At 46.8% G+C, this 72,089-nt stretch overlaps 2 protein-coding genes across 2 annotated transcripts; both read left to right on the top strand.

Annotated features, from left to right (window-relative positions):
* Positions 1–38,321: 38,321 nt before the first annotated feature.
* On the top strand, positions 38,322–41,555 carry LOC123130975 (putative NAC domain-containing protein 94). The gene is made up of 3 exons (XM_044550756.1): positions 38,322–38,894; positions 39,766–40,070; positions 40,454–41,555. The coding sequence occupies exons 1-3, from the start codon at positions 38,708–38,710 to the stop codon at positions 41,129–41,131; spliced, it is 1,170 nt and encodes a 389-aa protein (XP_044406691.1). The 5' UTR covers positions 38,322–38,707; the 3' UTR covers positions 41,132–41,555.
* A 7,517-nt stretch (positions 41,556–49,072) lies between these two features.
* On the top strand, positions 49,073–50,909 carry LOC123130974 (probable galacturonosyltransferase 9). The gene is made up of 2 exons (XM_044550755.1): positions 49,073–50,429; positions 50,519–50,909. Exons 1-2 carry the CDS (start codon positions 49,227–49,229, stop codon positions 50,795–50,797), a joined length of 1,482 nt encoding a protein of 493 aa, XP_044406690.1. The 5' UTR covers positions 49,073–49,226; the 3' UTR covers positions 50,798–50,909.
* The last annotated feature ends 21,180 nt before the right edge of the window (positions 50,910–72,089 follow it).

Genomic DNA, 72,089 nt, shown 5'->3' with positions numbered 1-72,089 from the left:
ATTAGTACTCATACTAACAATGTGTGAATTGAAACTAAAATACATATACTTTATTGTATTTTGTTATTCTACAGTTGCAGAATTTCTCTTGATATGAGTAGGATGCATAGTATTATATGTTGATATGGGTGCGTGTAGGGTGTTTTCCCTTGCCTATGGGCCTTAAACCTCTAAAATTTCTCTCTTAATCAATGAAAATGACAAATCGTTTGCCTCATTTTAAAAAACATGGTGGGGTGACATAGTTGCATGCATGCTGAGAAAACTGAAGTTAGCGGATATTAAACATGTTTTGTCATGCATGATGATGTGGCACCGTTGCATGTTGAGAATTGAAGTTAGTAGCAGGTATATAGGACTGGAATCGGTGGGATCAACTATTTAGGTATTATAGATAGGATGTGACGGCAGCTACGCGTGCTATACAAAGAAAACAAGCCATGGCTAAAGCTTCGCCTTCTTTACAAAACTAGCTTCGCCTCGGCTTCCATGGACAAAAGCTAAAAAGGAAGGCACTACTAAATATCGCACGCACGCACGCAGAATCAAACTATATCACGAGACCAGCAGCAGCATGCACGCGTTCTAGAGCCTAGCTGGAAAACTTGATCCTGATCATCTCATCTCATCTCATCGCACGCGGTCACCACGAAGCCGCTCCCGCGCACACGACAGAAGTGGAAAAGGCGGCTCTCCTGAATCTTCTGCATGTTCGTGTGGCCAGCGTCAATTCGTTGGTGCATCGACGTCAAGACAAAAATCTCCAGGAGCCATGACTAGGAGGAGAGCAAGCACGCGTCTTGGACGTCGTCTACATGCTTTCCCGTGGCCGGTCTCGATCGATCGACGGTCCTTTGCACCGGCCACCGTGGCGGGCTTTACCTTCCATATACGACCATCCGTGTGATCCACTATCCCATCCCGCGCCACCTCACCGGCGCCGACCTACCGATGGACATCCCTGCTGCCATCCCCGCCCGCCACTACGCCGAAAGCCGGCGAGCCACCTCGCCCGCCACCGCCAGCGACCCGACCGCGTCGCCGTCACGCTCCATGCATGCACCTCGGCCTCGTGCGCGTACGAGTTGAACTCGCCGGCCGGCTCCGGGTCGAGGTAATAAGCGAGTGACACCTGAGCGCCGGAAAAACGCCAGCGCGCGCCGGCCGCCATGGATGATTGGGCCATCATTCGATCTCGCCGTCGCCTTTTGATCGGTTCGCGGGATCTTTTCGGCGGATCCGTGGCCAGCTTTTGACGGATCTGTCTCCGGAGACGGAAGGATACATGGGATTTCACCGGCGCGCGCACTAGGGAGGCGATCGGTGTGTGCCGTGCCTCTGTGGCCGCGCTCGTGTGGATGGATGGAGATATTGCTTGTTTATGCAGGAATTGGCAGGCACATATATCAAACATCGATCGCTAGCTTTTCTCGAAAGCAGGATACCGTGTACAGTCACATTATATAATTGAGCCCAGGAAAGTGGTGGGATATTATCGACTCCCCTGGTGTGGTAATACGTACTACTAATATAATCTTCACTGGAAAGCAGGGGACACGGTTTAATCTCCTTTACCAGTGGCCATTGGTAAAGGTCACAAAGGTGGCATGAAAAGGGCATCCAGACCTAGAATGTTGGAAGAGTACTATTTTGGCGGGAAAAAGTTGGAAGAGTTGCATTACACGCAGGGGTGGGCCCAAGATTTGTGGGATGGATATTCAAAAATATTTGATGCATAGAAAAATGATTAAAGAGTGGGTTTGGCACCACAGTGCTAGCTTTGTCGAAAATGTGAAAGGGTCTTGCAAGGTCTCAGTCGACTAGACTTTAACCAAGTGTCAGTCAAGTGATATAGTATGTAAAACAACAAAAGAAATTTCTGTACGAATCTCCATGCAAAACCAAAGAAAGATAGTATCGACTGAGACATAACGAAGTCTCAGTTGACTGAGACTTAGCAAAACTGAATGTGAAAATACTTTCGCAAAATCCATAAAGAACATACGTCTAAACGTTTTTTCCTCCTCGTAAAAAAATCATTTTTGAGAAAATTAATATGCAATTGTTCGGCAGGTGTTTTGTGCAGGTGTGTGTGCACTTTACAATGGAAATGATCTCACAATCCAGAAACACAGAACAAATTGTCGATGAAAATAAATTAGCGACGATTATTGTGAATTGGAGAGAGTACCCAAAAGAAGTTGCTAGTGGCAGATATTGAACTCATGATCTATTGCCTCGTTCCCTTACGTGAGTCACAACCGACTAGGTACAACTGGATAAGATTGGAGTATCAAATACTAGAACAGTATGTTCTAATATCTTCCATAAAAATTTGGGTACTCATTTGAATACCCATGAATTGTGGTGGGCCTGCCTCCGGCGTCAGGCCTATCTAAAACATGTATTCTCACCATCTCCACGGATATCTTAAACAATAATAACAACCAGATCAGCTGCTTGATGCTTGATATGATGCGTATCAGTGTTGCAGCCTTTTACCTTTTTGTGGTTAATTATTGTTCTCCTAGTACTTCAAATCAAAGTATCGGCGTATGTGCGTTTTGGATGGTCACCTCAGGTGACGATAAATCATGCAACTACATCAATCTTATGTTACCAGATCCCTGTGAAAACATCGCATGGTACACGCACTGACCAAGTGGGCGGATTAAAAGTTACCAATCTAGTAGTAGTAATGAAATAATTGGATATTATCTTATCAATCACCCTGGTGTCTGGAATCTGGACTTATCTTAGCCGACTATGTAGCAGTAATCCGATCTTCACTGCACAGCAAGGGTTCGGGATACGGTTTCCTCCTCTCTCACTGGCCACTGGTGGCATGTCAAGAGGATATTCAAACCATGAACGTTGAAATATCTTCTCTCCTTAATACAAAGCACACGCAATTCTCTTACGTGTTTTAATTCAATAAAGCTGGTCATGATGGCCTTTCGTCATTTTTTTTCCCGATGTTCTATTTTCCTCTTTCTGCTGTTTTGCAATGAAAATTTAGCATGGTCGACGATTATTCGTAAAGAACCGAGCTGTTTACCCCAGATGGTTTAGTGGAGCTGTTCCCATCAACCGCACAGAACTTTTGTACGTTAGTACTACTATATATACGGACGATTAGTGTACAGCTTTCTATCACACCTATCTAAAACATACCTAAAACATGCATGGATATGGATGTATTGTCACCATCTCTACGGATATCGTAAGGAATAATAGCTATCAGATCAGCTGCTTGCTGCTTGGCGCTTGATATACCTTTGTAGGAATGAGAACTTGTATATATTCCCACCATCTCCACGGATATCTTACAAATAATAGTAACTACCAGACCATCCGCGGGTAAAATAGCTTTTTTTTGCGAGGAAATAGCTTTTGTTGTTAGTTAGTATTCTTCTAGTACTTTTACAAATCAAAGTATCGACGGCCGTACGTTTTGGGTGGTCACCACAGGTGACTCAGCATCGATCTTATGTTACGAGTTCGCTGTAGAATTTATCCATGGTACGCGCACCGCCCAAGTGGGAGAAAAAAAATTAGTTACCAGGGTACTAGACTACTAGTAGTAAAGTAACTGGAGTGCATGGTTATCATACATAATGCCGCGACAGATATTTCATACGATAAAAAGGCGTTAAATTCATATGATCATGACACCTTTTGTGTTGGAATATAGTACTAGCTAATCTATAGTATCTTGCATCATCCCTTTGGGTTCCGAAAGTTTACAGATATTGTTTCAAACGGAAAAGGTGGGTTCACATATGCGGACAAGAATGCAGGCGAGTCATCTTCTTAACAGTGACTGCTGGCTACTGCAGGACATGCATACATGGCACCTTTGATTGATTCATTTATTTATTACTGCACATGACACCTTTTTTTCAGCAAGTGCACCTTTGATTATTATCCATAGATCACTTGATAAATTAAACTCAGGGCTCAAAAAAAATCCAGGGCTCAAAAAACTTGATAAATTAAACTCCCATGAAGGCACCAGAATCTTATTTGGCGCCCGCTGCGCTACTTAATTAAAGGTGTTTCAGCAAACGGCCCCGACCACACTGGTAGCTAACTGGGCCGGCCCATGTAGGTATTTTCTTGAATCAATTTCTCATTTCATGTTCATTTTTTGATACCTCTTCTTTATTTTTAGTTTATGATTTTTAATTTCATTTTTATATTTTTTTAACGTATCAAAATTTTCGATAAGTTTTTTTTTCAAATTTGAAACTTCTTTCAAATTTTGTGAACTTTCTATTTTTCAAATTAACGAAATTTTCTCAAGTCCGTGGTTTTCTATTCGTGAGATTTTTCAAATTATGAACCTTTTTTCAAATAGTTTATGAATTTTTTTTCAAATTCATGAAGTTTTTATTTTTCTTTTGAACGTTTTCCAAATTATGAACTTTCGAAGTCTTGAAATTTTTCCTATGTCATCAAAAAAATTATTCCTTTTTAAAAAAACATTTTTTCATTTTTATGAACTTTTTATTTTACAAATCTACAATTTTTTTGAACCTATGAATTTTTTTGAATTCCTAATTTTTGCATATTTTTTCTCTCGAAAATTTAACGATCAACTAGTTAATGGTGGACCAGTCAACTATGAACCGAACTACCAAAGAACCGGAAAAACCCACGCATCACGAGCTGGCGCTCGCCTGCTGGTTGGGCTGGCACACAAGCGGCGTCAGCGATGCATTTGCTAAGCAACGCATAAGGCACCAGAGAGGAGGAAAGCAAGCTGATTTGGTTCAGTAAATGTGTGTTTCTACAACCCATTCAATTTTAGGCGCAAAGCAGTGTGCTTAACACGGCCTAGCAGCCCTGTGATCTTTGCATATGCGACCCTGCAACAATAAGACGGTTGCAACCCGCTCTTTCTGCAAGCGATAGACCAAATTTGAGAGCCAAAACTTCAGCCATCAGGACATCCGCACACCAATCTATCTTCACATACCCCAGCGATAAAATCTTTCTTTTTCATCTCTTAAGATCGCCCACATCGTACCCCTAAGCATGATCACAAGAAGCATCAACATTACGTTTAACAAAAACCCACGAGAGGGTGTGACCAATCCACTCTGTTCATGGAAACCTTTGAAGAGAAATTATTGTAACAAAGTTGGCCTTCAGAGCACGGATCCTGATAGAAATCTGGTGCGCATTTTGGGTTGACTCCTTGTGAACCAACTTGCACCTTTCCCACCACCAATACCAAGTTGAGATGACAATCATTTCACACACATTCTGATCACCCATAAGACATAAGTCATGTTTTGACAGAAAAAGTAAATATTCTAGCACCGCCTCACCAGCTCGATCAACTTTGCATGCTTTATAAATAATATCATCCATCCCTAGCCGTTCTAAACCTGCCTTGCTCTATTGCAGAGAAATACCATGTAGCATACGTCAAATAAAAAAATTAACCTTTGTCGGACAAGATGATTTCCATATCGTACACCAAATATAATTAACTGTGGTTTGTCCCATCCCGTTAGTATGTTGCAATTTGCTTCCATGTTGGTGATCCCATTCAAAAAAATAGGCAGGCCAAACTGAAAACATACCCTTTTCGTGTAGCTCCAAATGACAAAATCGGGCATATTATGTTGCGAAAGTGGGACTACGAGGATCTGTTGTACATCAATAGGCCACATAGTTTGTTTAATCAGATCTTCAACCCATTTGTTTGCAAATAGATAATAGGTGTCCCTCATGGGAGTAATAACTTTCTTGTTGGCACAATTTGGAATCTAGGTGTCTTCCCAAATATTGATATTCTGACCATTTCTCACTCGCCAAATATAATCATGTTGCAGATAATTCATGCCTGCCATAATACTTTGCCATGTAAAAGAGGAGCCCTTTTAAACTTAGTATTCAGCAAATCGCCATCAAGGTAGTACTTTGCCCTCAGAATAGTAGCACATAAAGAGTCAGAATTCTCAAGAAGGCGCCGATCCTGTTTAGTCAGCATTGCCAAATTGAACAATGAATATCATGAAAACTCACCCCTCCTTGATTACTTGGGACACATATTTTCGACCAAGCTATCCAATGCATCCTCATTTCATTATCTTCGTTTCCCCACTAGAAATGCGCCATCGCATCAATTATTTATTTGCAATTTTTTTAGCAATTTTAAAGACCGACATTACATAGGTGGGAATGGAGTTAACAACTGATTTGAGGAGAATCTCATTTCCTCCAGCTCATAGTAATTTTCCTCCCAACCACTTATTTTCGTAATGATATGATCGATCAAGTATTGAATGCAATCGGGTTTATCTAGACCCATATTGGCAGGCAAGCCTAAATATCTATCGTTGAGGGCCTCGGACATGATATTCAGAGTGGTACACATTTGTTCTCTAATCTCCACACGCGTATTAGGAATAAAAAAGATGCTAGATTTGTCAACATTGACCATCCGCCCTGAGGCAGCACAGTGCGAACCTAGAACTGATTTCAATATTTCCGCACTGTGCAAATTAGCTTTCATGAGGATTAGTGAGTCTTCAGCAAAGAGAAGATTTGTATCAGTTGGTGTGTCTCTGCAAACCTTCACTCCCGAAATATTTCCATTTTCCTCCGCATGTGTCAATAGAACCATCAGGTCCTTAGTGCACAACAAGAAAAGGTAAGGAGACAATGGATCTCCCTGCCTTAACCCCCTAGTATGCTTAAAACTCTCGGTTTCCTCCGCATTAAACCATAATCGGTATTCAACAGTGGAAATTCATTGCATAATAAAATTTACCCAATTCTCACGGAAGAATAATTTCCTCCAGGAAAGGTCACTCAATCCGGTCATAACCTTTGTGCACATCGAGTTTTATAGCACACATGCCCTCTTTGCCTTCTTTCGTTTGCTTGATTGTATGAAAGCACTCATACGCCACGAAAACATTATCCATAATAATCTACCATACACGAAAGCACTCTGGGTCGGACTAATAATATCAAGTAGGAAGATCTTTAAACGAGAGGCCGCTATTTTTGCAATTATTTTATACACCACCTTGCACAAGTTGATCGCCCTAAATTGGGTTACCTTTTTCGGAATGTTAAACTTAGTCATCATGATCATAGTGTCATTCCAGCCAGACGGTATTGTAAAAGTGTTAACCGCTTGCAAAACTTCCTCAACTAGATCGTCCCCTAGCATGGGATAAAATCTCTTATAGAAGATAGTGTGAAGGCCATCTGGCCCTAGGGTTTTTAAATCCCCAATATCAAACAAAGCCTTATGAATATCTTCGGCAGTATAAAGAGCAAGGAGGGCATTATTCATCTCAGTAGACACTCTCCTCTGAACAAGTGATAAAACCTCATGGTCAGATTGTGATATTTCTGAGGTGAAAAGCTTAGAAAAATATTCTATGGTGTGATCCTTCAATTCTATATATTGCCGCCATACCCTAGAATCATCAAAAAGTTTCTTAATTTTGTTTCCTTTTTCCCTAGTTGTGGTCGCATTATGGAAAAAAATATGATCCTCATGCATCAACCAATTTGCTCGACTTCTTTGTAGCCAGAAAATTTCTTCTTGGTCCAAAAGATTCTCAATGAGCACAATAATTTCCTTCTACCGTGAGCGGCCTTTTGTATACTAATCTCCTTTATTCTCTAAGAAGCATATTTCCCTATTTTGGATTTCTTTCCTCGAACCCGGCAGAAGCACCACCTAATCAATGAAGAGAAGAGAACCAAACATTCACAGGTGGTGTTTGGAAACACCTCAGAAAAACCTACTAAAGCCGCAAGTGGAATACTATTCCATGTTGTCCGCTAGTCACATTGACTTTAGTCAGTAAGATGTCTTGGAAGGCCAGGTGTGCATGAGCCAAGGAATATGCCTATTATGCCTGAAAGTGCGTTAAGTCGACTAGAGGGGGGGTGAATAGGCGATTTTTATGAATTCTTCACTTAGGAATTTCAGGGTGAGGAAATTCCTGAGTGAAGAACTATTTGCAGCGGAATAAATACTCGGAAGTAAACATAACAGAACATAAGCATGGTCTTCATGATGAAATGAAAACAAGCACAGAGTACAGAAAGCGTAAACACAGGATAACACAGGATGAAGACAAACAGACTAAAGAAATTGAACTGAGGAAATTGAGAAAGTCTTAAGTCAAAGTCTGCAAATAGCACACACCACAAAAATGAGGAAATGGAAGGGTTGAGGAAATGGAACCAGTTAGCTCGGTGAAGACAATGATTTGGTAGACCAGCTCCAGCTGCTGTGACAGGTGTACGTCTGGTTAGGGCGGCTAGGTATTTAAACCTGAGGACACACAGTCCTGGACACACAGTCCTGAACACGCAGCTCAGGACACTTAGTCCTCACCGTATTTCCCTTGAGCTAAGGTCACACACACCTCGCCCAATCACTCATGGTAAGTCTTCAGGTGACTTCCAAACCTTCACAGACTCGGTCACTCGGCGATCCATAATTTCCTCTTGGATGCTCTAGACCATGACGCTTAACTGTTCGGAAGATGCATAGTCTTTAAAGGTAACAAGCATCGGATCCACGCAGGATCAATCTCTTCAGTGATGCTCAATCACTTTGGGTTTGTAGGTGTTTGGGTTTGGGCTTTCCTCAGTTGATGATTTTCACTCAAAATCCTCGGAGGATGGGATGCTCTCAAATGACAAGTGTCAATTTCTCTCAGAGCAGCCAACCACCTAGTGGTTGTAGGGGCGGCTATTTATAGCCTAGGGAACAGCCCGACATAATAAGACATAAATGCCCTTCAATGATATGACCGTTAGGTGGGTAGATATTTTGGGACAGCTGGCGCATAGCACAGCAACGGTCGGAATTTTGAGTATCAAATTCCTCAGGGCTATCATGTTCCTCACTGTGTAGGCAATCCGCACTGGTGAATTTCTAACTTCTCAATCAGAACAAATTCCTCACAGACCAGAAGAACTTCGTCTCTGTCACTGAAGAAATTGACTGAGTTGTATAAGATTTCCAATGGCTTCACTCGAAGGGATTGGTAGGTGTAGGATTTGAGTTGAGAATCACTTGGAAATTTTTCCTTAGTATTTCCTTGACCCCCTTTAATAGTACGGTGTTTCCTATGACTCAAGAAAGAGAAAATGAAACTACGAAAACAAAAGTCTTCACGCTTCATGTTCCTCGAATGAATACCAAGTCTTCAGGATCACACCAATTTCTTCACTTTCAAAGTCTTCAGTCGAAGAACTTCATTTTTAGGGGTCGACTTTCTCTGTAAATATCAAACTCCTCATAGACTTATAGACCTGTGTACACTCACAAACGCATCGGTCCCTTAACCTATAAGTCTTCAATACACCAAAATCACTAAGGGGCACTAGATGCACTCACAATCTCCCCCTTTTTGGTGATTGATGACAATATAGGTTAAGTTTTCAACGGGGATAAACATATGAAGTGTAAATACTGATATTGAGGAATTTGATTGCAAGATATAGAAGAACTCCCCCTGAAGATGTGCATGGAGAGGAATTAGCTTTTGAAGCAATGCACACTTTGAAGAGTAGAATCATGGAGATCTCCCCCTATATCTTGTAATCCATACACGCATTTAACATATAATATGAAGAATTTGAAATGCATGATGAAATATGGTGACTGATGTAATTCAGCATGCGTCCATTAACATTAATGAGGAATAAGCATGCAGAAAAACTCAGCAAAAGTATCAGACCGCCATATAGTTTAAGTTTACAACTCGGTCAAATAAAGTCTCAGAAAACAAGAGTTGTAACTTTGCAAAAAAACGCCCATATAGATAGACCCGCTTGAAGACTAACTCAAATCTCTCCCCCTTTGTCATCGAATGACCAAAACGATCGAAAAATGAGGACTAGCGCCCCTGAAGAATATCAAGTTGATGGAGGAGTGCCAGCGTTGTTGGGGTCGTTTGTTGTGGTAGGGTCTGCCGTAGTGTCGTCCAAGTCTTCATGCTCATCGGTTTCGCGTGATGAAGAATATGAGCTGGCCACCAAGGAAGGAACTTTAGTCTTCTTGAATTTCTTCGCCGGTGGCGGCTGAGACAATTCAAAGTTCTGCTTGAAACCCATTTGCTTCAGATCTTCTTCACCATAAAGATGTGGTAAGATAGCCCAGGTGCGACCGAAGACTTCATGGAGGTAGTAATGGTTTTTCTTCACTGCATTGTCTGTAGCAGTCATGTTTTGAAGAAAGGAACCTAACTGACGCTTAACCCATTTGTGGTTTCGATCCACCTTCTAGTGAAGACTAAGAAGAAGCTCACGGTCAGTCATCACCCTTGGAGTTGTGCCTTGAGGATTTTGCTTAGAAGCATTTGTGGCAGAATCATGAGTAGCAGAATCATCATAGGAGTAAGATGCAGCTTTGCAAAACTGACCATCCAATGGACGAATGCCTTCATCAATAATTGTAGTAGCCTTGCCCTTTTCATCAGATGAGGAAAATGTCCTCTTGAGGACTTCTATTGGGGGCAGGTAACTGACATGATTCTGAAAATCAGCCTTGTAGTTGAGTGAAGACCTAGTTCTGAGGAATCTCATAATCCAAGGAGCATAAGGCTTCAACTCAAATGAAAAGAGGGAAACCTTTGCCAGGGTCATCATGAAGAAATCATGACAGTTGATAGGAATGCCACGTATGATATTGAATAGCAGATTCTTCATGATGCTAACAACTTCTTCATCATTTGAATCGTGGCCATTGATTGGACTCAATGTCTTTGTCATAATGCGATAGACAGTTCTAGGCACAAACAGCAATTCCTTCACGAGGAATTTGGTCCTTGGAGCTTGGTCGGGCAGTGAGTTTAGGTTCATGATAGATGCAACGAGCACCTTCAAGGGGAGGACTGACAGGCAGGGCGTGTAGTAATTTAGAGGCCGGTGCTTTGAAATGTGTGTTTTCTGTCATCCAGTCCAATACCCAAGAGTTCACATCGTCAGCATCGCCTGTGATATGCAGAGTTGCATAGAATTGAAGAATGAGCTCTTCATTCCAATCGCAAATATCCGTGCAAAAGTTGAGCAGTCCTGCATTGTGAAGCACATTGAGGACTGGGGTGAAGCAAGGCAGTGATTCCGTGTCCACGTGAGGAATATGCTCATGGTCAAAGACTTTGTCCTTGTTGAAGAGCAGTGAAGAATAAAAATTTGCTTGGCTGGCAGTCCAGAAGCGCTTCCTTCTAAGACGAGCAAAGTCATAAGGGTTATAGTCTGTGAAGAACACATGTTCATCGAAGAAGTCATCAGCCTTGATTTTATGCTTCTTAGAGAAGGGATCCTTTGGCTTGGGCTGAGGGGTATCTGTCAATTGCATCACCACCTCAGGAATCGCAATCTCAGGATCCACTGGCTGAGGAATTTCAGCTTCTTCTTTAGTAACAGCCTGGGTCTTCAATTCTTCATTAACATTTTCTTTAGCACTAGTGGCTGGAATCTCTTCATGGACATATGGTGTGGCATGAGGTTTTTTAGATCCCATTTGAACTTTAGTGGTCACAGGGGACTGAGGAATTTGTTGAAGGGGTGTGAACAGAGGAGAATTGGGGTGCTGACTTTCCCAATAGTCATCATTCAGAACTGGCGTTGTGCACCCAATGTCCACATCCTCATCTGCTCCACTCATTTCCTCAACGCCGGCCTCTTCAGTAGTGAACTGAGGCATGGGCGATCAGACTATTGGGGTTGAAGGGATTGCATCCGCTTCAATTTCTTCATCCAACTGCTCTGAAGAAGCAGCAGAAGGAATGTCATCATCAGATTCGCTTGGGATCTCATATTCTTCATCAAAAGGAACAAGATCCTTTGATGGCATGGATGAGACAGGAACACCGTCAATCGGATTGTTAAAAGAGCTAGTCAGCGGCTTCATCTTCTTCGAAGCTGAAGAATCTGATGCAGTTGATGCCTTCGTTTTCTTCATAGTTGCACGCTCTGCAGCCTTGGTCTTCTTCACATCTGATGCAGATGGAAGGATCAGAGTTGGGGTAGGTGCAGGAGGAGCAGAGGAATTTGGTTCAATAACTTCAGGCACAACTGATGCAGTTGCCCCGACTTCTTCACTTTCTTCAGGCACAACACTAGTGGTTGCCCTGGCAATTTCTTCAGCGGCTGGAATGCAGTCATCAGCCCTTGTATTCTGAGTATCTTCAGCAGCCTGATTTTCATCAGCGGTGCTGGCATGCTCTTCAGTAGGCTGAGCAGATGCCTCAGCCTGAGGATTTTCTTATTGCGTTGGGGCTGCAACATTGGAAGTGAACTTCTCAATTATCTTGACAAATCTGACTTTGGCGCCAAGCCAGCCAGCATAGTAGCGATCAAATTCATCACTTAGTTGCTTGATCTCAGATTGAAGAGCAACAAGTTCTTCAGGTGAAATCTTCAGAACGTTTTGCTTCAGAAAGTGCTCTTTCTTGTACTGCGCTTTCTTCACCCTCCTTCCCTGTTCAAATTTCCATTTTTCCTCATCAATGAAGGCAGTCAAAACATGACTTTGACCAAGAGTGAGGTTCATCTCCAGCAAAGGTGTGTTGGGATCCTTGTGCCATAGGTCGATGAAGTCTAGGATCAACTTCGGATCCAGTATCAATGGCACATTGCTGCCTTTGGCTCTAGCGGCCCTGAGCTGCCTGTCTCTGATGATTTCAGTAAATTCCTCATCATCAGCTTCGTCATCTTCGGATGGTACTTGAAAGGCGACCTGCTTCATGTGAGGACTTGGTCGAGAGCCTCGTCCAGCAGTGGCCTTTTTCTTCAGCAGAGAGGGGTGAGTTGATGAATTGGGTGGAGCTGAAGAACTAGCAGAAGCTCCTGAGGCAATAGAGATGCCTGTTGTCCTTTGGCACGTGGCGAGATGCATGGGTGCTTAGGATTTTGACGGAGGAGCTGAGGACTTTGGAGGAGCTGGAGCAGCTTGAGGAATTGACTGTGAGGGCTTTGAAGAATTTGGCCGTGAGGGTATTGGGGGTTGAAGCACTTGGCTTATGAATAGGCTTCTTTGCCATGGCCTTCTTTGGCTTGCTTGCAGAGGCCTCAGCAGTGGTAGCAGCAGCAGAGTCTTCATTAAATTTCCTCACTGCTTCCTTAGCTATTTTGGCTAGCTTGGCCTGGCGCTTAGTCCATTCATCATGATAGTCCCCACCACGCTTGAGGCTGGTGGGATCAGCTTCTTGGCCAGGTGCCAATGGAGGTCTTGGGCATGGAGGATTAAGAGCAAATTTCTTCATATACTTGGGAGTAACATATCTGTACTCTCTCCATTCCCGTGCCCATCTCCTCTCTATCCTTTGTATGCGCATCTTGCGCTGATTTTTGTCCTCCTTGCCAAATTTGGCCTCATCAGGAGTGCAATAATCCTTGTATATGTCATTAGGAATCTCAAAAGCAGTATTGACCTCAGGCCTCTTTCATCCCTTCTATGGCTTCTTACCGTCAGCCATTTTCTTCAGCTGAGGAATTTGAGCAATGGAATTCTCTGAAGAGGTGTGCAACTTTTCTTCAAGGAACGCTGCAAATGAGTTAAGTTGATGAGAACCTAGTGATTCAGCAGCGGATATGTGTACCTGTGAACAGAGTATATTTGTGAGGAATTTGGAGAGGTCATATGCGTTCTCAGAAGATTTTGCAATAAGAACAAGTTTGAGGAATTTGACCAGATGAGTCTTGAAGAATTTCACTAAGCGTTCTTTGACTTAGGTTTCAGAGTTGTACAGATCGAAAAATCCACACAATTGAGGAATCTTGAAGAAAAATGTTGCTTAGGGAAACAGATCAAGAATAGATGTTATGGGAGCTGTCCAGTGTGTGAAGATTTGAATAATAGACACCTTTTGAAGATTTTGTAGAAAACATTTGAATCAAAGAGGGAAGTAAAAGTAACTTTTAGTTACCCTGGACGAAGAACACGATGAACTGGGAAGTGTAGATGTGAAGCTCGTCGGTTCAGATCTTCCACGCCCTAACTTGGCAGAGGAAGACAACTACGGCGACGACGGAGTGAAGAAATCCACAGCCGGCGCGAGTACGACGGCGACAAGGTCAAGGCAGTGAAGCTCTTCCTCACCGGCGACGATGAAGTAGCGGCGGCGCTAGGTTTTGGGAAGCTCGAGCGGGAGAGAGGTCGAGCGGAGTAAAAACGAAGTGAGGAAGGGGAGGGGTATTTATTGTTGAAGTGAAAAATTGTTCGCCCGAAGAAATTGGACGAACGTGCCCCTGTCCCTTCTCATTCGCTTGACATGTGTCACCCACGCACTAAGAGGTGGCGATCGTGTGAGATCGTGGATGAATAGATAAACATTTCACAGAATGCAGAACGGTTTGAGCGGCAAAGTCAAAAATTTAGATACGATACGATTTAAAGTTTCGTTCGCAAATTCTTCAGCTGACAAGGACACAGTGAAGATTTTGAACGAGTTTCAAATAGAACGCACATAAAGAAATTGTGAATAGACTAGGTTGAGTTTAGCATAGAGGGGGAAGGGTACGATCACATTCACTTAGCAGAACAAGCAACTTGAAGAAATAGCAATAAGTAAATGCTGTAGAGTACATAAACTCATATATATATAGCCAATGAAGAAAAAAAACGAAAAGAGTGAAGACATTGCAAAGTTGAAGAAATTGAACAACTAAGGAATTTCAAAACCAAAAAAACTCAAATTGAAGATTTTCAATTTTTGGTGGTGGCATGACCCACCGTATAAGAATGATAATTTCAGACACCGCGTACAATTATTGTAGGGTTCTAAGAATCAAATTCTTCATTAATTTCTTCACACTTAGAGTGTTAGTCTTCATTGATTGAAGAAAAATGTTTCTTCATGTGTTGCACATCTAAGTCATCAATTTTGCATAAGTGTTAGGATGAATGTCCTTTTCAAAGAACATTTGAAGATTCTAAGATATTTAGCTCACGCCGCAACTTGCTAAATCTCTTCTCATCCAAGGGCTTAGTGAAGATATCGGCTAGCTGTTCCTCAGTCTTCACATGCTCAATAGAGATGTTGCCCTTCAACACATGATCACGAAGAAAATGATGACGAATCTGAATGTGCTTTGTCTTCGAGTGCTGAACTGGGTTATGAGCAATCTTGATGGCACTCTCATTGTCACAGTAGAGTAGCACATTCTTCACATTGACGCCATAGTCCTTGAGAGTTTGCTTCATCCATAGCATTTGAGCATAGCAAGAACCAGCAGTAATGTACTCAGCTTCAGCAGTAGACAGTGATACACAATTCTGTTTCTTCGAGGACCAACAGACCAAGGATCGTCCAAGGAAATGGCATGTGTCAGATGTTGACTTGCGGTCCACACGATCACCAGCATAGTCAGAGTCTGAATATCCAATGATATCAAAAGCCGGGCCCTTGGGGTACCATAATCCAAGTGTTGGTGTGTGAGCTAGATATCGAAGAATATGATTCACAGCCTTATGGTGTGATTCCTTCGGTATAGTTTGAAATCGGGCACACATGCAAACACTAAGCATAATATCTGGCCTAGATGCATGTAAGTACAATAAAGAACCAATCATGGAGCGGTATACCTTTTGATCGAAGTCAATACCATTTTCATCAGTGCATAGATGGCCATTTGTGGGCATAGGGGTTTTGACACCTTTGCAATCTTGCATGCCGAATTTCCTCAATACATCCTTGAGGTATTTCTCCTGAGTTATGAATATGCCATTGCGTTGTTGACGAATTTGAAGACCTAAGAAGAATTTCAATTCTCCCATCATAGACATTTGATATTCTTCACTCATCATATAGGCAAATTCATCACTGTAACGTTGGTCAGTACAGCCAAAAATGATATCATCAACATATATTTGGCACACAAATAATTCACCATTATAAGATTTAGTGAAAAGAGTTGGGTCAAGTGAACCGGGTTTGAAGCCTTTCTTCATGAGGAATTCACCACACTCGAGGGGCCTGCTTGAGGCCATAGAGGGCCTTATTGAGTCTGAAGACTTTGTCAGGATGCTTTGGATCTTCAAAACCTGGGGGTTGAGCAACATATACTTCTTCCTCAAGCTTACCATTGAGAAATGCACTTTTCACATCCATTTGATATAAGATGATATCATGGTGGTTAGCATAAGCAAGTAATATGCGAATAGCTTCAAGTCTAGCAACAGGTGCAAAAGTTTCATCAAAGTCAATTCCTTCAACCTGTGTGTAGCCTTGAGCTACAAGCCGTGCCTTATTCCTCACCACAAGGCCATTTTCATCTTGCTTGTTGCGGTAGATCCACTTTGTGTCGATGATATTGTGTTTGCGAGGATCTGGACGTTTGACTAGGTCCCAGACGTTGTTGAGCTCGAATTGATGCAATTCCTCTTGCATAGCTTGAATCCACTCAGGCTCCAGAAATGCTTCATCTACCTTAGTGGGCTCTGTGATAGAGACGAAAGCAAAGTGTCCACAAAAGTTAGATAAATGTGAAGCTCTTGAGCATGTGAGAGGACCTGGAATGTTGATGTCGCTGATGATTTTCTCAATCTGCACTTCGTTTGCAATGCGAGGATGAGCGGGTTGTCGTTGAGGAATTTGATCATCATTTTCTTCAGCACCATTTTCCTCATGTGCATCAGCATGACGTTCTTCATGTTCTGGAACGACTTCTTCAGCAGATTCTTCGGTAAGAATGACATCCTCGGTAGCCTTGAACTTAATAGATTCCTCAGAAGGTATTTCATCTGTCACAGGAGGTAGGTGCTCTCTTTGCAAGCCATTAGTCTCATCGGACCGCACATCTACAGTTTCAACAACCTTGTGGTGATAGGTATTGAAGACTCTTGTCGGATTTCGGGTTCCGGCAGACCCTTGAGGTTCGAACACTAGGGTGCGCGCGGAGATTTCGCCTTCTACCTACCTGCACCCCTCCGCCTCGCTAAGATCTAAGCTATGGAAAGAACAACACAAGAGACACAGGGTTTATACTGGTTCGGGCCACCGTTGTGGTGTAATACCCTACTCCAGTGTGTGGTGTGGTGGATTGCCTCTTGGGCTGATGATGATGAGCAATACAAGGAAGAACAGCCTCGCGAGGGTCTGTTCTTGGCTGGGGGGATGAACTGCTAGGAGGAGTTCAGTCGCCCTTTTCTCTCTCTCTCCCTTCTTGATTCTCCCTCTGATTTTGATCCCCCTACCCTGTGGGTGGCTAGTGCTATTTATAGGCAAAGGCCCTGGGCCGCTTCCCAAATATTAAGCGGGAAGGGTGTGAACAATTGGCCATTTTGAAGGGGAACATCTGGTACACTTATCCTGACTAAAGTTGGTCCTCGCCTGCCAAAGGCTCTGGTGGTGACGCTGGCTTGGGCTCCACAATGACTTCCTCCTTGCCGTTGGACTAGTCTTGGTCTCGTTGCACCGAAACGGGTGCCTTTGCTTGATGCTCTTGCCTGCGCTTGCTCCCTTTGCACCAAAGAGGAAAGGAGGACACTGCGCGGCTGGCGCCCGCCTGGCACCCTTGGTCGTCATGGCTTGCGTCACGGGCACCTCGTGAGGTACCCCGCCTTGATCTCTCCGCCTCCTCGCGAGCCAGCCTGATGAGGCCGTGCCTGAGGAAGCTCCATGTCGTCCACCCCGCGAGGCTTGGCCCCTCGCGAGGGTCTTGGGTCTGTGTTGATGAAGACGGGCCGTGCTGGGCCCCCTTTGAGCCACGCCACAGGCCGCAGGCAGGCAAGTCTGGGGACCCCCATTCCCAGAACGCCGACAGTAGCCCCCGGGCCCAAGGCGCGCCCAGACTTGGTCGTGCAGGGAGGCGAAAGGGCAAGAGCAAAGCGCCGCGGGCCCTAACAGCCTGTGGCCTTGGGCGTCGTGTGGCGGTTGATTGGACGTGGGTGGCACTGTTCCCCCACGCCCCCTTATTTTGCGCCATGCTAGGCGGACTCGTAGTCATACACAGCCGCTCCCCTTTCTGTTGCTCGAGCGCCCTCTGTCCTTTCTCCGCTCGAACTCCAGCTTCTGTTTTCAACCCAATCTCGAACCTTCCCCCCCCCCTTCCCATCGCCATGGCTCCGACGAAGAAGGGAAGAGGGAAGAAACCCATGCCTCCGCCTTGCTCGCCGCCGTTGGCGGCCCCCGCCGAGGGCTTGGGCAAGGTCAGGTCGGCTCTGGCCACTATCTTCAACGAATGCAGGAGGACGACGGCCTGGCCCGCGTCCCACTTCTTCATCGACAGGATAGTCACCGAGGTCCAGTATTTTGCCGACGCCCTGTGGGCGGGTCTGGTTCCCCCCTTTTCTGATTTCTTCAATGACGTGCTTTCCCACTATCAGATCCACATGATGCATCTGGGTCCTGAATCCATCACCCTTCTTTCGGTCTTCGCCTTTGTTTGCGAGGCAATGATGGGCATCCTTCCTTCGGTTGCCTTGCTGCGCCACTTCTTCTCTCTGCGTCTTGTCGACCCTACCCAATGCTCGACGTGCGTGAGCTTCGTTGCCGCATCTGAGATAGTGGCCTCAGGGATTGACTTCAGGCTCCCTCCGCCTGCGGCTGGGTTCCGCGAGCGGTGGCTGTATGTGGATGTAGGGGTGCCCAGCCCCCTGCTATCGGAGCCAACTTTGCTTGCTGTCCCCAATTCGGGCTGGGGCCAGGAGACGCTTGAGAGCACCCGGCTCGTCTTCATCTGCACCGCTTCGCGTTCTTGAGGTCGCTTGGCGTGACAGCGCCCAAGGTGGTGAAGGAGTTCCTGCTTCACCGCATTGCTCCTCTCCAACGCCACTCCCGCCGGATGTGGGCCTTCAGCGGGCGTGATGATCGTATGAGGCTCCAGGAAGAGGACCTGACGCCTGAAGTGCTGAGGACAGTGCTCTTGATCCTGACTGGGGACCCCAACCCTGGCAGCATCCAGCAGGGAGGGGCCTTGCTGTACCTCTGCCAGAACAGGGGCGATTTTGTGAATCAGATGCCTATCTTTGATGAGTGGGGGTCGTGCCCCGCCGGCCTCCAGGGGTCTCGCGAGAACCCAGTGATGGTGACTGCCCTTCCAGTCGGCCAAGGCGACTCTTCCTCAAGTGGAGGAGCAGGGAGGCATGAGGCGCCAGAGGCCGAGGGGGCTCCCGGCGGGGTGACAGCGCCGGGCGATGCTCATGAGGGAGCAGCTCTTGGGGCCCGTGCCGCTGAGGCTGAGGGTGGCAAGCTGCTTCCCTCAGCACCTGCGACTGAGGCCCCTGAGGCTCCAGCCGCTTCTCTTGGCGAGGTGATTGGCAGCGCGCATCAGGCAGGCGCCCCTGACGCGGATCGCCTTGATGCTTCGTCTTCGTCGCAGGTTGATCCCTGCGCTCAACTCTTGGGCCGCTTCCGCGTGGACTTTGAGGCCTTCCGGAAGAGAAGGGAGGCCCTGGGCGACGATTACCCTTGTCGCCTGCTGAAGCGTAGGAAGTACTTCGCCACTGATGAGTAAGCCTTCTCCTTTCCCAGCTCCCGATCCTTCTGTTGCTTTTACTGACCCTTGCTCTGCAGGCCCCTTCCAGCCGAGCTCGTGGAGACGGCTGAGGTGCCGTCCCCCTTGGCTTCGCCCCCTCCACCGTCCTCAAGCGCTCCGAGCAGCAGGGCCCTTGTGGTGAGGGCATTCGGAGAGGCGAACCGTCCTGAGGCGCATCGTGGCCCTGCGCACCTCGCGATCCTCCTTCGCGGGCCTTCTCGTGGCATAGCCAGCCTGCCGTGGGCTTCTCGCCTGGTCGTGGACTACGATTGGCTGAGGCGCTCCCTGCGCTCTTCATCTGGGGACGGGCTGGCTCCAGGCCGGGCTTCTGGCGTGGCGTGCCCGGCTGTCGCGAGGGTGCCAACCCCCTGCCCAGAGGGGGAGTGCTGATTCGTGGCCCCCGGCGCTTGCTTGGGGCAGATAATGGTGTGGAAGACGTGCTCAAGCGCGCCCGGGAGCGTCGCGCTCTTCTCCAAGGATTCCTTCGAAGGGCGGCTGACGCGGTAAGCCTGCTTGGTGAGGAGCTTGCTGATGAAGACGGCGCACCTTGAGGCCGAGGGCCTGCGCCTGGCTGCAGAGAGGCGCGAGCTGGAGGGCGCCATCGCCCTTGCGCGGCGTCAGCGTGATCTTGACGACGCAAAGGCCAAGGCGTCGCTGGTGGCCTCTCAGGAGGCCCAATCTTGGGCCGCTGAGGAGGCCCGAGAAGCTGACCTGCAGCGGTGGAGTGGGCTCGGGAGCTCCTGGACTGGTGCCACTCACTGGAGGAGCAAGTGGAGCTGCGCGAGGCAGCCCTCACGTCGATGAAGGTGGCCTCTGGCGACCCAGCAGAGCTCCAGAAGTGTGAGGAGGCACTGACGCTGGAAGCCACCGAACGTACCCGCGAGTACGAGCGTCTGGAGACGAGGGAGCGCTTGGTGACGCAGGCGGAGGATGATGTCGCTGCACGGGAAGCCCATGTCCTGGAGGAGGTCGGACGTCGGGTGGCGATGGCGCGCTTGAAGCTCGAGCACGAGTTCGAGGAGAGGCTGGGGTTGATCCGGGCCAAGGCTGAAGGTAGAACTGCTGCCTTGAGGGCCAAGCTGGAGGAAGCGACGCGGCGGGTCGATGCTTTTCGGGCCGCCCTTGAGGTAGCGCAAGGGGAGTCAACCACCTCCCAGGCCGAGGTGCTCCTTCTTCGCCAGCGCGTGGAGGAGGCTGAGGTCGTCGCACGCCAGAATGTAGACGAGATACGTCAGTGGCGGATCCTGGAGCATGAGCATGGCCCCATGCTCACCACGCTCCGCGAGAGAGCCAACACAACCTTGGGAAACATCTGCGAGGCGGCTGTTGGCGAGCCGCACGCAGTCAACTATGCCGGCAACCGTCAGTTCTTCACCGACATGGTGACGCAGCTGGAGGCACGGTCGTTCAGGGCTGACAGGTTGGTGGAAGAGAGGAGCCGCGCCCTGCTCGGGCGCGCCTTTTCTCGCGTCTTCAGCCATCTCCGGAACATGGATCCCCACTTCGATTTCGAAGCCGCCATCGCCCCAGTCCCCCAGGCCATCCAAGACGACCTGGCGCACTGGGTGGAAGACAATGTGGATGCTCTTGTCAGGGCCTTCGCTTCAGACAACGGCGGTGTGATCGTGGCTGCCGACGAGGGCGGTGTGGTGAACGGCCCTGCCGCCGCTGGCGGCGACGTAGACAGCGATGGCGAGTCCAGCGACGCCAGCAATGGTTCGGGTGGTGCTCCTGAGGATGCATTGGAGGATTTATCCGACTGATTGTGCATCGTTCCTGCTTCCTTACCCTGCATGAATAGAACTCAAGTTTTGGCCTGATGGCTGTGAGAGCATTTTGGAGGGGGAGCCCCTCATGTAAAACTTGTGTTCATCGTATTAATAGACGTTACATTGCCCATGCGCCCGCGCCAAGTGGTTGGCTTAAGCGACGCGCTGGTCGGCTAATTTACCTTTGTCCCGTGCGGGCCCTGAGGTAGCCTGTGGGAGGTTGTGGTGTCCCGAGTGTTCCCTGGTCGAATCCGTAGGATCTGCAGTAAAAAACCCTCCTGAGAGGACACGGCGGCGGCAGTCTGGGATGCGCACAAGCTGGGTCTGACCCAGCTCGCGAGGGGCTCACGAGGGGAGGCAGCTGAGGCGAAGTGGTAATCAAAACGCGAGAAATTGCTCGAACGAGACTAAGCACCCCTTCCCCGAACACACGCAAATCTCAAATCGAATCCAACTTGAATCCAGTGGGGGAAAGTGACAACCAAAGGGAAAAGCAATGAAAGCGGACAAAAGGCCGCGTCCGGCACCTAATCTAGTCTTGGACGTCTTCTCACCAGCGCGGAGCTAAGTGCTGCCACTGGGCGTGGGAGGGAGCCCCAGGACCTGAGGCTGGCACCCCTGAGACTCCAGGGCGTGTACATCCCCACTCATTATTACGTGAGAGTGTCACGGGGCGGCGAGCTTCACAGGCACTGGGCCTTCTTCATAGGTACCGGCCTTGCTTCATATCGCTAGATGAGGGCCCCGCCTTGCGCCACACTCTAGTGCCATCAACGACGACCGGAAACCAGGACGCCGCCGATGGGGTAGAGCGGTCGTCAGCGGTTCCCCCAACGACCATGGGTCCTCCGCCAGGGGCAGGCCCTGAGGCACCTCCCCAGCAGAGGGCCTACCTCCTGAGAACACCTTGCTCCGAACACCGTGGTGGTGATGTCGGATCTCGACCCCTCTCCTGCAGCCCCCTACGCCCTCCTCCCGAGGGGTAGGAGACTGTGGGAGCGGGGCAGCTGCTAGCTGTGGCGACCTGCACCTCCTGCGATCCATGATTAGCGTATGCCTGCTCCTGAGGAATTAGCGGTACCCGATAATCGTTGCCTTCAGTGTGGCCAGTGGGACCGTCCCGGGGCTCCTGGAAGGGCTCAGCTTCTGGCGCCTCGTCCCCCCAGCTTGGGCTGAGGAGCGAGCCTTTTTCGCCCTTGTGAGGGTGTCCTTGGTCCATCATGAGGGGCACGTATTCTTCTGGCGCCGTCATCCCGAAGGCCATGCCGTAGTGCTCCGCGTGCCACGCAGTCCTGCTTGACGCGCCCACTGTGGGATGGTAGCGCGGCTGTCCACTTGGGCCGCGGGTCGCGTCGAGTCCTTCTTCTTCCCGGACCGGGAGCGGGGGCAGTGCCGCCGCCGGTCCGGTGCCAACAGCTTCGCCGGCGTTGGGGTAGCCTTGGAGCCCGCGGGCGCGCGTGGAGCCCCCACGCGAGCCGCCCTGGGCTTGAGATGGGAGCTGGGTGCAGAAGGGGTGAGCCCCCGAGGCGGCGAAGCCCAGGAGCTCTGCCACCCGCTCCAGCAGCACGTCGTGGCCGCCCTCCAGTAGCCTGCACTGCAGCAGCTCTCGGGCCACCGTGAGCGCGGCCCTCGAGTTCGCTTGCTCCCGGTGGGTGTACGGTGTCGTGGTCGCGGCGTGATTGGAGGCCCTTGCTGCCGACCGCGCCTGCCGCGGTGTGAGAGCTGTCGAAGCCTGTCCACGTCGCCCGCGGCCCGCAGCGCCCTGCGGACCGCGAGCTGCCTGGGGCACGGGGTCGCCTGAGGCGAGCGGCTCTGCGCAGGCGGGCCACGCCGCCCATGGATCTGGGTTGCCCGCCTGGTCGCCGGACATGGTGATGACGACGCAACGGGACACGAAGCGGTAGAAGGTGGATTCCGGCGCACCCCTACCTGGCGCACCAAATGTCGGATTTCGGGTTCTGGCAGACCCTTGAGGTTCGAACATTGGGGTGCGCGCGGAGATTTCGCCTTCTACCTACCTGCACCCCTCCGCCTCGCTAAGATCTAAGCTATGGAAAGAACAGCACAAGAGACATAGGGTTTATACTGGTTCGGGCCACCGTTGTGGTGTAATACCCTACTCCAGTGTGTGGTGTGGTGGATTGCCTCTTGGGATGATGATGATGAGCAATACAAGGAAGAACAGCCTCGCGAGGGTCTGTTCTTGGCTGGGGGGATGAACTGCTAGGAGCAGTTCAGTTGCCCTTCTCTCTCTCTCCCTTCTCGATTCTCCCTCCGATTTCGATCCCCCTACCCTGTGGGTGGCTAGTCCTATTTATAGGCAAAGGCCCTGGGCCTCTTCCCAAATATTGAGCGGGAAGGGCGCCAACAATTGGCCATTTTGAAGGGGAACATCTGGTACACTTATGCTGACTAAAGTTGGTACTCGCCTGCCAAAGGCTCTGATGGTGACGCTGGCTTGGGCTCCACAATGACTTCCTCCCTACCGTTGGACTGGTCTTGGTCTCGTTGCACCAAAACGGGTGCCTTTGCTTGATGCTCTCGCCTGTGCTTTCTCCCTTTGCACCAAAGAGGAAAGGAGGACACTACACGGCTGGCGCCCGCCTGGCATCCTTGATCGTCATGGCTTGCGTCACGGGCACCTCGTGAGGTACCCCGCCTTGATCTCTCCGCCTCCTCGCGAGCCAGCATGATGAGGCCGTTCCTGAGGAAGCTCCGTGTCGTCCGCCCCGGGAGGCTTGGCCCTCGCGAGGGTCTTGGGTATGTGTTGATGAAGACGGGCCGTGCTGGGTCCCCTTTGAGCCACGCCGCAGGCCGCAGGCAGGCAAGTCTGGGGACCCCCGTTCCCAGAACGCCGACAACTCTGTAGGTGCATGAGTCCTTACCATAACCGAGCATAAAACCTTCATGTGCTTTCAGTGCAAATTTAGAACTGTGATGAGGATCTCTAATACAGCATTTAGCACCGAAGACTTTGAAATAACTCAGATTGGGTTTCTTGTCAGTGTTGAGTTCATATGCTGTCTTCTTGAAGAATTTGTGAAGATATACCCTGTTGATGATGTGGCAAGCAGTATCAATTGCCTCAGGCCAAAAGCGAGTAGGTGTCTTGTACTCATCAAGCATAGTGCGAGCCATCTCAACAAGAGTCCTGTTCTTGCGCTCCACGATGCCATTTTGCTGAGGAGTATAAGGAGCAGATACTCATGAGTAATACTAAGTTCATCAAGATAGTCATCAAGACCAGTGTTCTTGAACTCAGTTCCATTATCACTTCTGATGTGCTTGATCTTCACACCAAAGTTGGTTGAAGCCCTCAAGGAAAATCGTTTGAAGACTTCCTGCACTTCAGTTTTGTAAGTGATGATATGCACCCATGTATATCGAGAATAATCATCAACAATGACAAAGCCATATAAAGATGCATCATTAGTAAATGTGGCATAGTGAGTAGGGCCAAAGAGATCCATGTGAAGCAATTCAAATGGTTGAGTAGTAGTCATGATAGTCTTCACTGGATGCTTGGCCTTGGTCATCTTTCCAGCTTCACAGGCTCCGCATAAGTGATCCTTGAGGAATTTGACATTTTCAATGCCAATGACATGCTTCTTCTTCGCGAGCGTATGCAGATTCCTCATGCCAGCATGACCAAGTCGTTGATGCCATAGCCAGCCTTCTGAAGCTTTCGCAAGTATACATGTAGCAGGTTGTGGTCCTATAGAGAAATCAACAATATACAAATCTCCTCTCCTAAAGCCTTCAAATACTTTGGAATTGTCAGCTTCCATGATCATAACATAACGATACTTGCCAAAGACAACAACCATATCAAGATCATAAAGCATTGAGACAGACATGAAGTTGAACCCTAGGGACTCGACAAGCATGACTTTGTCCATGTGTCGGTCCTTTGAGATTGCAACCTTACCTAGACCCAATACCTTGCTTTTGCCTTTGTCAGCGTAGGTGATATGCTTCAGATGTGATGGAGATAAAGCAGAGTCCATCAATAAGCTACTGTCACCAGTCATGTGATTTGTACATCCACTATCAAGGACCCACTCAATGGCTTTGGGTTGATCATCCTGCAGATGAACTATTGCAACTTACGAACTCATATACTTCATCAGTGAAGAATATGATATCAGTTTCATCAGATCAATTCCATCAAGCAATAGAACAGATAAAGCAGTATGAGGACGTGAGAAATGAAAATTCATTTCTTCATGATTAGCTTGCGTACTTTCAAGCATATTCAGGTCTCCAGCAAATTCTTTAGATGATTAAATTCGTCTGGAGACCTGACCCTGCATAAGAGATTAGTTCTTTTTCTTCACCATCCATATCTGAAAGGGTGGCAAAGAGTTCATCATTCTGCGAGCTCCATAAGAGAAAGGTGGCATAAATGCCAATCCACTTCGTTTCACATAAGAGTGATTAGGGTAAGCATAAGAGTAAGCAGAGAAATTCTTCAAGGATTTATGAACATAATGATTTGAAGAATAATGCACATATCCATAATCTTAAATCTTCCCTGCAAAACAGACGGGTTAGCACGATGATGCTCATATGAGGACTTTGATCCTTTTGAGGAATTTGATCCTCGTGAGGAGTTTGGTCCGTATGAGGACTTGGATCCATATGAAGAATTTGATCTGGGGTTCCTATTCTTCACAGGTGGTGTCATGATGACATTCACCTGAAGATTTTCAAGGCACCTTTTGGGAACCCAAATTTTCTTCATAGGAGAACCGTTCCTACAATTAGTGCCAACATATCTAGCAAATACTTCACCATTCTGATTTTTGAACAGTTTATAGTTGGAGTCAATTGACTCATCAGAAGAATGTGAAGATCCACATGTAAAGCCAGATAAAGTAGATGGATCCACTGAAGGTACCTTTGCAGCAACCCATGAGGTTTTGAGATACTGCTCAGGTTTCCAGTAGGTCCCATCAGCATTAAGTTTCCTCTCAAAGACAATACCCTCTTTCCTAGGGTTCCTGTTGAGGATCTGCTTTTTAAGCACGTCACAAAGAGCCTGATGCCCTTTGAGGCTTTTGTACATGCCTGTCATATACAATTCCTTCAGCCCTGCATCATCAGTGATACTAGCAATGTCCTCAGATGAGGAATTAGTGATAACAGAGGCAGTTGAAGAATTTGCAGCGATGGAAGTATTTGAGCATTCAGGTGAAGAATTAGCAGTTTCACGTTCAATGCACTTCAAACATGGAGGAACAAATTCATACTGAGTAGCGCTAATTTGTTGAGCAAGTAATGAATCACGCTCCTTGTGAAGATCTTCATAACTCACTCTTAACTGCTCAAGATCTTCCTTTCTTTGAAGAAATTCATAAGAAAACTTCTCATGATCAGATAGGAGGGTGTTATGATGACCTTGAAGATTGTCAAACTTGGACTGAAGTCTCTGAAGATTTTCAATCAAAATTTTAGTGCGATCCATTTCCTCGCCCAACATATCATCGCTTTTATCTAGCATGGTTTGAACCTTTTCCAGAGCCTTTTGCAGTTTCACAGCAATCTCAGTAAGTTTAGAATAGCTGGGTTTGAGGTTTTCATCAGATTCATCCTCGCTAGATTCAGAGGAGGGATATTTGAGTACCTTTGAGCCTTTTGCCATGAAGCAATAGGTGGGAGCGTAATCCTCATCGTCGTCATCAGTAGTGTTGGGGAGGTCCTTTTCCTCAGAGTTGAAGATGGACTTGCTGACGAACGCGGTAGCGAGGGCTAGGCTCGCCACACCAGAGTCTGACTCCTCAGATTCCTCCTCTTCCTCATTTTCCTCAGATGCAGTCTCAGAGTCCATTTCCTTGCCAATGAATGCTCGAGCCTTCTTGGAGCTGCTCTTCTTGTGAGATGAGGACCTTGAAGGTTTTGATGAAGAGGACTTTGAAGATTTCTTCTTCTTCTTTGAATCATCAGAACTGTAATCCTTGTACTTCTTCTTCTTTGATTCATTTTCCCACTGAGGACAATCTTGAATGTAGTGTCCGGGTTTCTTGCATTTGTGACAGAGTCTCTTCTTGTAATCATGGGATGAGGAATCTGATCTCAAGTCACCACTTCTTGAGGATTTTCCAAAGCGACCACGTCTTGAGAACTTCTGGAATTTTCTCACGAGCATTGCTATCTCCTGGCTCAGTTCTTTAGGGTCACCAAGGCTGCTACCAGAATCTTCACCTTCAGATTCACACACTGCCTTGGCCTTTAGAGCCCGTGATCTGCCATAACTTGGTCCATAGAGATCTCTCTTCTCAGCAAGCTGGAACTCATGAGTGTTTAGTCTCTCGAGGATATCGGCAGGATCAAGTGACTTATAGTCTCCACGTTCTTGTATCATCAATGTCAAGGTATCAAATGAGGAATCAAGCGATCTCAGCAGTTTCTTCACCACCTCATGATCGGTGATATCAGTGACACCAAGTGCTTGAAGCTCATTTGAGATGTCAGTGAGGCGATCGAAGGTTTGTTGAACATTTTCATTGTCTAGTCTTTTGAAGCCGTTGAAGAGATTGCGAAGAACGTCAACTCGAGAGTCACGCTGTGTTGAGACTCCCTCATTGACCTTGGACAGTCTGTCCCAGATAAGCTTTGTTGTCTCCAAAGCACTCACTCTGCCATACTGCCCTTTGCTTAGATGGCCACATATGATGTTCTTCGCTTGAGAGTCGAGTTGCTTGAATCTCTTCACATCAGCAGCGTTGATGGTAGGAGTGACAGAGGGGACGCCATTTTCCACAATGTACCAGAGATCATTATCAATTTCCTCAAGATGCATGCGCATCTTATTCTTCCAGTAGGGGTAGTCCGTCCCATCGAAGGTAGGACACCCAGCAAAAACCTTGATCATACCTGTGGTCGACATAACTAAAACTCCCGGCGGTTAAACCAAAATCACACAGAACAAGGGAGTACCTTGCTCTGATACCAATTGAAAGTGCGTTAAGTCGACTAAAGGGGGGTGAATAGGCGATTTTTATGAATTCTTCACTAAGGAATTTCGGGGTGAGGAAATTCCTGAGTGAAGAACTATTTGCAGCGGAATAAGTACTCAGAAGTAAACATAACAGAACATAAGCATGGTCTTCATGATGAAATGAAAACAAGCACAGAGTACAGAAAGCATAAATACAGGATAACACCGGATGAAGACAAACAGGCTGAAGAAATTGAACTGAGGAAATTGAGAAAGTCTTCAGTCAAAGTCTTCAAATAGATATGAACAAGCACACAACACAGAAATGAGGAAATGGAAGGGTTGAGGAAATGGAACCAGTTAGCTCGGTGAAGACAATGATTTGGTAGACTAGTTCCAACTGTTGTGACAGCTGTACGTCTGGTTAGGGCGGCTAGGTATTTAAACCTGAGGACACACAGTCCTGGACACCCAGTCCTGAACACGCAGCTCAGGACACTTAGTCCTCACCGTATTCCCCTTGAGGTAAGGTCACATAGACCTCGCCCAATCACTCGTGGTAAATCTTCAGGTGACTTCCAAACCTTCACAGACTCGGTCACTCGGCGATCCAAAATTTCCTCTTGGATGCTCTAGACCATGACGCATAACCATCTGAAAGATGCACAGTCTTCAAAGGTAACAAGCGTCAGATCCACGCATTATCAATCTCTTCAGTGATGCTTAATCACTTTGGGTTTGTAGGTGTTTGGGTTTGGGTTTTCCTCACTTGATGATTTTCATTCAAAATCCTTGGAGGATGGGATGCTCTCAAATGACAAGTATCAGTTTCTCTTGGAGCAGCCAACCAGCTAGTGGTTGTAGGGGGCGGCTATTTATAGCCTAAGGAGCAGTTCGACATGATAAGACATAAATGCCCTTCAATGATATGACCTTTAGGTGGGTAGATATTTTGGGAAAGCTGGCGCATAGCACAACAACGGTCGGAATTTTGAGTATCAAATTCCTCAGGGCTATCATGTTCCTCACTGTGTAGGCAATCCGCACTGGCAAATTTCTAACTCCTCGGTCAGAACAAATTCCTCACAGACCAGAAGAACTTCCTCTCTGTCACTGAAGAAATTGACTGAGCTGTATGAGATCTCCAATGACTTCACTCGAAGGGATTGATAGGTGTAGGATTTGAGTTGAGCATCACTTGGAAAATTTTCCTTAGTATTTCCTCGACCCCCTTTAACAGTACGGTGTTTCCTATGACTCAAGAAAGAGAAAATGAAATTACGAAAACAAAAGTCTTCACGCTTCAAGTTTTTCGAATGAATACCAAGTCTTCAGGCTCACACCAATTTCTTCACTTTCAAAGTCTTCAGAAAGTCTTCAGAAATCCAAAGTCTTCAGTCAAAGAACTTCATTTTTAGGGGTCGACTTTCTCTGTAAATATCAAACTCCTCATAGACTTATAGACATGTGTACACTCACAAACGCATCAGTCCCTTAACCTATAAGTTTTCAATACACCAAAATCACTAAGAGGCACTAGATGCACTTACAATGCCCTTCCACACATTCCATATGACATAGAGTAGATGAGCACGTCAAAATATGTGTCGTCGGTCTCTTTGGGATATCCTTGTGCACTTGGAGTTTTTATGGTCCTAGGCTAGAGCAAATATTTGGTCGTGCAAAAAGATAAAAAAATGTGCCCCTTACCATCTAGCTGGCAAACCTGGACAGAAGAACGGACGAAGAAGGTGGTCACTTGGTTATCACCTAGAGGAGCAAATACAAAAGCTTGCACGTGTGGAAGAGGAACACCAAAAGTAGTGTGATCATCTCAATTGGTGCTCAGCTGTCACAAGTGCTCGATTCATCCCTCCAATCCAACCAGTGGGTCATTTCGAAGGCCAAGGAGCCCGAGGCACACATTTGTGCTTTTCATCTGGATTTACTTGGCACAATTAGGGCCTTCTCCCTCGCAGATGATATTTGGGATCTGAGAGGACATATTCAAGAGAACAAGTCATCATGTATCACTTTTAAGCTAGAGGATTTAGATGAGGTCATGAGCAACATGAAGACTAGTACCGTAAAAGGCTTGAACTACCTAGCAATTATTTTCATCAAAAAATTATGAGGAATTCTAAAAGTTCTAGTGATTGGCATTCTCAACAACTTTGTCCAAGGGTTTGTTCATACGTCTAGGCTTAGTTTTGGAGGTTTTCACAAGGTGAAATGCAAACAACATGAGGCAATTCGACTCTAATGCTCTGATTTTGTAACTTTTAAGTCTGTTGCCAAAGCATTCACAACTTTTTGTCTCCTCTAGTGCACAATATCATTAGTTGCCAAGGAGTGTTTCTTAGAGGTAGACAAGTTTTGGAGGATATCCTTTCTCTGCATTAGATTATCCATGAACTCAAATCAAAGAAGCTAATGGGAGTTTGCTTAACCCAATCCTAATAAAGCATACAATCAAGAGGTATGAGACATGGAGATCCCTTGTCTATCCTCCTATTTGATTTGGTTGTCCCTTCCTTTGCTTCCATTTGGATGTCGCTAAGGTGGCTGGCCATTCCTTGGTGTTATCTTGCATATGATCCATGGGGGCATAAAATCAAGTTTCACAAGAGTGAAGCATTGATATTTTTATAGTGATGGGGGGCAAGGAGTATGAGAAACATAACATTGCAAACAACTACAAATTTTCCCAGTTCCCAGTTTCATACCTAGAGATCCCAATAAGCAACAAGAAATTAGTAGCAACAAAATGGGAAAATAGATCAAGATGTTTTAGCGGGGTTGATCCATGTCGAGGACAATTTCCATCCTTGGGTGGGAAGTTGATCTTGACTACCTCTTGTCCTCTAGCTTGCCGCTTTTATTATTTGTTTGTTTATTCTTTTGGATGGCCTTCATGGCTGACAGGCTTCTTCCATACTAATTCCATGTATAAGAAACTCTGCTAGGGCATGATGCATAATAAATACTGACGGGTTTGGAAAGTGTTGGTTACTCTTAAGATTATCCATGGCATTTCATTTAGGGGATGTTTGCCTTCTTGACCATATTTGGAAGTGACCGGGCACAAGCTCCGAGCAATTGTGCTCTTTGTGAATCCCCTAAAGATGATATACACATTTTTAAGCACACAGCTATCAAGTTTATGTGGAGTTGTGTGAGGGAGCTTTTGAAGCGTGATTAAACCCCTTCCTGTTTGGTGATTTCGTTACTTCAAGTACGGGCGCCATGTGTCAAAGCTGTGGAATCATCTAGACATGCTTTGGAGTGCACATTTGCACTCTGTGGAATATTAGAAACAAGTTGACCACATAGTAGGTCAGGGGCAGACCCACATTGAGGGCCTAAGAGCCCACTTGAGATATGAAATGCCAATAGCACTTCTTTGCAATTTTAGCAAAAAAAAATCTAAAATTATGCCCCTATAGTTTACCCCTACTCAGGACAGTTTCTAGGCCCCCTCCTGGAGTAGGTGATCCTTAAGGACCCAAATGGGTGCTTGTTTAAAATGACACTTCTTCTACAACACAGGACACCATCTGGGAAGAAGGATATAACACTTTTGGGAGCGGCAACGACGGTGATCAAGGTTTTGCACCCGTTAATTAGATTGGTTGGGGATCAATCTTGGACCCAGTCATGCGTGTGGTGTTTGTTGTATCAAACCTTTGGATACTTTGTCTAACCACTCCGTTGTTTTGGGATGTAATCGTTAAATTGTTGGATTTAGTGCATCGTTCGGGTGTTTGTACGATTTAGATGTTGTCCGTTTGATGCTTTATATATATAGTCAAGTGATAGCATATTATCTATAAATTGGCAGACATAGTCATATGGGCCCCTCCCCAAGCAGTGGCGGAGCTTGGGCTAAAATCTAGGGATGAGGGGACAATATGTGTTTTGGGCTGATTTTGCTTGAGATATGGACCAAATACTAAGGGGTATTCCAGAAAATTTTCATGGGCTGGGGTGTGGGGGGGGGGGGGGGCAACGGGCCAGGTTGGACCCTGAGAAGCTCCGTCACCGTCTCCAAGGATAAAGAAAGTTCATTGTAAAGATAAAGATTTTGCTGTCGTGGACAGGCCAAGAAAAGAGCTTGCACTTGGGCTCAGCCATGGCGTGCTGGATCTTGTCGGCATCAAATTTTAGGTGGCCCCCCTAAAAAAAATCAAATTTCGGGTGGCATCCGTGAAACTGAATGTTGTAGGCCGAACTCAAAATAAAGACGGTTCATTGTAAAGATTTTGCTATGGATGACGAGCCAGGAAAAGAGCTTGCACTTGGGCACGGTCATGGCGTCCTAGATCTTGTCGGCGTCAAATTTCGGGTGACATCCGTAGAACTGAATGCTGTTGTAGGCTGAACTTGCAGAAATTAAACGCAGGAGTGATATTCTCCCTTCTTACCTGTGAGACTCCGTGATACAAGAGACCACAGTAGTACCTGCTGCAGTGCACTGCACGTGAGCCCTCTTTGTTTGTGTAGATATGAACAGATCAACACTTTTCAAGACCTGGATTCTTAGTGTAGAGCAGCGGTGGTGGCGACCAAGAAGAGTCGACTGCTAATACGGAGGTTTGACCGCATGAAACTCTGCAAGGAAAGTACAGCGCCTCGCCTAGAAGTCATGAACAGATCGCACAGGCACATCGAGCAGCAGTAATGTGAATCAGGACACTCGCTTCGTTTGCACGTAACATGCATTATGGAGCCCTAGCCCGAGCGTACGTCCCGGTGCACCGCGCATCCATGCATGCATGCACGCACGCGCGCATGGCTGGGCTAATCGGGATGGCTCCGCGGCTTGCTCTGTGAATCTGTGATCGCTGCCCTCTCGTTCTCCGCTGCCCGCCTCGTTCCGGGCTGCTGCACGGTTGTTTTCGTCCCGTGTTTCCGTCGGCGTCGTTCAACGAGTGCGGTGGTGGAGTGAGAGCTACTCATCCCGTTTCGGGGTTCTCCGGCCCGGTCTGGGAACCGGAGAGCCCGGCATGCATTATGATGGCTTGGTGTAGCGTAGCGTCCCATGTTTGACACGTACGTACGGTACATTTGGAGTACTAAATAATCATGGCTTAAGTCATGGACTACACACAGTCAAAGACGCGGCGAAGCAAGACATAAACTGTATATCTCGAAGCTGAAAACCTTGAGCCGACCACACCTAAACCACCCAATATTACCAGTTCCTCCTGTAAACTCATTCCCATTAAAGCATCTACAGCCGGACCTCTCAAATACGTCTCAAATGTCCATAGTTGTGGACAAACACTCGGGCTGATCGGCACCCTTCATATCCAGCCTAAAGATAAGATGGATATGAGGCAGCCCGAGCGCGTCTGGCATGTCAGCCCGGCCCACCACTGGCCCACCCTGACCCCACAAAATCCCCTTCCGGAGCAAACCCTAGCTCACTTCACCGTTGGCGAGGCGGATCTGCACGGGCTGCCCAATCTGCTCCGCCCGCCCAACGGGCTCCTCCACCTCCGGTCGCTGCTCCGTGCGGGCCGGGTTCTAGTGCATGCTCCACGCGGGCTGGGTTCTAGTGCATGCTCCGCGCGGGCTGGGTTCTAGTGCCTGCTCCGCCGTCGTCGCGGATGCAGACTCCGGAGTCGGAGGCACACGCCGCCTGCCGCGAGAAGCAGAGGGCAAGGGAGATGGGGGGGGGGGGGGTCTGACACGGCTGCGCAGTCCGCCCGCCGCCGCCGCATGATGTCGTTGCCCGACGAGGAGGAGTGTCTCCTCCAGTGGGTGTACCGTCGGTCACTTACCACGGCGGAGACGGACGCCCGACGGCTCCGGAGGATCAACGCCAAGCAGCTCCGGCTCGGCATTGAGCAATCCGAGCGGGAGGCGGCGATGATGGCCAAGCTCAAGCTCAAGCGCAAGCAAGACCACATCGTCCGGCGCTTGCAAGGCTACATTGTCATCTCCTCCTCCTCCTCCGACGGGTCCAGCTCCGACGTCGACCCACCTCCTGCTGCGAAAGCCTACAGCAGCGCCGCCGATCGGAAAGGCAAAGGGCCGGCAAGGAAGTGGTGAAGCTCACCCTCTCCTTTTATATAATCTAGTTCTAGTATGTATTTACAATGTGTCGGATCGTTGAACTGTGTAAACTATGCCTGTTCGGTGATCTTTTGGTAATGTTTATGTAAATTATGCCTCTTTGATATTGGTTTATATGTCCATTTTCTGTCGATTTTGATGGTTTGGTGATCTACGTACTATGTTGCATGAATTTGTATGGATATAGAATCCCGGATATGAGATATGCTGGTGTGGAGGCGCGGATTTAGAAAGTGCCCTGGATGCGCTTTTGAAGGGTCGGATTTGCAAAGTCTGGTTGTAGACGGTTTTATTGTCCATTTCAAGCCGGCAAATGTTCAAACAGAAAATGCATTTATGTTGCAATATGTATGACATCTGTGCTCACGGCTCAGTATCTGATAAAAAAACAAGAGCGGTAGTGGAGAAATGTTATGTCCTTGTGGTATATTTATCAATATCTGCTTTTCTTTTCCCTCTCGCAAGATGTTAGGGAAAGCCTTCCTCCACTCGATCTCCGTTGGTGAGTCCGTGGATTCGCCTTTCCTCCGCCCGCCACTCCGGCAGGCCAGTGGCGGGAAGGGGATTTCTGGTGACTCGTCTCCGGCTAGTAGATAGGTAGGGTGTAAGTTCGCACAGGGGCGGCGTTTGGACGGATGGCGGCGGTCCTTTTTCGAGTCAGTCTTCCGGGCTCCGATCCTTCTTAAGTTCATCCGTTGGGATGGATTAGACTGAGCTCCGGCGTAGATTCTTGTCAGCTCCTCTAGGCGGGGAGGTTAGGGTTTCTCGCCATGCGTACGTAACGGCGATATTTGATGTCAAATTCTCCAGATTGATATAAGGATTCAACGGCGATGACTACGGCTCCGGAACGCCTGTTCTTAGGGGCACGTGAACGAAGACTTCCTGAATGTTATCGACAAAGTCTTTTCGGCTCCAGTATGGGAGCCGGGACAGCGGCACATCGGCAGCTCATTCTTGCAGTTGCAATGGTCGTTTGGTGGTCCATGGACCTCGATGTAATTTTTATTATGTTTGAGGTTTTTTTATTTCAAGTGAATCCTTATAATAAATCTGATCTTTTTTTTTACCTGGAACACCATGCATTTCAATTAACCAGTGGACACGGTTAAATCACCAGCCACGGCACTGAGTACATCAGGAGGTAAATCATTGAGCCAAATACGCTCACTACCCCTCACCATCCTATAACCAAAACTAGCTAGTTTATGCGCAGGCAAATTACATCTGATCTTTTGGAAAAGAAAAGTTCGTTGAGAAAAGCTGAGAACGGTTTGAGCCGTTTTCCGGGCTCGAACTTTGCCAAAAACGCCAAGTTTACCTGGGCCCGAGGGAGCCACTGTCCCACGTCCCAGGCCACACGTGCACGGGGGCAACGGACGAGGTGCCAAGCTCGGCGTGCGACGCGGTTACACGCACAAACACGGCCTCGGCGCATCGATTGGCCGCGTAGGAAGGAAGAGTACAGAGGGATTAAATTGGGAGTCTGCACCCTGGAAACATGGGATCCTGGATGCTAAACAAACTTATTACAGAGGCCACGCGTACCGAGGGGCATGCGACGGAGGAGACTTGAACCGGAAGGGTTTGACCCCAGCCGCCCGACTAGACTAGGCAACATCAAACGAGAGGCCGCACGAGTGGGTTGGGTTGAGGCACACGGCCCGATCAACGGACAAGCACGACTGAGTAGGAGAGAGGCAGCTGCTGCGTCTGGCCCACTGGTCAGTGACCGACTCGACTCACTCCGTCGCCCGCCCGACCATTTCAGGACGCCATGATGTAGAACAATAGATGTTTTTTTCTTCGACGAACCGACAGGAGCGCTGCCTTTTCATTTAGACGAAAAAGATGATTTACATACAAAGATGGAGGTGATATATTTTTGAAGGGAACTACTTTTCGTTTAGACGAAAAAGACGGGGTTATGTAGGTGATAGGTTTTTGAAGGAATCTGCCTTTTCATTTAGACAAAAAGAAGTTTTTGAAGGAATCTGCCTTTCCATTTAGACGAAAGAGATGGTTATGTGTGAAGCTGACAAAACACCGAAGAACACTACTGATGCAGTAATCCATTGCAAATCTGTAGAACAAGTGTACAGATGCACCCATCAGTAAGGTCTTCAGTAGTTCGTCACCGGCAAGAGGCCAGTGAGTCGCACTCGTGGATGGATGCAGCAGCACTCCTAGTAGAAAAGAAAAGAACTGCGTGGATATCCACGAACCGACTCGTAGCACAGAGGTTTGACCCTAAGACCATCTATAATCCCCTATTACTAGCAGTGACCTCCCAACATCATTTAATTCCAAGGTCCTTGCACTGTTGGGTGCTCGGAGGACAGGGTCTGCAAAAAACTTGGGTCCATGGGATTTTGGGTTTCATACTTTCTTTTTCTCTTCTCTCTCTGGTTGGTGGTGAAGAATGAGGAGGCTACACTTGGATCCACGCAGGATTTTCGCATCAATGTCTGTAGAAGTTCCCCGTGATGCGCCCAATGCTGCACGAACGGGCAGGTCTGGATTTTTCCGGTTAAAGTATGGTGGCATGTGATTATGATGGTGGCCTAGTGACAGTGAGGCATCTTCATTTTTCCCATACCTTGGCTTCTTTCACCTTAGCAGCTGTAGCCCCATGCATGATGCATCCATGGTGCAAACATCAGATGCATAAGATTTATCACATGCCAGAATACTGCATTTAGAAGAGTAACCGATTTTGTCGAGAAATGTGATACAAATTATACACAAATATACTCCCTCTATCCAGAAATACTTGTCGAATAAATGGATTAAAAACGGATGTATCTTGAACTAAAATATGTCTAGATACATCCATTTCTCCGACAAGTATTTTTGAACGGAGGGAGTATAATGTATAAAGGATGACAACTAACCTTTGCTTGGAGCTGGAATTGGTTGCACAGGTGAAATAGTCAAGAGAGGTGTGCATCTAGTCCATACCAATGGATGTGCTGTTACAGACAAACGTAGGACTTTCAGAGTAGTGACAACCGAATGCGTACAAAGGTAGTTAACCCCCCTTGGCTGTAACACATCAGCAACTAATACTACATCACTATCCATAGAGTAAACTAATGACTGAGGCCAGATTTAACTCAGGTTTGACCATTCACATGCTTACAACAGCCAGAGACATTAGCATCTTTTCAATGGGACAGATAAGTAATTTTACCGGATATGACTCGTCTTTTTGGCTCCATTCTAGGAATGAGAAACGTGCAACTACCAAGGTGAGTGATCGGTATTTCCCTCGTTCTTTTCTTTGATTAATGATTACTGAAAATACAGGTTCATAAACATCAGTTTCCTCATTCGGAACTTTTTTATTCTTCTATTTTCTGTCAGGGGCAATGTTCAAATTAGGAGCACGCAAATTGAGCAAATGCATTCAAATTCGTAAGCAATATCCTTTGACTCCCATTTTCGCTACCGTTTAGCAGTTATCCTTAAAACATAAACTATAAAGGTGAGAGAGAAAAAAAGATAAGAATGAAAGGGAAAAGGCATGATTTGGAAGGAATTTTTGGATCAGGAGCGGGATCAAACGTGGGGAGGGGATATAGATGTTGATACCAATGTAAAATATAGTTGGTGTCAGAGGGAATTACACTCCCAGTGTTCCAATATAAAACTGTACTTACTTGGAATTTGGAAGTCTCTTGATGTCTTGGGAATTGTTACTTACTACACATCAACTATGGACAAGGAAGCCACAATAAAAAACATTAAGCTAGCAATCTAGTGAGCTAGTAGATTATTCTCTCAGAAGACATAATTATAAGCAGTAACACATATGTCTGAACTATGTCAGATGCAAAGCAACGTTAATTAACTAATTGCTAAGTAATCTAAAGAATGCTAATCCCAAAATGGCAGCAGAATTTGTACAGTTCATTGAGATCCTCGTCATGGAGTAAAGACCAAAGAGACCCTATAACAAGAGTTCAACGACAGGTGTATTCTAAAGATCTGCTATAAGAGCCTGTTCTTGCGTGTGTGCAAAGGTGTGAACAATAAGCCGAATAGCGGGAAGGAAGACCCTACAAAGGGAGCAGCTAAGAGAGCTAAGTGCAAGTCTGGGACTTAAGCTCGAGCTTCCTTCTCTCTTTAAGTAGCTGCATACCATAGTTCCCTCATAGTTTTCCTGCTTGCTTTGCTTGATAAAGAACAGGCAGTGCTTAGAGCTAGGTTGTTTAGGTTAGTTCAATCTTGCGTTCAAGTCATCGAGCGTGATCCCTCTTCCACCTCCGTGATCAGTAGAAACCCAAATCCTTAGCTAGTTCCTGTCCAGTAAAGTCTCACCTAACACATCAGTCATTAGGGTTTAGTACGCTGCTGATAACTAGGGCTAAGGTTAGCTTTGATTGGGCTAGTTACTTAGCATCCAGCCACCGGTTTGTTTTACGGTGGTAAGGATATGGAGGAGATCAGGAGTGATGACATGGAGAAGCAAGATGAAGTTATGTTACCTGGCTTCAGGTTTCATCCAACTGATGAAGAGCTCGTCAGGTTCTACCTCAAGAGGAAAATCCAGCAGAAGTCTCTTCCGATTGAGCTTATCAGGCAGCTAGACATCTACAAGTTTGATCCATGGGATCTCCCAAGTAAGCTTCTATAAACCCCTTGTGAACTATCTTTTGCTTCTCTGCACAGACCAATAAAGAGCTATGAAGCCTTTCTATTCTGCAATAAGAACATTACTTGCTCATATATCTTCTCTCCGCATGACCGGGATGAAGCATACATGCTCCATCTTGTTGGTACTTTGTAATTGAGTACATATTTTCTTTTCCCACTGGTTTAACAAGAGAAAACTCTGTCAATATTACATGCATATTTTGGTTAGTTGTCTATTTGAGGTTGTGCTACTGCATAGGGTTTTTTCCACCTCTTTTCTAGTGTCCACGAGTAGACAGCACCCATATATATATGATGAAGCCAAAGAAATTTTAGGGTTAAACCTGGGGAAAAGGCTTACCCGTGTAATTATCAGGATTGGAATAACTACTAACTACAGTAAATAACTGCATGCACCTTGACCCATATGATGTTGAGAAACTTGGCACATGATATCCCATCTTCGAGTTTACATGATCCTACTACTGTAGGTGCTTACTGAATATGTCTTCTAGTGGTTCATCATGTTAAGGCTGAATAGTTGATTTATAAGTTTCAAAGTTGGTTTCTCCATGGTTAATAAGTCCTGCAGGCATGATTCATGTGTATATCTCACTATTATTTCTTGACCATGATTGCACCAAACAGGGCATAGGATTTTTTTTTAGGCTAACTGGCAGGTGTTCTGCCTTTTCATTAAGATTAGGAGAGAAACAGGGTATTACAAGAGGAGCAGGGGGACAGGGCATAGGATTAAGTTAACTGATCTTTGGTTATACACTGAGTTGCTTAATAGACGCCGTGAAACTTCTTTTTGCTCACGCTTACTTACCAAAACTTTTATTTTTCTCAATGAAGAACTAGCAAGCACTGGAGAGAAGGAGTGGTATTTCTACTGCCCAAGGGATAGGAAGTACCGGAACAGCACAAGGCCTAACAGGGTGACCGGAGCAGGCTTCTGGAAGGCCACCGGAACCGACAGACCAATCTACTCCTCCGATGGAAGCAAGTGTATAGGCTTGAAGAAGTCTCTCGTCTTTTACAAGGGTAGAGCAGCCAAAGGTGTCAAAACAGACTGGATGATGCATGAGTTTCGGCTGCCATCACTCACCGACCCTTCATTGCCGCAGAAGAAGCCACTGGAGAAGACCATTCCACCAAATGTAAGCAACTCGCATGCTGCAACTTTGAGAGAAAATAGCTCTGAATTTTTCACTGAACATGTGAACTTGAATGCAACTTATGTAGGATGCCCCCTAAATCTTGAAGAACATTGCTGCTACGTTAAAAATACATGTCTTTCAAACATTACACTAAGATAACTTGCAATATATTTCTTTCGGAAAAATATAAGGACTGCAAAACTGCAAATGCCTGCAGATATATAAATAGCACAATGCAAATGTTCAGAATATAGTGAATTTTATTATGTCAGACATGGATTCGCTTAATCTTTCCTCTCTGTTATAAGTGTAAGATATTGTTTACCTTTCACAAGAAAATCACTAACCGACATATTTTCTTTCCATTTTCTCCTCATGAGCAGGATTCGTGGGCAATCTGCAGGATTTTCAAGAAAACCAACGCCACAGCGCAGAGGGCGCTCTCACACTCATGGGTCTCTCCTCCATTACCCAACACAAATGGGGCCTACATACCTCCCCACTTGCAGACCACACACAGAAGTCGACACACCTCAGAGAACACATCGTCCGCAATGACCAACATCATCTCCTCCAACATCCAGTTCAGCAGCAGTGGCTATTTTCCATCGATAATTTCCTCCTGTCAGAGCACTCTCAACATCATTGACAGCATAAGCAGGCCAGCTACATCCATAGTTCTCCCACCATCAGATGCAGAGCACCAGGCCATGAGTATCCTGTCGGCAATTCCGCTTGATCTTCCGGCTGGGATGGACATTGCATCGATGGTTATGAACGCGTCACCCATCACATTCTCCAACATGGACAGATCAGCCCCCATGAACATTGAGTTTGCGCAGCCGCAACAATGCAACAACAACAACATGATCAGCAGATGCGTGGTCGACCTGCCTGATATCGGCAACAACGTCGGCGGAGCTCCACGGTCCATGAATTTCCCATTCAACAACCTGCAAGGGCCGCTTTCTGATGACTGGAGAGCGACCGTGCCTTGGGACTCGCTCCCTTGCACCACCGAGGCCTCGACGAATTACCAGCCGACCAAATGCTACACTTAGTTTGTACTCTGTAGCAATGTAGATTTGATTTTAGAGTGCAGTAGAGAGCAGTACCTACCTCCATCTGCTAGTATTACTGTTAGCATGAAGAGGTATTAGAGTTTCGTTCTGTTAACAGTGAAGCTAACAGAACTAATGTGTGCTACAATGTAATAGGATGAATTCGTGCAACTAATCACCCTTCTGTGCAACGTAGGAGCTGTTGTAGGTTGTAGCCGTGCCCTGTGTAAACATAGCTCAGCTCCAATTTTGTCCATAGTTGCATGTACTGCAGAATTGTGCTATTTATGGTTTCTGAATGAACTGCCTAATCTGATCGTCTTCGCTTCTTTTTCCCCCAGTTTTGAGATAAATGGAGGGTTGTCGGTGCACGTACCTTTGTGTAAAAGGATCACTGGTATAGGAAGAAACAGCTCGCTTAGTCCGCTTCCCTGACAACAAGGTCGTCCGTCGTGCGCCCAGTAGGACTTGGCTCTGAACCGGCGGCGAATCGTACGGACTGGTCAGTCCACGAAGCCTCCCGCGTTGCGCATCGGCGCCAGGCAGTCTCGGTGGGGCATTTCGCCGAACGAGCGGTGCGCGTTCCCCAGGCACGGCTTTGTGGCCTGCTATGTACTTATGCAGGGAAGTTCGCGGAATGGCGGCCGCACCTGTCACTTGCTCGCATTGAATCTGCGGTCTCGACGGAGTACACGAGAGTTTTTGACGTTTGCGGCGGCCGGCAGATGATGGAAGAGCGGTTGCCGCTGCCGGCCCTGCTGCTAGAGGCTGCGGACATTTTGACGTTTCAGATTAGCACCAGGCCGTTCTCAAAAACAAAAGGATTAGCACCAGGCCGCCAGGAATTTACGGCTTACTTTGGTTCAGATAATGGTCCGAAGTCTACTACAGGCCGGCTTTAGACCCATGCGAGAATGATCGACCTGGTCACGAATCTGCAATGCTAAAAAAATCACGAATCTGCCAAAGTGCTAGCCCTGCCCATCAAACGCGAGCATGAATCTGATAAAATTCGTGATTTGGAAAAAGTTCATGCAGGTAGTGATTTGAAAATCACTATTCCACCTTTTAGGTATCATGAAAAGTGATCCCTGTGAAGATCGTGCATTTCAGTTCATGATATAATATAACTAAATTGGATAGACCTTTCACCTGTTTAGCTAAGAAAGAATAGATACAGAGATGAATAATACTAGATTGATATGAAGATCATGAGCTGCCCATAATGAAATCGCCAGTAGTAGTGAATATCTCCTTCTCTAATCCAAGATTGGAGAAAGAAGATCTAAGCAAATCTTTTAAAAATATCATGAGTTTGAAAAAAATTACAAATTTTAAAACAATTCAAAAAAATAGTTTACAAATTTTAAAAAGTTAGTAAATTTGAAAAAGTTCATAAATTTTAAATAGGTTCCGAAATATTAAAGAGTCATTAATTTGAAAAGGTTCAAAGATTAGAGCAAAAACAAAATTTAAAAAGTTATCAAATTTTAAAATACATTCACACATTTAAAAAAACATTTTTGTCAGTTTCGTCATTAGTTGTGTCATACTACTTAATTTTGCTACTAAAATCTCAACTACTAAAAAATGCCACTCAGCATTGGTATCGTCTGGTCAAATTAATGATCCATGTGAAGATCATGCATTTCAGTTCATGATATAATATAACTACCACCTTTAGGTATCGTGAAAAGTGATCCCTGTGAAGATCGTGCATTTCAGTTCATGATATAATCTATCTATCTATCTATCTATCTATCTATCTATCTACTATTTACTACCCATATAAAAGCACGAGAGGGCGGAGAACCAATACATCTCAGCCGTCTAATGGAGAGATCTGACGATCAAAATCATCTCAATGTTTAATGTTTAGCATCAACCACGCTGTTAGTGTATGGTTAAGCCACTAAACTTTCCTCCACGCAGCAACTCACGCCCTCCGCTTAATCCTCCTCTGCCCCGCTGCATCCGACGCGCCCAGCCGCTCCTGCCCCTCCGCCCCCACTCCTGGCTCCGCGCTCGGTCGCCCCTGCTCCCCGTCCGCCCTTGCTCCTCTACCACAGCCAACACTCCTCCATCAGTGCCCGCCACGCCCGGCCTCCCCCGACATCCGCGCCCGCCCGGCCGCCCCTGCTCCCCCGCCAGTGCCCGTTCCAGACGCCGCCTTGCGCGCCCCCGCGCCCGGCCGCCCCCAGCGCGCGTTCGCTCCACGCCTACCCGCGCACGTCGCCGACGGCCCTCCATGCCTCCCACGACATGCTCATGGAGCTCTTTCTGCAACAAATCCCTCACCAATTGGAGCGCCAAGGAAGCCCATATCCTTTCTCGTAAGTAATCATCATCAATAAAGAGCGACCCGCAAAAAAATCATCAATAAGGAGCGAGTATTAATGCTCAGTTATGTGCTTGTACTGATTTCTTCACTTCCCCATGGATTTACCTTCACACAGATGAATAATCATCATCCACCTGCATCTCCATTATGATCAAAAGAATGTTCTCCATTTAAGGACCTGACAATCACGCCTAATCATGGGAATGCAAATGCCCTAGGTGAAAATCTGCGAGAACAACTGAATTGGGGTCAAAATTGGGATGCCCAAGTGTCTGATGAGAAGATAATGGAATACAACAGGAAGCGACCTACAACCCTCTCCATTGCCCAAAGTAATCTAAGCTAGAGGAATTCTTATTAATGCTGATGACGTTCTACGGCAACACGAGGACGCTGGACAGGTGGTGGCACGTCATGGGTCTCGGCTACAACCAGCACGTCAGGCCCGAGTGAAAGATCGTGGATGTCGCCTAGAGGGGGGGTGAATAGGCGTTTTAAAATAATTACGGTTTAGGCTTGAACAAATGCGGAATAAACCTAGCGGTTAATTTTTCAAGCACAAAACCTACAACAACTAGGCTCACCTATATGCACCAACAACTTATGCTAAGCAAGATAAACTACTAGGTGATAACAAGATATATGACAAGAAACAATATGGCTATCACAAAGTAAAGTGCATAAGTAAAGAGCTCGGGTAAGAGATAACCGAGGCACGCGAAGACGATGATGTATCCCGAAGTTCACACCCTTGTGGATGCTAATTTCCGTTTGAAGCGGTGTGGAGGCACAATGCTCCCCAAGAAGCCACTAGGGCCACCGTAATCTCCTCACGCCCTCGCACAATGCAAGATGCCGTGATTCCACTAAGGGACCCTTGAGGGCGGTCACCAAACCCATACAAATGGCAACCCTTGGGGGCGGTCACCGAACCCGTACACTCTGGCAACCCTTGGGGGCGGTCACCTGTACCCGTCAAATTGCTCAGGGCGATCTCCACAACCTAATTGGAGACCCCGACGCTTGCCCGGAGCTTTACACCACAATGATTGAGCTCCGAACAACACCAACCGTCTAGGGCGCCAAGGCACCCAAGAGGAACAAGCTCTAGGGTGCCCAAACACCCAAGAGTAATAAGCTTCTCAAATTTCACTTCCACGTATCACCGTGGAGAACTCAAACCGATGCACCAAATGCAATGGCAAGGGCACACGGAGTGCACAAGTCCTTCTCTCTCAAATCCCACCGGAGCAACTAATGCTAGGGAGGAAAATGAGAGGAAGAACAAGAAGGAGAACACCAAGAACTCCAAGATCTAGATCCAAGGGGTCCCCCTCACATAGAGGAGAAAGTGATTGGTGGAAATGTAGATCTAGATCTCCTCTCTCTTTTCCCTCAAAAACTAGCAAGAACACATGAAGGGATGAGAGTTAGCAAGCTCAAAAAAGGTCAACAATGGGGGCAAAAACGAGCTCAAGAGATAGGGTTCATTGGGGAAGAAGACCCCCTTTTATAGGAGGGGGGAAATCCAACCGTTATGTGCTCAGCCCGCACACGAGCGGTACTACCGCTCCTGGTCCCGGTACAACCGGGACTCATAGTATACGTGCAGAACCATATCAGGCGGTACAACCGGGCGACCAGGCGGTAGCACCGGTTGAGAAGAACAACAGGAGCAACCGCCCAGCCACCGCTCAACCACCGCATAGGAACAGAAGGGAGTCACCCCTGAGTGCGGTAGTCGAGCGGTACCGGGCCGGTGCAACCGCATGGCCTTGAGCGCTCGGGCGGCTAAGTCCTGAGCGGTAGAACCGCTCCAGACAGCGGTGGTACCGGTACGACCGGACCAACCGGGCCACCACCGCCCGAGTACCGCATGAAAACAGAGGCCTGACTGGTACTTGGGCGGTGCCTGGCCGGAACAACCGCCCAAGTCTTTGCTGAGCAAGATGGCGGTACCACCGCCCGGAAGCAGCGGTACAACGGTTGAGAGCTTCAAGCGGTACTACCGCTGGGGCTCGTGGTACTACCGCTGGGACCAGACAAAAACCACTTCCAAGAAAATAAGAACTGCCATAACTTCTGCATATGAGCTCCGAATTGAGCAAACTCAAGCTTGTTGGAAACAAGACGACGAGTAGCATCAAAACAACGACTGGTAATAGTAAGAAGAGGAAGGGGAGGTATGCCTAACAAAAAGAGGAGTGAAACCTCCAACCGAGAAGAATCGGCAAAACCTCCAACATCGAAAACATCATAGAAGATGCATGCGAACTCCGTTTTCGATGAACTCAAGCTTGTCATCAAGATGACCATAAGCTCTAAGACTCACAAAGAGAACCAAACAAGAACCAAGAAAGATGATGTAAGGATGCAATGGTTTGAGCTCTCTACGAACGATACGATCAAGCTACTCATCGAGAGCCCCCCTTGATAGTACGACAATCGATCCTATAACCCGGTCTCCCAACTACCATCATGAGACCGGTAAAATAGAAAACCTATCAAGGGCAAACCTTTGCCTTGCACATGGTCCACTTGAGCTAGATGATGACAAGCTTAACTCCCTCAAGTTGGACCACCTTTCTTGATTGTGTTGACTCGATGAAGACTAGTTGATTGCTCCCCCATACTCCACTATGGGTGAGCCACTCTTCCGCACATCTTCACAAGTCCATTATCACCACAAAGGACGGCAAGCTTCAAGCATTTGATCTCTTCATGATGCTCCACTTGAACTTGCACACCGCAACCTAACCCCACAAAGACCTCTCACGAAGACCATGGGTTAGTACACAAAGCGTAATTGACAATTCTTACCATAGCATGGGATCACTTGATCCCTCTCGGTACATCTTCTGCGCTTTGTGAGTTGATCAACTTGATTCACTCTTGACTTAGTCTTGATCAACCTTGAACCTTTCCAATTCTCTTCATTTGAATGATGTCTTGAAGGTAGACATGAATGATCACACAATCTTCTTCTTCAAGACATGCTTGCAATAAGCTCAACTCTCACATGACCAATCTTTGGATAATTCCTTGAATAACACCTTGGTCGACACAAACTCTCCTTGAAATCAACACATGCACTCTAAGAAAATCCTATGGACAAAACCTTCAAATATAACTCAAGGAAACCATTAGTCCATAAAGATTGTCATCAATTACCAAAACCAAACATGGCGGCACCGCATGTTCTTTCACCGAGGACATTCGGGGAGCCGCGGTGATACACTTCAACGGCAACTTGAAGCCATGGCTCGACGTCGCCTTCAACCAGTACAAGCATCTCTGGACAAAGTACGTGGACACCGACATGGAGTTCCTCACGCTTTGCAATTTCAGGCTCTGAATTCTGGAGAGTCCAGACGTACTGTAGCTCTGAACAGAGTTTTGGTTTCACCGTTTTTTCTTGGTAAATATAGGGGTCAGCGATTTGCCAACTTTTGGCACTTTCAACCTAAAGATGACATGTCTAGATGTTCCAACATTAATCAAACTCGACAGAGAGGACGCTGAAGTGTGCGATTCAAACTTGCTAGGCAGGATAAGCATCTGGCAAATGTTGTGAGTTTTTCTTTTTTTGTTAAACACAGGCAAAAGATTGGCCTCATCGATTAATTAAGTAGAAAACAAACCCAGTTGATTAATGAAAAATCAAGTGAATACTGATACAAACTAATAATATATGGACTACTCACAGAGCATGCAACTCCATACACGAACAATCAGCCCGACAATCATATCCAACAAGCAACAACCACCAACCACCTCGGTCGAAGACCGCGGACAACGCAAAATCCACGGAGACAAACCAGGCCATAAGGATAACCGAAGAGACTGACGGCCATCCATCAAGCAGTTGCAGACTTCTTTCCTGTGGTGCCATTCTTCTTTCGTTTGCTCCCGAGAGGCTCCTCCACAATCGTCTTGCCAGATCCAGGGCTAGGCGCCTCCAAATGTGCGAGCAAGGTGCGAAGCTCTATCTGGAAGAGAATCCCATCAACCTTGTCACACATACATGCCACCTGCCGATGTTCACGTGCGAGTGGGTGACCGCAACGTCGGAACCTCCATGGTCCACAAAGGCGAGCGGCTGGCTATGCTCCAATGATCAGGCGCAAACATACCGTCCACCTCAAGATCAACAACCACAAGTAGCACTGACACCATGGACTCAGACACATGACAAAGGTGAATCTTGTCCCTCACATGAGGTTGCCGGCGAGTCCACCTTCATATGCACCATAGACAGAGGCGAGTCAGGTCTCATGAAGGAAATATGCCCTAGAGGCAATAATAAAGTTGTTATTTATATTTTCTTATATCATGATAAATGTTTATTATTCATGTTAGAATTGTATTAACCGGAAACTTAGTACATGTGTGAATACATAGACAAAACAGAGTGTCCCTAGTATGCCTCTACTTGACTAGTTCGTTAATCAAAGATGTTAAGTTTCCCGACCATAGACATGTATCATCATTTGATGAACGAAATCACATCATTAGAAAATGATGTGATGGACAAGACCCATCCGTTATTTGATGCCTTCAACCAGTACAAGCATCTCTAGACAAAGTACGTCGACACCGACATGGAGTTCCTCACGCTTTGCAATTTCGGGCTCTAAATTCTGGAGACCTCTCAATAGAGTTTTGTTTCACCGTTTCTTCTTGCTGGGATTTCCACACAGTTGGGGAAACCCTATTTGCTGCATATAGTGGCAAAAAGTCAGAGCTTCGCACGAACGCCGACACATTTTTGTTTCTTTTCAGTGTTCTATTTCTGTTTTCTTTCTCTGTTCTTTTCTCTTCTCCCTTTTCCCTTCAAATTTAGTTTTCCTTTTTCCTTTTTTGTAAATACAATATTTTATAAAACAAATTATACCTTTTTCATAATTTCAATTTTTGTACATATTTTCAAAAAATATTAAGAATTAAAAAATTTATCTCCGTTTTGAAAAATATCCAGAACTTTAATTCTTCATTCTCGTTCCCAAAAAAATAAAATTCAAAAACTATTCCCAATTTTTCAAAAAATATTTGGGTTTCGCTAAGTTATTAGAGATTTCTAAAAAATGCATTTATTATTTTACAATTGCAGAAATATCTTTGTTTTAGTGAAATTTTCAAAAAGTAAAAATATTGTTTATGTTTAAAAAAATATTTTCTAAAATTGCCCTGAATGTTCAAATCATGTTCCCATTTCCAATCAAGAGGACAGGGGCAACCTTTGGAAAATCCTGCCCACACAGCCACACTGTTAGGCAAATTTTGAACATGCACGCACCACTAGCCAAAGCTAGTGCGACCAAACCAGAGCCACTACCACTTCCAAAAAAAAAAAAAAAACCAGAGTCACTAGCATTAGCGCATTAGTTTATCTTTAGTCCACTGAATACACTGGTTTATGTTCAGTAACGCAACTGAAGTTCTGAACCAAGCTCGCTGACAATGGGCTCGGATATCTGCCATGTCAGTTGGGCAATGGAGGCCGTCGCCGTCCGGCGACCGGGGCCTCACCACTCCGCTCACTGATCATCATCATCCTCCAAAGAGTCAAAGTGCCACCCCACCGGGCACACTGACAAAAATCCGGTCGCGGGACACCACAAGGAGTTGAACCCAACCAAACCCTCTAAACAAAAGCCCACCGGCGACGGCGTAGGGGAAACAGCGCGCGCGAAACGATCTCCTCGTCCACTCTCCGTTGCTCAGCGGCGTCCTTCTACTAGGCGCAGCTAGGAGATGGCCGGCGGCCGATCGCACGCGCCGCGCCGCGCGGCGTTCGCGGCGCTGGTCACGCTCCTCTTCCTCGCCTGCGTCTTCTTCTTCTTGTCCGCGACCACCATCACCACGGCGGTCCCCAACTCCCCGGCCTGGCGCCTGGCGGCCGTCCGCCGGCACGCGGAGGACCACGCGGCCGTGCTGGCGGCGTACGCGGCCCACGCGCGCCGCCTCAGCTCCGACTCCGCGTCCCAGACGGAGTCCTTCCTGTCCACTTCCTCGCGCCTCTCCGCGCTCTCCTCCCGCCTCTCCGTCTCCACGGTGGCGCTGCTGGAGAAGGAGGCCCGCGGGCACGTGAAGCGCGCGCGCGCCCTCGCCGCGGGCGCCAAGGAGGCGTTCGACACGCAGTCCAAGATCCTGAAGCTCTCCGACACCGTCTTCGCCGTCGGGCAGCAGCTCCTCCGCGCCCGCCGCGACGGCCAGCTCAACTCGCGCATCGCCGCGGTCTCCACGCCCAAGTCCCTCCACTGCCTCGCCATGCGGCTCATGGAGTCCCTCCTCGCCAACGCGTCCGCCGTCCCCGACGCCGACCCCGCCATCCCGCCGCCGGAGCTCACCGACCCGTCGCTGTACCACTACGCCATCTTCTCCGACAACATCCTCGCGGTGTCCGTCGTGGTGGCCTCCGCCGCGCGCGCCGCGACCGAGCCCTCGCGCCACGTCTTCCACGTGGTCACCGCGCCCATGTACCTCCCGGCCTTCCGCGTCTGGTTCGCGCGCAGGCCGCCGCCGCTGGGCGCGCACGTGCAGCTCCTCGCGGCCTCCGACTTCCCATTCCTCAACGCCTCCTACTCGCCCGTGCTGAGGCAGATCGAGGCCGGGAACAGGGACGTGGCGCTGCGGGAGCTCGACTACCTGCGGTTCTACCTCCCCGAGATGTTCCCGGCGCTGCAGCGGGTGGTGCTCCTGGAGGACGACGTGGTGGTGCAGAGGGACCTGGCCGAGCTGTGGCGCGTCGACCTGGGCGGCCAAGTGAACGGCGCGCTGGACACCTGCTTCGGCGGGTTCCGGCGGTACGGCAAGTACCTCAACTTCTCGGAGGCCGCCGTGCGGGAGCGGTTCAGCCCCAGCGCGTGCGCCTGGTCCTACGGCGTCAACGTGTTCGACCTCCAGGCGTGGCGCCGCGACCAGTGCACCGACCAGTTCCACCAGCTCATGGACATGGTGAGCTTGCCCACGCCTGAAACACGAACGATTTTGAGCTAGCTAGCTTGACGACGTGCTCTCCATTGTCTGTTTTGTTGCCATGGCAGAACGAGAACGGGACGTTGTGGGACGCGGCCTCCGTGCTGCCGGCAGGGCTGATGACGTTCTACGGCAACACGAGGCCGCTGGACAGGTGGTGGCACGTCATGGGTCTCGGCTACAACCCGCACGTCAGGCCCGAAGACATCCGGGGAGCCGCGGTGATACACTTCAACGGCAACTTGAAGCCATGGCTCGACGTCGCCTTCAACCAGTACAAGCATCTCTGGACAAAGTACGTCGACACCGACATGGAGTTCCTCACGCTTTGCAACTTCGGGCTCTGAATTCTGGACAGTCAGACGTAGCTCTGAACAGAGTTTTGGTTTCACCGTTTTTTCTTGGTATATATAGGGATCAGCGATTGGCACTTCCAACCTAAAGATTAAATCATGAGCACCCCGGTGTCAAACCAGACAATTGGATCGTACTTCTAACGTGCTTTAACATTTTCGACTCCATGCAATACATGAGCGTGAGACATGAATATAACACTATAGGTGGAATAGAATGTGATGATAGATCAATAAGGAGAAGTCAAGAGGAAGAAAGTCTCACATCAACTCGGCGGATCACCGGACTATGGAGATGCCCATCAATCGATATCAATGTTAGGAGTAGGGATTGCCATGCAACAGATGCACTAAGAGCTATAAGTGTATGAAAACTCAACGAAAACTAAGTGGGTGTGCATCCAACTTGCTTGCTAATGAAGACCTCGGGCATTTGAGGAAGCCCATCATAGATGAAGGAAATATGCCCTATAGGCAATAATAAAGTTGTTATTTTTGTTGGAGATATGTCCTAGAGGCAATAATAAATGTTATTGATTATCTCCTTGTTCATAATTATGTTTATGTTTCATGCTATAACTGTTGTGGTTCTTGAGTCTATAATAACCACGAGGCTCGGAGGAAGACTCATATGCACGTGTGGAATAATAGACGGTAAAATGTATTCCTAGTCTGGCCTCTATGACTAGCTCAAGTGTTGCATGATGGTTCTGTTTTCCTAATCATGGGCATGTCTATGCCAGCAACTTTAAGGGCACAATGTTAGAAGAACATTTGTGTTGAATCGACCCGGATTGATGTTTTGCTATGAGATACATCCATCACAAGTTTTATGGTTAATAACACAAAGATGGTTAATGCTTGCATAATTCCTTAGACCATGAGAGTATTGTTGGGGAACGTAGTAATTTCAAAAAAATTCCTACGCACAGGCAGGATCATGGTGATGCATAGCAACGAGAGGGGAGAGAGTCGTCTACGTACCCTCGTAGACCGTTAAGCGGAAGCGTTATGACAACGCGGTTGATGTAGTCGTACGTCTTCACGATCGACCGATCCTCAGTACCAAACGTACGGCACCTCCGCGTTCAGCACACGTTCAGCTCGGTGACGTCCCCGAACTCACGATCCAGTAGAGCTCGGGGAAGAGTTTCGTCAGCACGACGGCGTGGTGACGATGTTGATGAAGCTACCGCAGCAGGGCTTCGCCTAAACACCGCTACAGTATGACCGAGGTGGATTATGGTGGAGGGGGGCACCGCACACGGTTGAGAGAGATCTTTGTGATCAACCTGTGTGTCTCGAGGTGCCCCCTGCCCCTGTATATAAAGGAGCAAGGGGGAGGCCGGCCGGCCCTTGTTGGCGCGCCTAGGAGGAGGAATCCTCCTCCTAGTAGGAGTAGGATTCCTCCCTTTCCTACTCCTACTAGGAGGGGGAAAGGCAGGGAGAGAAAGAGAAGGAAAGGGGGCGCCGCCCCCCTTCTCCTAGTCCAATTCGGACAGGGGAAAGGGGGCGCGCTGCCTGCCCTAGGCCGACCCCTATCTCTTTCCCTTATGTCCCAACAAGGCCCATTAGCCCCGGGAGGTTCTGGTAACCCCTCCGGTACTCCGGTAAAATCCCGATTTCACTCGGAACTATTCCGATGTCCAAATGTAGGCTTCCAATATATCAATCTTTATGTCTCGACCATTTCGAGACTCCTCGTCATGTCCGTGATCACATCCGGGACTCCGAACTACCTTCGGTACATCAAAACATATAAACTCATACAACCGATCGTCACAGAACTTTAAGCATGCAGACCCTACGGGTTCGAGAACTATGTAGACATGACCGAGACACGTCTCCGGTCAATAACCAATAGCGGAATCTGGATGCTCATATTGGTTCCTACATATTCTACGAAGATCTTTATCGGTCAAACCGCACAACACTATACGTTGTTCTCTTTGTCATCGGTATGTTACTTGCCCGAGATTCGATCGTCGGTATCCAATACCTAGTTCAATCTCGTTACCGACAAGTCTCTTTACTCATTCTGTAATACATCATCCCGTAACTAACTCATTAGTTATCATGCTTGCAAGGCTTATAGTGATGTGTATTACCAAGAGGGCCCAGAGATACCTCTCCGACAATCGGAGTGACAAATCCTAATCTTGATCTATGCCAACTCAACAAGTACCATCGGAGACACCTATAGAGCACCTTTATAGTCACCCAGTTACGTTGTGACGTTTGGTAGCACACAAAGTGTTCCTCTGGTATTCGGGAGTTGCATAATCTCATAGTCATAAGAACATGTATAAGTCATGAAGAAAGCAATAGCAGTAAACAAACGATCAAGTGCTAAGCTAACGAAATGGGTCAAGTCAATCACATCATTCTGTTGGGGAACGTAGCATAAATTCAAAATTTTCCTACGTGTCACCAAGATCTATCTATGGAGTCATCTAGCAACGAGGGAGGAGTGGATCTACATATCCTTGTAGATCGCGCGCGGAAGCGTTCAAGAGAACGGGGTTGATGGAGTCGTACTCGTCGTGATCCAAATCACCGATGATCCTAGCGCCGAACGGACGGCACCTTCGCGTTCAACACACGTACGGAGCAGTGACGTCTCCTCCTTCTTGATCCAGCAAGGGGGGAGGAGAGGTTGATGGAGATCCAGCAGCACGACGGCGTGGTGGTGGAAGTAGCGGGATTCCAACAGGGCTTCGCCAAGCGCTGCGGGAGGAGGGAGATGTGTCATGGGAGGGAGAGGGAGGCGCCAGGGCTTAGGTATGGTTGCCCTCCCTTCCCCCCACTATATATAGGGCCAAGGGAGAGGGGGGGGGGGCAGCCTTGGCCCTTCCTCCAAGGAAGGGTGCGGCCAGGGAGGAGTCCATCCTCCCCAAGGCACCTAGGAGGTGCCTTCCCCCTTTAGGACTCTTCCTTTCCCTCTTCTCTTGGCGCATGGGCCTCTTGGGGCTGGTGCCCTTGGCCCATATAGGCCAAGGCGCACACCCCTACAGCCCATGTGGCCCCCCGGGGCAGGTGGCCCCACCCGGTGGACCCCCGGGACCCTTCCGGTGGTCCCGGTACAATACCGGTGACCCCGAAACTTGTCCCGATGGCCGAAATAGCACTTCCTATATATAATTCTTTACCTCCGGACCATTCCGGAACTCCTCGTGACGTCCGGGATCTCATCCGGGACTCCGAACAACTTTCGGGTTACCGCATACTAATATCTCTATAACCCTAGCGTCACCGAACCTTAAGTGTGTAGACCCTACGGGTTCGGGAGACATGCAGACATGACCGAGATGACTCTCCGGTCAATAACCAACAGCGGGATCTGGATACCCATGTTGGCTCCCACATGTTCCACGATGATCTCATCGGATGAACCACGATGTCAAGGACTTAATCAATCCCGTATACAATTCCCTTTGTCTAGCGGTACGATACTTGCCCGAGATTCGATCGTCGGTATCCCGATACCTTGTTCAATCTCGTTACCGGCAAGTCTCTTTACTCGTTCCGTAACACATCATCCCGTGATCAACTCCTTGATCACATTGTGCACATTATGATGATGTCCTACCGAGTGGGCCCAGAGATACCTCTCCATCACACGGAGTGACAAATCCCAGTCTCGATTCGTGCCAACCCAACAGACACTTTCGGAGATACCCGTAGTGCACCTTTATAGCCACCAGTTACGTTGTGACGTTTGGCACACCCAAAGCACTCCTACGGTATCCGGGAGTTGCACAATCTCATGGTCTAAGGAAATGATACTTGACATTAGAAAAGCTTTAGCATACGAACTACATGATCTTGTGCTAGGCTTAGGATTGGGTCTTTGTCCATCCATCATTCTCCCAATGATGTGATCCCGTTATCAACGACATCCAATGTCCATGGTCAGGAAACCGTAACCATCTATTGATCAACGAGCTAGTCAACTAGAGGCTTACTAGGGACATGGTGTTGTCTATGTATCCACACATGTATCTGAGTTTCCTATCAATACAATTCTAGCATGGATAATAAACGATTATCATGAACAAGGAACTATAATAATAACCAATTTATTATTGCCTCTAGGGCATATTTCCAACAGTCTCCCACTTGCACTAGAGTCAATAATCCAGTTCACATCGATATGTGATTAACACTCAAGGTCACATCCCCATGTGACTAACACCCAAAGAGTTTACTAGAGTCAATAATCTAGTTCACATTACCATGTGATTAACACTCGATGAGTTCTGGGTTTGATCATGTTATGCTTGTGAGAGATGTTATAGTCAATGGGTCTGAATCTTTCAGATCCATGTGTGCTTTACAAATCTCTATGTCATCTCCCAGATGCAGCTACCACGTTCTATTTTGAGCTAGTCCAAATAACTGTTCTACTATACGAATCCAGTTTACTACTCAGAATAATCTAGATTAGTATCAAAGTTTGCATCGGTGTAACCCTTTACGACGAACTCTTTTACCACCTCCATAATTGAGAAAATTCCTTAGTCCACTAGTTACTAAGGATAACTTTGACCGCTGTCCTGTGATCCATTCTTGGATCACTCTTGTACCCCTTGACTGACTCATGGCAAGGCACACTTCAGGTGCGGTACACAGCATAGCATACTGTAGAGCCTATGATCTAAGCATAGGGGACGACCTTCGTCCTTTCTCTCTATTCTGCCGTGGTCGAGCTTTAAGTCTTAACTTCATACCTTACAACTCAGGCAAGAACTCCTTCTTTGACTGATCCATCTTGAACACCTTCAAGATCATGTCAAGGTATGTGCTCATTTGAAAGTACCATTAAGCGTTTTGATCTATCCTTATAGATCTTGATGCTCAATGTTCAAGTAGCTTAATCCAGGCTTTCCATTGAAAAACACTTTCCAAATAACCCTATATGCTTTCCAGAAATTCTACGTCATTTCTGATCAACAATATGTCAACAACATATATTCATCAGAAATTCTATAGTGCTCCCACTCACTTCTTTGGAAATACAAGTTTCTCATAAACTTTGTATACACCCAAAATCTTTGATCATCTCATCAAAGCATACATTCCAACTCCGAGATGCTTACTCCAGTCCTTAGAAGGATTGCTGGAGCTTTGCATACTTATTAGCATCTTTCAGGATTGACAAAACCTTCCGGTTGTATCACATACAACCTTTCCTCAAGAAAATCGTCGAGGAAACAATGTTTTGACATCCTATCTGCAAGATTTCATAAATAATGCAGTAATCGCTAATATAATTCCAACAGACTCTTAGCATCGCTACGAGTGAGAAAGTCTCATCGTAGTCAACTCCTTGAACTTGTCGGAAAACATCTTAACGACAAGTCGAGCTTTCTTAATGGTGATACTTACCATCATTGTCCGTCTTCCTTTTAAAATCCATCTGTACTCAACAGCCTTACGACCATCGAGCCGTTCTGCCAAAGTCTACACTTTGTTTTCATACATGGATCCTCTCTCGGATTTTATGGCCTCGAGCCATTTATCGGAATCCAGGCCCACCATCGCTTCTCCATAGCTCGTAGGTTCATTGTTGTCTAGCAACATGACTTCCAAGACAGGATTACGTACCACTCTGAAGTAGTACGCATCCTTGTCATCCCACGAGGTTTGGTAGTGACTTGATCTGAAGTTTCATGATCACTATCATAAGCTTCCACTTCAATTGGTGTAGGTGCCACAGGAACAACTTCCTGTGCCCTGCCACACACTAGTTGAAGAGACGGTTCAATAACCTCATCAAGTCTCCACCATCCTCCCACTCAATTCTTTCGAGAGAAACTTTTCCTCGAGAAAGGACCCGATTCTAGAAACAATCCCTTATTGCTTTCGGATCTGAGACAGGAGGTATACCCAACTGTTTTGGGTGTCCTATGAAGATGCATTTATCCGCTTTGGGTTCGAGCTTATCAGCCTGAAACTTTTTCACATAAGCGTCGCAGCCCCAAACTTTTAAGAAATGACAGCTTAGGTTTCTCTAAACCATAGTTCATACGGTGTCATCTCATCAGAATTACGTGGTGCCCTATTTAAAGTGAATGTGGTTGTCTCTAATGCCTAACCCATAAACTATCGTGGTAATTCGATAAGAGACATCATGGTATGCATCATATCCAATAGGGTGCAGTTATGATGTTCGGACACACCATCACACTATGGTGTTCCAGGCTGTATTAGTTGTGAAACAATTTCCACAATGTCTTAATTCTGTGCCAAACTCGTAATTCAGATATTCATCTCTATGATCATATCATAGATATTTTATCCTCTTGTCACGACGATCTTTCAACTTCACCCTGAAATTACTTGAACCTTTCAATAATTCAGACTCGTGATTCATCAAGTAAATATACTCAACATCTACTCAAGTCATCAGTGAAGTAAGAACATAATGATATCCACTACACGCCTCAGCACTCATTGGACTGCACACATCAAAATGTATTACTTCCAACAAGTTGCTTTCTAGTTCCATTTTACTGAAAACGAGGCTTTCAGTCATCTTGCCCATGTGGTATGATTTGCATGTCTCAAGTGATTCAAAATCAAGTGAGTCCAAACGATCCATCTGTATAGAGTTTCTTCATGCATATCTACCAACAAACATGGTTCATATGTCTCAAACTTTTCAAAAATGAGTGAGTCCAAAGATCCATCAACATGGAGCCTCTTCATGCGTTTTATACCGATATGACTTAAGTGGCAGTGCCACAAGTAGGTGGTACTATCATTACTATCTTATATCTTTTGGCATGAACATGTGTATCACTATGATCGAGATTCAATGAACCATTCATTTTAGGTGTAAGACCATTGAAGGTATTATTCAAATAAATAGAGTGACCATTATTCTCCTTAAATGAATAACCGTATTGCGATAGACATAATCCAATCATGTCTATGCTCAACGCAAACACCAATCTCGATGGTAGAGGGAGCATGCGATGCTTGATCATATCAACATTGGAAACACTTCCAACACATATCGTCAGCTCACCTTTAGCTAGTCTCCGTTTATTCCGTAGCTTTTATTTTGAGTTACTAACACTTAGCAACCGAACCAGTATCTAATACCCTGGTGCTACTAGGAGTACTAGTAAAGTACACATTAACACAATGTATATCCAATATACTTCTATCGACCTTGCCAGCCTTCTCATCTACCAAGTATCTAGGGTAATTCTGCTCCAGTGGCTGTTCCCCTTATTACAGAAGCACTTAGTCTCGGGTTTGGGTTCAACCTTGGGTTTCTTCACTAGAGCAGCAGCTGATTTGCCGTTTCATGAAGTATCCCTTCTTACCCTTGCCCTTCTTGAAACTAGTGGTTTCACCAACCATCAACAATTGATGCTCCTTCTTGATTTCTACTTTTGTGGTGTCAAACATCGCGAATATCTCAAGGATCATCATATATGTCCCTGATATATTATAGTTCATCACGAAGCTCTAGCAGCTTGGTGGTAATGACTTCGGAGAAACATCACTATCTCATCTGGAAGATCAACTCCCACTCGATTCAAATGATTGTTGTACTCAGACAATCTGAGCACAAGCTCAACAATTGAGCTTTTCTCCCTTAGTTTGCAGGCTAAGAAAATCGTCGGAGATCTTATACCTCTTGACGTGGGCACGAGCCTGAAATCCCAATTTCAGTCCTCAAAACATCTCATATGTTTCGCGACGTCTCGAAACGTCTTCGGTGCCTCAACTCTAAACTGTTTAACTGAACTATCACATAGTTATCAAAATGTGTATGTCAGATGTTCGCAACATCCACATACAACGTTCGTGGTTCAGCACACTGAGTGGTGCATTAAGGACATAAGCCTTCTATGAAGCAATGAGGACAATCCTCGGTATACGGACCTAGTCCGCATAACTGCTACTATCAACTTTCAACTAATTTTTCTCTAGGAACATATCTAAACAGTAGAACTAAAGCGCGAGCTACGACATAATTTGCAAAATCCTTTTGACTATGTTCAAGATAAACAAGTTCATCTTATGAACTCCCACTCAGATAGACATCCCTCTAGTCATCTAAGTGATTACATGATCCGAGTCAACTAGGCCGTGTCCGATCATCACGTGAGATGGACTAGTCAACATCGGTGAACATCTTCATGTTGATCATATCTTCTATACGACTCATGCTCGACCTTTCGGTCTCTTGTGTTCCGAGGCCATGTCTGTACATGCTAGGCTCGTCAAGTTAACCTAAGTGTTTCGCATGTGTTCCGAGGCCATGTCTGTACATGTTAGGCTCATCAACACCCGTTGTATTCGAATGTAAGAATCTATCACACCCGATCATCACGTGGTGCTTCAAAACGACGAACTTTCACAATGGTGCACAGTTAGGGGGAACACTTTCTTGAAATTTTAATGAGGGGTCATCTTATTTACTACCGTCGTTCTAAGCAAATAAGATGTATAAACATGATAAACATCACATGCAATCAAAATAGTGACATGATATGGCCAATATCATATTGCTCCTTTGATCTCCATCTTCGGGGCTCCATGATCATCATCGTCACCGGCATGACACCATGATCTCCATCATCATGATCTCCATCATCGTGTCTTCATGAAGTTGTCTTGCCAACTATTACTTCTACTTCTACAGCTAACGGTTAGCAATAAAGTAAAGTAATTACATGACGTTTATGTTGACACGCAGGTCATAAATAAATAAAGACAACTCCTATGGCTCCTGCCGGTTGTCATACTCATCGACATGCAAGTCGTGATTCCTATTACAAGAACATGATCAATCTCATACATCACATATATCATTCATCACATCCTTTTGGCCATATCACATCACATAGCATACCCTGCAAAAACAAGTTAGACGTCCTCTAATTGTTGTTTGCATGTTTTACGTGGCTGCTATGGGTTTCTAGCAAGAACGTTTCTTACCTACGCAAAAACCACAACGTGATATGCCAATTGCTATTTACCCTTCATAAGGACCCTTTTCATCGAATCCGATCCGACTAAAGTGGGAGAGACAGACACCCGCTAGCCACCTTATGCAACTAGTGCATGTCAGTCGGTGGAACCTGTCTCACGTAAGAGTACGTGTAAGGTCGGTCCGGGCCGCTTCATCCCACAATGCCGTCGAATCAAGATTGGACTAGTAACGGTAAGCATATTGAACAAAATCAACGCCCACAACTACTTTGTGTTCTACTCGTGCATAGAAACTACGCATAGACCTAGCTCATGATGCCACTGTTGGGGAATGTAGCATAAATTCAAAATTTTCCTACGTGTCACCAAGATCTATCTATGGAGTCATCTAGCAACGAGGGAGGAGTGGATCTACATACCCTTGTAGATCGCGCGCGGAAGCGTTCAAGAGAACGGGGTTGATGGAGTCGTACTCGTCGTGATCCAAATCACCGATGATCCTAGCGCCGAACGGACGGCACCTCCGCGTTCAACACACGTACGGAGCAGCGACGTCTCCTCCTTCTTGATCCAGCAAGGGGGAGGAGAGGTTGATGGAGATCCAGCAGCACGACGGCGTGGTGGTGGAAGTAGCGGGATTCCAACAGGGCTTCGCCAAGCGCTGCGGGAGGAGGGAGATGTGTCATGGGAGGGAGAGGGAGGTGCCAGGGCTTGGGTATGGTTGCCCTCCCTTCCCCCCCACTATATATAGGGCCAAGGGAGAGGGGGGGGGGCGCAGCCTTGGCCCTTCCTCCAAGGAAGGGTGCGGCCAAGGGAGGAGTCCATCCTCCCCAAGGCACCTAGGAGGTGCCTTCCCCCTTTAGGACTCTTCCTTTCCCTCTTCTCTTGGCGCATGGGCCTCTTGGGGCTGGTGCCTTTGGCCCATATAGGTCAAGGCGCACACCCCTACAGCCCATGTGGCCCCCGGGGTGGGTGTCCCCACCCGGTGGACCCCCGGGACCCTTCCGGTGGTCCCGGTACAATACCGGTGACCCCGAAACTTGTCCCGATGGCCGAAATAGCACTTCCTATATATAATTCTTTACCTCCGGACCATTCCGGAACTCCTCGTGACATCCGGGATCTCATCCGGGACTCCGAACAACTTTCGGGTTACCGCATACTAATATCTCTATAACCCTAGCGTCACCGAACCTTAAGTGTGTAGACCCTACGGGTTCGGGAGACATGCAGACATGACCGAGATGACTCTCCGGTCAATAACCAACAGCGGGATCTGGATACCCATGTTGGCTCCCACATGTTCCACGATGATCTCATCGGATGAACCACGATGTCAAGGACTTAATCAATCCCGTATACAATTCCCTTTGTCTAGCGATACGATACTTGCCCGAGATTCGATCGTCGGTATCCCGATACCTTTGTTCAATCTCGTTACCGGCAAGTCTCTTTACTCGTTCCGTAACACATCATCCCGTGATCAACTCCTTGATCACATTGTGCACATTATGATGATGTCCTACCGAGTGGGCCCAGAGATACCTCTCCGTTACACGGAGTGACAAATCCCAGTCTCGATTCGTGCCAACCCAACAGACACTTTCGGAGATACCCGTAGTGTACCTTTATAGCCACCCAGTTACGTTGTGACGTTTGGCACACCCAAAGCACTCCTACGGTATCCGGGAGTTGCACAATCTCATGGTCTAAGGAAATGATACTTGACATTAGAAAAGCTTTAGCATACGAACTACATGATCTTGTGCTAGGCTTAGGATTGGGTCTTTGTCCATCACATCATTCTCCAATGATGTGATCCCGTTATCAACGACATCCAATGTCCATGGTCAGGAAACCGTAACCATCTATTGATCAACGAGCTAGTCAACTAGAGGCTTACTAGGGACATGGTGTTGTCTATGTATCCACACATGTATCTGAGTTTCCTATCAATACAATTCTAGCATGGATAATAAACGATTATCATGAACAAGGAAATATAATAATAACCAATTTATTATTGCCTCTAGGGCATATTTCCAACACATTCTCCTAATGATGTGATCCCATTGATCAGATAACAACTCATGTCTATGTTTAGGAAACTTAACCATCTTTGATCAATGAGCTAGTCAAGTAGAGGCATACTAGTGACACTATGTTTGTCTATGTATTCACACATGTATTATGTTTCCGGTTAATACAATTCTAGCATGAATAATAAACATTTATCATGAAATAAGGAAATAAATAGTAACACTATTATTGCCTCTAGGGCATATTTCCTTCAGTCTCCCACTTGCACTAGAGTCAATAGTCTAGATTACACAGTAATGATTTTAACACCCATGGAGCCTTGGTGTTGATCATGTTTTGATCGTGGAAGAGGCTTAGTCAACGGGTCTGCAACATTTAGATCCGTATGTATCTTGCAAATCTCTATGTCTCCCACCCGGACTTGATCCCGGATGGAGTTGAAGCGTCTCTTGATGTGCTTGGTTCTTTTGTGAAATCTGGATTCTTTCGCCAAGGCAATTGCACCCGTATTTTCACAAAAGATTTTCATTGGACCCGATGCACTAGGTATGACACCTAGATCGGATGTGAACTCCTTCATACAGACTCCTTCATTCGCTGCTTCCGAAGCAGCAATGTACTCTGCTTCACATGTAGATCCCGCCACGACGCTCTGTTTAGAACTGCTCCAACTGACAGCTCCATCGTTTAATATAAACACGTATCCGGTTTGCGATTTAGAATCGTCCTGATTAGTGTGAAAGCTTACATCAACGTAACCATTTACGATGAGCTCTTTGTCACCTCCATAAACGAGAAACATATCCTAGGTCCTTTTCAGGTACTTCAGGATGTTCCTGACCGCTGTCCAGTGATCCACTCCTGGATTACTTTGGTAACTCCCTGCTAAGCTAATAGCAAGGCACACATCAGGTCTGGTACACAGCATTGCATACATGATAGAGCTTATGGCTGAAGCATAGGGAACACTTTTCATTTTCTGTCTATCTTCTGCAGTGGTCGGGCATTGAGTCTTACTCAACTTCACACCTTGTAACATAGGCAAGAACCCTTTCTTAGCTTGATCCATTTTGAACTTCTTCAAAACTTTATTGAGGTATGTGCTTTGTGAAAGTCCAATTAAGCGTCTTGATCTATCTCTATAGATCTTGATGCCCAATATATAAGCAGCTTCACCGAGGTCTTTCATTGAATTTTTTATTCAAGTATCCTTTTATGTTGTCCAGAAATTCTATATCATTTCCAATCAATAATATGGCATCCACATATAATATTAGAAATGCTACAGAGCTCCCACTCACTTTCTTGTAAATACAGGCTTCTCCAAAAGTCTGTATAAAACCATATGATTTGATCACACTATCAAAGCGTTTATTCCAACTGCGAGAGGCTTGCACCAGTCCATAAATGGATTGCTAGAGCTTGCACACTTTGTTAGCTCCCTTTGGATTGATAAAACCTTCAGGTTGCATCATATACAACTCTTCTTCCAGAAATCCATTCAGGAATGTAGTCTTTACATCCATTTGCCAAATTTCATAATCATAAAATGCAGAAATTGCTAACATGATTCGGACGGACTTAAGCATCGCTACGGGTGAGAAGGTCTCATCGTAGTAAACTCCTTGAACTTGTCGAAAACCTTTTGCAACAAGTCGAGCTTTGTAGACAGTAACATTACCGTCAGTGTATGTCTTCTTCTTGAAGATCCATTTGTTCTCGATGGCTTGTCGATCATCGGGCAAGTCAACCAAAGTCCACACTTTGTTCTCATACATGGATCCCATCTCAAATTTCATGGCCTCAAGCCATTTTGCATAATCTAGGCTCATCATCGCTTCCTCATAGTTCGTAGGTTCGTCATGGTCAAGTAACATGACCTCCAGAACTAGATTACCATACCACTCTGGTGCGAATCTTGCTCTAGTTGACCTACGAGGTTCGGTAGCAACTTGATCTGAAGTTTCATGATCATCATCATTAGCTTCCTCACTAATTGGTGTAGATGTCACAGGAACCGATTTCTGTGATGAACTACTTTTCAATAAGGGAGCAGGTATAGTTACCTCATCAAGTTCTACTTTCCTCCCACTCACTTCTTTCGAGAGAAACTCCTTCTCTAGAAAGGATCCATTCTTAGCAACGAATATCTTGCCTTCGGATCTGTGATAGAAGGTGTACCCAATAGTTTCCTTTGGGTATCCTATGAAGACACATTTCTCCGATTTGGGTTCGAGCTTATCAGGTTGAAGCTTTTTCACATAAGCATCGCAGCCCCAAACTTTAAGAAATGACAACTTTGGTTTCTTGCCAAACCATAGTTCATAAGGCGTCGTCTCAACAGATTTTGATGGTGCCCTATTTAACGTGAATGCAACCATCTCTAAAGCATAACCCCAAAACGATAGCGGTAAATCAGTAAGAGACATCATAGATCGCACCATATCTAGTAAAGTACGATTACGACGTTCGGACACACCATTACGCTGTGGTGTTCCGGGTGGCGTGAGTTGCGAAACTATTCCGCATTGTTTCAAATGTAGGACCAAACTCGTAACTCAAATATTCTCCTCCACGATCAGATCATAGAAACTTTATTTTCTTGTTACGATGATTTTCCACTTCACTCTGAAATTCTTTGAACTTTTCAAATGTTTCAGACTTATGTTTCATTAAGTAGATATACCCATATCTGCTCAAATCATCTGTGAAGGTGAGAAAATAACGATACCCGACCGCGAGCCTCAATATTCATCGGACCACATACATCAGTATGTATGATTTCCAACAAATCTGTTGCTCGCTCCATAGTTCCGGAGAATGGCGTTTTAGTCATCTTGCCCATAAGGCATGGTTCGCAAGTACCAAGTGATTCATAATCAAGTGATTCCAAAAGTCCATCAGTATGGAGTTTCTTCATGCGCTTTATACCAATATGACCCAAACGGCAGTGCCACAAATAAGTTGCACTATCATTATCAACTCTGCATCTTTTGGCTTCAACATTATGAATATGTGTATCACTACTATCGAGATTCAACAAGAATAGACCACTCTTTAAGGGTGCATGACCATAAAAGATATTACTCATATAAATAGAACAACCATTATTCTCAGATTTAAATGAATAACCATCTCGCATCAAACAAGATCCAGATATAATGTTCATGCTTAACGCTGGCACCAAATAACAATTATTTAGGTCTAAAACTAATCCCGAAGGTAGATGTAGAGGTAGCGTGCCGACGGCGATCACATCGACTTTGGAACCATTTCCCACGCGCATCGTCACCTCGTCCTTAGCCAGTCTTCGCTTAATCCGTAGTCCCTGTTTTGAGTTGCAAATATTAGCAACAGAACCAGTATCAAATACCCAGGTGCTACTGCGAGCTCTGGTAAGGTACACATCAATAACATGTATATCACATATACCTTTGTTCACCTTGCCATCCTTCTTATCCGCCAAATACTTGGGGCAATTCCGCTTCCAGTGACCAGTCTATTTGCAGTAGAAGCACTCAGTCTCAGGCTTAGGTCCAGACTTGGGTTTCTTCTCCTGAGCAGCAACTTGTTTGCCGTTCTTCTTGAAGTTCCCCTTCTTCTTCCCTTTGCCCTTTTTCTTGAAACTGGTGGTTTTATTGACCATCAACACTTGATGCTCCTTCTTGATTTCTACCTCCGCAGCCTTTAGCATCGCGAAGAGCTCGGGAATAGTCTTATTCATCCCTTGCATATTATAGTTCATCACGAAGCTTTTGTAGCTTGGTGGCAGTGATTGAAGAACTCTGTCAATGACACTATCAACAGGAAGATTAACTCCCAGTTGAGTCAAGTGATTATGATACCCAGACATTTTGAGTATATGCTCACTGACAGAACTATTCTCCTCCATCTTGCAGCTATAGAACTTATTGGAGACTTCATATCTCTCAATCCGGGCATTTGCTTGAAATATTAACTTCAACTCCTGGAACATCTCATATGCTCCATGACGTTCAAAACGTCGTTGAAGTCCCGGTTCTAAGCCGTAAAGCATGGCACACTGAACTATCGAGTAGTCATCAGCTTTACTCTGCCAAACGTTCTTAACGTTGTCAGGAGCATCTGCAGCAGGCCTGCCACCCAGCGGTGCTTCCAGGACGTAATTCTTCTGTGCAGCAATGAGGATAATCCTCAAGTTACGGACCCAGTCCGTGTAATTGCTACCATCATCTTTCAACTTTGCTTTCTCAAGGAACGCATTAAAATTCAACGGAACAACAACACGGGCCATCTATCTACAACAACATAGATAAGCAAAATACTATCAGGTACTAAGTTCATGATAAATTTAAGTTCAATTAATCATATTACTTAAGAACTCCCACTTAGATAGACATCCCTCTAATCATCTAAGTGATCACGTGATCCATATAAACTAAACCATAACCGATCATCACGTGAAATGGAGTAGTTTTCAATGGTGAACATCACTATATTGATCATATCTACTATATGATTCACGCTCGACCTTTCGGTCTCAGTGTTCCGAGGCCATATCTGCATATGCTAGGCTCGTCAAGTTTAACCCGAGTATTCTGCGTGTGCAAAACTGGCTTGCACCCGTTCTAGATGGACGTAGAGCTTATGACATCCGATCATCACGTGGTGTCTCGGCACGACGAACTTTGGCAACGGTGCATACTCAGTGAGAACACTTTTATCTTGAAATTTAGTGAGAGATCATCTTATAATGCTACTGTCAAATAAAGCAGAATAAGATGCATAAAGGATAAACATCACATGCAATCAATATAAGTGATATGATATGGCTATCATTATCTTGTGCTTGTGATCTCCATCTTCGAAGCACCATCATGATCACCATCATCACTGGCGCGACACCTTGATCTCCATCGTAGCATCGTTGTCGTCTCACCAGCTATTGCTTCTACGACTATTGCTACCGCTTAGTGATAAAGTAAAGCAATTACAGGGCGATTGCATTGCATACAATAAAGCGACAACCATATGGCTCCTGCCAGTTGCCGATAACTCCATTACAAAACATGATCATCTCATACAATAAATATAGCATCATGTCTTGACCATATCACATCACAACATGCCCGGCAAAAACAAGTTAGACGTCATCTACTTTGTTGTTGCAAGTTTTACGTGGCTGCTATGGGCTGAGCAAGAACCTTTCTTACATATGCATCAAATACCACAACGATAGTTCGTCAAGTTGGTGCTATTTTAACCTTCTCAAGGACCGGGCGTAGCCACACTCGGTTCAACTAAAGTTGGAGAAACTGACACCCGCCAGCCACCTGTGTGCAAAGCACGTCGGTAGAACCAGTCTCGTGTAAGCGTACGCATAATGTCGGTTCGGGCCGCTTCATCCAACAATACCGCCGAACCAAAGTATGACATGCCGGTAAGCAGTATGACTTATATCGCCCACAACTCACTTGTGTTCTACTCGTGCATATAACATCTATGCATAAAACCAGGCTCGGATGCCACTGTTGGGGAACATAGTAATTTCAAAAAAAAATCCTACGCACACGCAGGATCATGGTGATGCATAGCAACGAGAGGGGAGAGAGTCGTCTACGTACCCTCGTAGACCATTAAGCGGAAGCATTATGACAACACGGTTGATGTAGTCGCACGTCTTCACGATCGACCGATCCTCAGTACCGAACATATGGCACCTCCGCGTTCAGCACACGTTCAGCTCGGTGACGTCCCGCGAACTCACGATACAGTAGAGCTCGGGGAAGAGTTTTGTCAGCATGACGGCGTGGTGACGATGTTGATGAAGCTACCACAGCAGGGCTTCGCCTAAACACCGCTAAATTATGACTGAGTTGGATTATGGTGGAGGGGGGCACCGCACACGACTGGGAGAGATCTTTGTGATCAACTTGTGTGTCTCGAGGTGCCCCCTGCCCCTGTATATAAAGGATCAAGGGGAGGCCGTCCGGCCCTTGTTGGCGCGCCTAGGAGGAGGAATCCTCCTACTCCTAGGAGGAGGAATCCTCCTCCTAGTAGGTAGGAGTAGGATTCCTCCCTTTCCTACTCCTACTAGGAGGGGGAAAGGCAGGGAGAGAAAGAGAAGGAAAGGGGGGCGCACTGCCTGCCCTTGGCCGGCCCCTCTCTCTTTCCCTTATGGCCCAACAAGGCCCATTAGCCCCCGGGAGGTTCCGGTAACCCCTCCGGTACTCTGGTAAAATCCCGATTTCACTTGGAACTATTCTGATGTCCAAATGTAGGCTTCCAATATATCAATCTTTATGTCTCGACCATTTCGAGACTCCTCGTCATGTCCGTGATCACATCCGGGACGCCGAACTACCTTCGGTACATCAAAACATATAAACTCATAAAATTGATCATCACAGAACTTTAAGCGTGCGGACCCTACGGGTTCGAGAACTATGTAGAAATGACCGATACACGTCTCCGGTCAATAACCAATAGCGGAATCTGGATGCTCATATTGGTTCCTACATATTCTACGAAGATCTTTATCGGTCAAACCGCACAACACTATACGTTGTTCTCTTTGTCATCGGTATGTTACTTGCCCGAGATTCGATCGTCGGTATCCAATACCTAGTTCAATCTCATTACTGGCAAGTCTCTTTACTCGTTCCGTAATACATCATCCTGTAACTAACTCATTAGTTATCATGCTTGCAAGGTGTCGGTGTCAAAACCGGCGGATCTCGGGTAGGGGGTCCCGAACTATACGTCTAAGGCAGATGGTAACAGGAGGCGGGGGACACGATGTTTACCCAGGTTCAGGCCCTCTTGATGGAGGTAATACCCTACGTCCTGCTTGATTGTTCTTGATGATATGAGTATTACAAGAGTTGATCTACCACGAGATCATAGAGGCTAAACCCTAGAAGCTAGCCTATGGTACGATTGTATGTTGTCCTACGGACTAAACCCTCCGGTTTATATAGACACCGGAGGGGGCTAGGGTTACACAAGGTCGGTTACAAGGGAGGAGATATACATATCCATATTGCCTAGCTTGCCTTCCACGCCAAGTAGAGTCACATCCGGACACGGGATGAAGTCTTCAATCTTGTATCTTCATAGTCCAACAGTCCGGCTAACGGATATAGTCCGGCTGTCCGGAGACCCCCTAATCCAGGACTCCCTCAGTAGCCCCTGAACCAGGCTTCAATGAAGATGAGTCCGGCGCGTAGTATTGTCTTCGGCATTGCAAGGCGGGCTCTTCTCCAAATACTCCCTGGAAGATTTTTGAACACAAGGACAGTGTCCGGCTCTGCAAAACAAGTTCCACACCCCACCATAGAGAGAATAATATTTCCACAAATCTAATCTGCTGACACGTTTAGCAACATCACATCATGTCGTGGCTCGGTCCTTATCTAAACCGTTTTTCCCAACCAGCGCTGCGCATATTGCGAGGCGGTTTTTCTGCCACGTCTTGTCAAAGCAGAGATCGTGTCCCCCTTATTACGGGATTCTCATCAATACGGACGTGGGTAACCCAACCGTGCCTGTTGGTATGACTCCTAGATCTTAGGCAACTCCAAAAATGGCCACGAGGAGGACGCTTGATATTCACCCCTTTATAAAGAGGACGAGGCCTCTTCTTTTTTCCCTCTCGTGCTCAATCGAATCCTTCCCCCGCCTCGAGTTCCAACACCCAAAGCTCGGGTCAGGCGCTTCAGACCTTCAACTATGTCCGGATCTAACCTTCAAGGTCGGTGGATGCCTTCCTCTGTCACAGAGGAGGACATCAAGAAGCTGAGAGAGGCCAAATATCTGACCGCCGAAATTTCGCATAGGCTGCCTGCCCGAGGGCAGGTCATCCCTACTCCCGAACCCACCGAGAGTGTCGTGTTCATCTCCCACTTCCTCCGAGGACTAGGCCTCGCTCTGGATCCCTTTGTTAGGGGTCTTATGTTCTATTATGGGCTGGATTTCCATGATCTGGCCCCGGATTCCCTTCTTCACATCTCGTCATTTATTTTCATATGTGAGGCCTTCCTCCGCATTACCCCTCACTTCGGCTTGTGGCTCAAGACCTTCGATGTGAAGCCGAAGATGATCGAGGGGCGGCACATAGAGTGCGGAGGTGCCTTAATAAGCAAAATCGCCGATGCTCCATGGCCAGAGGGTTCCTTCCCAGAGGTGTCCAGGTTGTGGCAGCGGAAGTGGTTTTACATCACAGCTCCCCGAAGTGTCAAGTGGGTAGCCGCCCCCACCTTTCGCTCGAGCCCCCCATCGCAGCTGATGTCATGGATCAGCAGGGGGCTGAGCTGGGGTCTAGCAAAGGACGTGCCAATATTGCAGAACCGTATCCGAGATCTCTTTGAGAGAGATTTTAGTCTAGTTATGGTAATGCAAGTTATGCTAGTTCGTCGAGTCCAGCCCTGCAAACGTCGGCCCCTCCGTATGTGGGAATTCAACCCAGAAGGACCGCGAGCTATTCAGCATTTCCTTGGCATGACGCTCGAAGAGATGTACAAATCGTTCTTCGGACCCCAAATAGAGTGTCCGGACACCTCCGAGGATGTGGGTTTGAGCTACAACCGCCCTGCTATCCAAGTAAGTAATCCCATGGCCGAACCCACCGTCCTTTTATTTATCATGGCATCATTCTAAAGAGTCGCTCTTTGACCAGGACTGGATAACAAAGGCGAAGATGATCAGGTGTTCGGCCCCCCTTCCTGAGGGCTTGGACAATCCGGTACTGGACAAGATGCTCGAGCCGGCACCGTATCTAGTGCCCTCAAAGGAAGATGAAGGGGGGGGGGATTAAAGAGGGCAAAAGTGGGCCTCACTCGCTACTCATTCCAACCGGGGGAATTGGCGCCTCCGCGAGGGAGGATAACCAGGGGGAAGAATCTGACATTCTCTCTCCCCGGGGAAGGAAGAGGACTACCTCTGAAGATCCGGAAACTAAGGTTTCCAAATGGGAGAAGAAATCTTCGCCAGAGGGTCCTGCCTCGGAGGGTATTCTTGCCGCACAATGTCCACGCGGGGATCAGCCCTCTACCGAGCTGTAAGTAATCAAAAAGTACTTCATAGTGAAAATATCCTACCTTACCTCCGAAGATAATAACAGATGCTTAAAAATTATAGTCCGGATCGTAGCCCTTCTTGACAGAGTTCGTCTTCGGGGGATCTTCTTCCGGAGATGATGGAGAGCGAAACGCCTCCCCCTAACACCCCGCCTCATGAGCGGGCGACCCTGAAGTGTCATCACGGAAGATATCTCCGGATCTACCAAGGCCAGAGGATAACCCTTTGGCTACCCGGAATCCCCAGTATCCGGCTCCTAAGGAGAGCGGCAGCAAGAGTCCGGAACTGCACAGTGTGCGGTCGGACGCACTGAAGGATCTTCTGGGCAAGCGGCCGTCTCGGAAGCGCATCGTACGCTGATGGTTATGGTAATTGAAAGGATTTCATCTGCTGAAAGCGGATTGCACGAAGCCTTTATGAGTCTGCTGAAAGGCTTTGAGGTACGTGAAATAGTGTATGTTTTTGATAGTACCGCACACGTTAGGTGTGCCCTATGCAGATAGTAGCCCCTGAGACTCTAGTTGTCATCACGAACGGTGGCAACCCAAGGATCATATTCCCAAGTGTCAACCCGACCACCTTTATGTGCAGGTGACTGAGGCTCCGGTGGCTAGCCGAACTGATGGGTTTACCGAGCTAAAGCAGCAACTTGATGCGGCCGATGCCGATATCGTGCTTATCAACCAGCGGCTTGACGAGGCACAGGTAGGTGATTTCTCTGGTGATCGTCACATAATATGAGGAGCATGATGCTAGTGTCTTTAATATGTTGTGACTGCAGATGGAGCTGCCACCGTGGAGATCCTTTGGGCGGAGCTTGCCCAAGCCAAGGAACAATCAAGGAGTAGCAGTGCGGCTGCTCTAAAGGTGGCCGAAGAGTTGAGGGCCGAACAGGCCGCGCATTGCGAGAGCAAAGAAAGAATGGCCAAAATGGATGTAGAGTTAAAAGATGCCGCTGACCATTACCAGCTTCTTGAAGAAGAAAGCCGAGCGAGGGCGACGGACCTGGAGAAGGCCCTGGTAGCTGCCAAGGAAGCCCACTCCAAAATTAGAGCGACGAAGGAGGAGCTGCATCAAGCTGCAGATATCGTGTCTAGGAAGCCCTTCTTGTTGCGGACTAAATTCGGAGATCCGAAGTATGCTCCTCTTGACCGACTATGGAGTTCTGCGGACGCCTACGTGGATTTGGCTGCAAGTGCTGCTGATGCGGCCAAGTACTTCAAGGATCAGAAAG

The sequence above is a fragment of the Triticum aestivum genome, chromosome 6A (genome assembly GCF_018294505.1).
Source record: "Triticum aestivum cultivar Chinese Spring chromosome 6A, IWGSC CS RefSeq v2.1, whole genome shotgun sequence".
NCBI lineage: Eukaryota > Viridiplantae > Streptophyta > Magnoliopsida > Poales > Poaceae > Triticum > Triticum aestivum.
Note: the sequence above shows the minus strand (reverse complement) of the source record. Positions and strands in the feature narration are given on the sequence as shown.

What these genes read in the sequence shown, in the direction of transcription:
- LOC123130975 (XM_044550756.1), top strand. Translation starts at nt 38,708, where the DNA reads ATGGAGGAGATCAGGAGTGATGACATGGAGAAGCAAGATGAAGTTATG. An exon ending in TGATCCATGGGATCTCCCAA is followed by an intron (nt 38,895 to 39,765) that starts GTAAGCTTCTAT and finishes TTCTCAATGAAG; the next exon opens with AACTAGCAAGCACTGGAGAG. An exon ending in AGAAGACCATTCCACCAAAT is followed by an intron (nt 40,071 to 40,453) that starts GTAAGCAACTCG and finishes CCTCATGAGCAG; the next exon opens with GATTCGTGGGCAATCTGCAG.
- LOC123130974 (XM_044550755.1), top strand. Translation starts at nt 49,227, where the DNA reads ATGGCCGGCGGCCGATCGCACGCGCCGCGCCGCGCGGCGTTCGCGGCG. An exon ending in TCCACCAGCTCATGGACATG is followed by an intron (nt 50,430 to 50,518) that starts GTGAGCTTGCCC and finishes TTGCCATGGCAG; the next exon opens with AACGAGAACGGGACGTTGTG.